The sequence below is a fragment of the Melospiza melodia genome, chromosome 4, assembly GCF_035770615.1.
Source record: "Melospiza melodia melodia isolate bMelMel2 chromosome 4, bMelMel2.pri, whole genome shotgun sequence".
Classification (NCBI taxonomy): Eukaryota; Metazoa; Chordata; class Aves; order Passeriformes; family Passerellidae; genus Melospiza; species Melospiza melodia.
In genome coordinates this window covers 52,526,008-52,598,096 of record NC_086197.1, presented here as the reverse complement: position 1 = coordinate 52,598,096, position 72,089 = coordinate 52,526,008, and the positions used below count along the sequence as shown (strand labels likewise).

The 72,089-nt window shown below is 42.7% G+C and overlaps 1 protein-coding gene across 1 annotated transcript; it reads right to left on the bottom strand.

The window, feature by feature from the left end:
- Positions 1-13,911: 13,911 nt before the first annotated feature.
- ISX (intestine specific homeobox) lies at positions 13,912-37,136 on the bottom strand. Its single transcript, XM_063155857.1, has 5 exons — positions 36,965-37,136; positions 29,251-29,490; positions 18,801-18,952; positions 14,829-14,945; positions 13,912-14,148 (listed from the first exon to the last, which is right to left on the bottom strand). Exons 1-5 carry the CDS (start codon positions 37,134-37,136, stop codon positions 13,912-13,914), a joined length of 918 nt encoding a protein of 305 aa, XP_063011927.1.
- Positions 37,137-72,089: the final 34,953 nt, after the last annotated feature.

The window sequence follows — 72,089 nt, the reverse complement described above, 5'->3', positions numbered from 1 at the left end:
AGGTCCGCCTGCCATGTGATGCCAGCCCAAGGCACCGAGACAGGAACAAGGTAGGAACCCCACAGCTGTTGTTAGTTCTGCTTCTACTGCTGCATTACTTAACATCCCACCTGAACTTTGTCCTAATGATGGGGACAGATAAGTTATAAGGTTGCTCACTGGATAAGAAGATAACTTTGCCCTATGCTTCATTTCGTAATTACTTTTTTAAGAACAAATTATTTGAAGGTGTGAGAAGTACTAAACAGAGTCTACCTTCTCTCAATAAGAAAGGACTCAATTTCTTCAGCAAGCTAGCAGTAATGTGAAAACTATGATGTATGCAACACAAGAACTTTAGCATTTCATGGTCTTTGGCACTTTTTAACTTAAGTAACCTTGGCAATCTAAACTACTTCCAGCGAATCACAGGTGTGCTCCCACACAAGTCCCTGTTACTGCCCTATCTGAAGAAATGTCACCACTTCCTCAAAGCAAATCAAACAGTCATGTTTTTTCCTGGGAATTGAAGAGATTCCCTGTAATAATAATATGCATAAAACATATCTAAGTGTCCTGCACTCTTACTGGCACAGGCTGCCATTTTGGTGTTGTGCTATTTCCACACTCTGGGAGGCCTGGTGGGCTGAAGCAGGCTAGCAAACAGCTAATTCCCAAGCAAAAAGCCCATTACTCCTTCTGTGCATACAAGTACATCATCCTTTCCCATGTTGTCCTCTGCACCAACAGGCAGCAGGAACAAGCTGCCCAGAGAAGATTTCTGATGGGCTACCAGGGGACTTAGGGGACACTGTGGTAAGACAGGGGCTTAGAAAAGTGCTGAAACCTATCATTGGTGAAAGTGAGGATGGCTTCTCCATTCTGCTTGGTTTCTCATGTTGCCAGGCTGTTCTTTTAGGGTTTTGTTTGAGAAAAAAATCAGAAAAATCTTTTGTTCTGGTGGAAGTTAACACAATATCAGTTTTACTTTTTCACCTGCTTTGCTCCCTCTGTCCTCTTTTCTTCTTATGCTCTGTGCTGTTTCTTTCTTCATTTAGTCCTAATTCCTGGTGTGATTTGCTTTCCACTGCCCAGCTCTTTCCTCAAGGACAGGTCACAGAAAATAAGCATAGGGTCACTGGCTGGAAAAAAAGGGCATCTCTGTGGATTGCCCCCATGCTGACCTCTTCTGAGAGTTTACACAGTCTTGCCTGCAAAGAAATTGTGCTGGACACAGAGCAGGTTTGCAAGGCAGGTTCTCTGGAAGGCAGAGAAAGTCAGCATTTTGGCTGCCTGGAGGGGCTTGGTGTCTCCCTCTTTGTGCTGGTCTCTCTTGGATGCTAGCCCCACTGGCTACAACACCTTCAAACCTTGTTGGAAGAGGATCATCAGCTGAGAGACACATGGATCAAGAATTGTTGCCTGCCCTGGGATGGGAGATCAGTGTGTTGGGCTTCTGGTGCAGCAGAGTAAATCTAGAGAGGGCAGTTTACTGGGAAAAGATCCCAGGCCCAGTTTTCAGGGTTCAAGCGAGCTGAACAGTTCTGCTACTAACAGAACTGTGGCCTTCAAAGCAACAGAGGGACTGGCCCTGCATTTGTCAGGGATAAGGTTAACCCCAAAATTACTTGCTTCCTGACAAGTAACCAAATTTTGGCATCTTTTTTTCATACATGTCTTTACCCTCCTTCAGTAAAGTCTTGCAGCTGACTACAAGATTTGTCAGTGCAGTCAGATGCCCTGAGACTGGACCCTGGGAGTAGAAGACAAGCAAAACTATTTAGAGTTTGCATCCTCCAGGGATCCCCAGGGAGCCTCATTTCTTCAAATGAACAGCTCCTCTACTGCATGAGGCAACTGGGACAAAACAATTTCTTCAGCTTCACAAACAGGCACAAAAAAGCACCGCATGCACAGTGGCTCACGCACTCAGGGCAAATGTTTATAGTACAAATTTAGCATTGACTGAAGCAAATTAACAACTGGCTGCAGAATTTTATCCACATCCTCCTGTCCCCCAGGACATCATGAGTCAGTGAGCAAGCTGTTGACAGCACAAGAGATCAGAACTTATCAGCCCAGCAGTAGTTCATACCACCTTGGGCATCAGAACCTGCAGGTGGAGATCAGTGATGAGAGCTAGGGCTACTGATGTTGTTGTTAGGGCTTGGTGGGGTTTTAATTCCTAGCCTGACAGATGTCAGACAATGGGGACAAAACACTGGCAAGGGGAAAACAAGGAAACATTATGGTTCAGAGAGCAGATACTGAATCCCTGCATCTGCAGGGCTTTTTGTGGTGGATTTGCAGTGGGTCAGTTTAACCTACAAAAATTAGCTCCCCCTGCAATCAGGAAAGACTCTGCATGAGGCAGTTTAGAGCAACTGAAATGAGGCTCATGTCTTTGCCTGACCTGTAGAAAGAACCTGAATTTGTACCTAATACATGAGGTTAAGTGCCAGCACAGCACCATCAGGGCTCCTGGTATCCCAATACATTAAAAATACCAGAGAGATGAATGCAAATAACATCACACTTACAGCAAATGGCAAGGATGCACTATATACAATGCTGCTTCTCAGGAAATTGAAAAAATGATGCCTTTCTTTATGAAGGAAGACAAGAAGATTTTTCTTATTTTCTGTGTAGACACAGAAGCAGAAGTTGGAAACATTGGTTAGTGGCTCACGCTATATCATTTGATTGGAAAGGGTGGTTGTTTCTCACTTGTCCCTAAAATGGCACAATGGATTCCATTGTGGCACTTGAGGGTTAAACCTTTTTATGGGCCACATTATATTCCCTTATTTAGCTCCATGCTCCATTGCAGCACCACCAAAACACAGATTGGTTTATGACCTGCCTCAAACAACGTCTTGAAGTCCAGAGCTGTCAGGAACCAGAGTATAATTGTAAATGAGCTAAGCTGTTTGGGAGGCTAATTGCTGCTAAGTGACTTGATAGTCTCATGCAGACAGCAGGAAGGTCTTTCTGCTCCCATCTCACGTGTACAGTGCAGAACCGGGGTCATGTAGCAGGTGGCTGATTAAAAAAAGTAAATGCAAAGGCTGCTGGCCTGCCCAGTCTGTCAGATACCAGTTTCCAGTCTATGGGGCTCAGCGGCTTTCTGGAGCTTTTGAATAACTTGGGTCTTCTCAGAGGGTTTGGAAGGTGCTTTTCTTCAGGGGGAAGACATGGTTGTCAGGTACTCCCTCCAGCCTCTTGATGGTCCCCAGCCTCTGTGTAAATCCACAATAATTCTATTTTTGAACCTTTATTTCGTCATACCCTGGCACTGCTGAGGAGCTTTAAGTGCAACTCCAAGCGGACCGTGTGGTATGTGCAGGTCACTGCTAAACTGCACTTTCTCATGAGCACCCACTCTGCCAGCTGGGCCCAGGGGAGCTGGGATTCTCCTGAGCTGGTCCCAGGTAGTAAAACCTATGCTATCAGCATTCATCATTTGATGAAATGAGCTTTCTATTCCTCCTTTTCTCACCTAATGGGCAGAGCAGGGTGGTGCTACAGGAGCAGACAACACCTGGGAAGCAGAGACAAGCAGCTGTCCAGTTCCATGCACTGGCCTGTGTAGCTACCTCTTTCAGCATAGGAAATGGCAAAAAGTGGCAGAAGTGAAGCCAGGCTCTGAGGCAGGATCACAGCTAGTGCGTGGTGCTGCTCAGGGAACATGAAACAAAGGACTGGGGGGATGTGTGTCACACCTGATGCTGTTATTGACAATGCTCACTGTGTGTGACCTTGCACCAAACTTCCCTGATGACTGCCAGCCCCCTCTAGGTATTTTGCCTTTCCAGAGGAGGTATTTAGGAACAGCATCTGTCAAGAAGTAGGATGACTCTGGGCCTGACTGTTTGGCATGTGTTTCTTGGTACGTGGGGAGACACAGATGTATTGCATACAATTTCTGCAAATGCTGAGGGCCAAATATCAGGCTGAACAGCCTTTCACATGGTAGGAAATCCAAGATGTGGGGCAACAAAACATTTCCTTTGCAAAGGAAAATTCCATCACCCAGAAGACTGTGATTTTATTTCTCCATGACATTTTGACTGGCATGTGGGCATTGCCATTATGGTGGGCAATGCAACCATTGCTTAGAGCAAGTGATAAAGCAATCAGGATTTTTAGCTGAATTTTGCCACAAAGAAAAGAAAAGTAACATAAAAAGTAAGATAAATCTTTAGTCTTTATTAGGATAAATGGGGCAAAGCTTAGATTAAACTCTGCTACTGAAGCAGCATTGATTGTGGGTAGGAGTTGCAGAGCTCAGCAATAGGAAGGCAACCGTGATGCCTTTGGTTAATGAACACATTCCTGCTGTCATCAGCCCAGGCTGCCTTTGCACTGCCCAGCTAATAAGAGAGAAAAAAAGTTGCTCTGAGTTTTTAATATAGCTCCTGCCTAGTGTGTTGATTCCATCTGAGTTTGGCTCAGGTATTTTTCCAGCCTAGGGAGAAAACTCTGGGGCTTTGAAGCCATTCCTGCTTGGGAAAAAGAAACCATTAGCAAAGTGCTGTGCAGGAGCTTGTACCACACAGGGTGGTGAAATTCTACTCATTGTGATGCTGCAAGATGTAGCAAGATAAATAATTTTAAACACAGAGCCAGTAGAGAACGTGTCTTTTCCCCCTTAGATTTTCAGATGACCCAGGCATAACAATGAAAAAAAATAATCCCTTGAAATGACTTGTAGCTGTTTGAGCATCAAGATTTAATACACTACAGGATGGAAATATATGGGAAGCATCTGTCAATGTGTCAGGCTTTTAAAACAAGGAGAGTAAAAAGCAAAAAAAAAAAAACAACTAACAAGGAAACTCCCAAGTGGACAAAATGGAGTTTGTCTGAGAAAGACTACACAGAAAGGATATTGCTTTGTTTTCGATTGGATTTTTCAAGCTTTGTTGTCCCCTCATTCTATGCTCACTTCTTGGTGCTCCCAGAAGACTCTGCCTGAAATGTCAGAGTTAATTTACACCAGGAAAATTCTGTGAGCCTTTGTAGGAAACCATGAACTACCTCAGTGTGTTTCACATATTTTGATTCTTGCGCAGAGAAGTTGTGGATGCTCCATTCCTGGAAGTGTTCAAGGCCAGGTTGGATGGGGCTCTGACAAATCTGGTCTAGTGGAAGGTGTCCCTGCACAGGGCAGGGGAGTTGGAACTGGATGATTTTTAAGGTCCCTTCCAACTCAAACCATCCTGTGATGCTGTGATTCTTTGATTACTTTGCCAAGTGAGGCAGCTCTCTGTAGAGAAAAGCTGAGTTGGGGCAGTGAGTGGCAGTCCACATCTGACACGCCGTGCATCTGTGGCGAGTCCAGGTGTTTGCCTAAGCTGTCCCCCATTTTCAGGGATCTGTGCCCATATAGTAGTGCCAGAGTGAAATCACTGTGGAAGGAATTGAGAATCCAAATTGTGTAAAATGCTTCCAAATTTGTGTAGTTGGTGAATGCAGACTGCTTTTCTGTAGCAAAGAGCTGGTGGGAAGAAACTCTTCCTAACATGCCCATCTCTCCCTCTCCTGTTCTGGAGCCTGGCTCTCTGGTAAAAGGCTTCCTTGAACAGGGGGAAATGAAAGTGAATACAAACCTGTTAAGAAGAAACAAGATCATTTGGAAATCAGCCAAGGAAAAGGATTTCTATTTCTGTTCAGTCACATGGTCTGCATCACCAGAAGGTTTTCTTCTTGTTTTGTGTTTGGGTAGCAAAACCCATCATTGTCAGTAGAGAAATTGTGAGGCCTGCCTGATCTTCCCAGAGCTTTTTCAAGTTGATCTTTATTGGCACATATGTCTCAAAATTGACGGCCCATGCAGAGAGAGATTTTATTCATTCCAAGTGCAGGTGAGATGGGGATAACAAAGGATGTATGTGTGACACAGGCATTCACAGTGCCCAGGGAGCCACCTGTGGAATACCTGGGGATTCTCCATCTGCTCCTCCCCACCAAGGGGACTTTGCTGTGGTGCAGCTCCTGGGTTGGTGTCCCTAAGTAACTTGCAGGCTGAACCTGGCTGGTGTCTCACCACGTTATTGCTCTGCATTGGCCAAAACTCAGCACGCCTCAGCTGTCACATCACTTTGCTCTGAGGTGACATTTAGCATGACCCATGCCAGTTCTCTGTGTTGCATGAAAATGTTGGCACACCATTTGGCTACTGTGGAGCTGGAGGAACAGGTCCTGTCTCTGGGAGGTGCAATCTGATTTATTTAGCAACTGAGTGTCTGCTTTTAATTTTTTAAAAATTAAACCTTGGGACTTGTAATGAGATGTAGTAAGTTTAGTGAGTTAAAATCAGATTGTCAAGGGTGGCTCTTCACTGCCAGCAAAACAGAAAAAAATTAATCAAGAGTTTCTTGTCAACTGCTAGAAAATATTTTCCATCACCCCTAGGGAACTGTGCCTGCTGGAGACTGTGAGTGATTTTGGAAGCAGCAGGCAGGGAAATCACTTCTTTTATTAGCTATATTTTGCAGCCCAGTATGTTTGTACAGTAAATAATATTTTGCATAAAGTCACTGGCTGATGCTGTGCTTTTTATCATGGACTGCTATTTTTTACAGCTGCTCTTTTAAGTGTCAGCACTGAGCATTTGTTTGTGTCATCATCTGTGCTTTACATTGCTATGTGTGGCAATATAACTGTTCCAAAGCTTTGTACTGTGACAGGTGTGTCACAGTTATTTGGGAGAGATGGAACCACACTTTGAACATTTTTCACTCTTTCCATGGCCACATTTATGGTGTTTGTAAAATTCTTTGTGATTTTATGGCATTTCTAAAATAATGTCATTTTATGGCAGTTGGGAAATGCTGGGATTTCAATGAAAAATGGACTACACTGGTTTCAGTGGGAGAATTTTCCAATGCCACTGAGGGATAAAAGAACCAGCCAAACTTTCTGAGCAAAACAGAAAACTCTTTTGAGGACAGCACTTAAAGTGTTTTCTGCCTTTGGTATGTAAGTGATTATCTTTCTTGTGCTAAACAGTATTTGCTGTTTTGTATGATATGTATGAGAAAAGAGGGCAGCAAGAAAACCCATATAGTCAATAATTTTAATAAAGCAGAACCTCAAGGAAATTATGTATTTATAGTCACACCAATATATGAAAGAGTATACATGTTCAAAGGCTGACAGGTCCCTAAAACTGGTATTGGTAAAATTTAGTTCTGTACAAAGGGCCAGAGAAAGGGCTTTGGGGCTTGTCTCTGCTCAGTATCCTTCATGTTAATTTGTCCCTATTTGCAGGATGTTAATACCCCTGTTTGTCAGAATTAAACAAGAGTGTCATTAAATGCTGCAGTCATTTTTATTCTATGCAGCTGTCTAACCTTCACTAGCTATGGACAACTCCCCCCACCTCACCTCCCTTCCGTGCAAGCTGCACTCTTAGCCATAATTGAAGAAAAATCCAGAGAGGGCTAGGGGGCTGGAGGTGAGGTTTGTTAGAGCTGCTAATTAGCTGATGCCATCACATCAGAATTACAAGCCAATTCCTTCAAGGGCTCCAGGGCCTCTTCTCTCCAGCTTGGAGACAGATGCTGAATTTACCCTCAGAAAACAGGGGCAGATGATTAGTGCTGACACCCTCCAGTTCTGTCACTGAACTTTCTGGCACAGGGTGGTTGGTTTAAGGGCCTTGGCAGGAATTAAAGTTTTCTGTCAAGGTTTTTTTTTTTTTAATTTTATTAAAAAGTTTCCAGAGTAATTCAACTGAATGTGAAATTTGATGTGGGACATTTCCTTTACAGAGCTTCTCATTTTGGGAGGAAGTGAAAAACAACAGCAGCTCTGCTGATGATAAAATTCAATTAGAATTGAACTACCATTGATTGTTGTGATTTCATTTGTGTTTATGTTTTAATTAAGCTATCCTCATCTGATTTTTAATTTTCTTAAGATTTTTTCTCCCTCTTTCTTTACGTGTGGTTCGGGAGCAGGTGTTCTGTGAGTCTGAATGAGTGTATGTAGTGTTGCATTCCTTATTTCCCATGCTGGATGGTGAACACAGCCTTCTAAGAAAAGGAGTATTGTTAAGATATTTACCTTACATTAAGGACAGTATCCAGACCATGCTGGATACAGGTAGGCATTGCAGAGCCATAGTTTTGTGGCCACATCCAGACTGCCTGAATTAGGGAGACTGTGGAGAGATTTAGGCATATTTGAAGTTCAAAAGCCCCTATCAATTCAAAATAACTCTTCTCAGAGGTGGGAACAGCCAGCATTGTTGAGGGTATCTGCTACCACCAGTACTGAGGGTGTGATCCCACTGCTGCAATTCCCAGGCCAAAAGCCACAGCTGGACTCAAGACCTATTGATCACAGCTTCTACTCACCAGGATGTGCACCCTCAGTTTTCTCTGCCTTGAGGAAAATGGGATGCACAGCTCTGGTTGGTACAGGCAAAGAGGATGATCCCTTTTCAGGGAGGGTCATGGTGCAGGCAGGAATGCAAAGGCTGGGCGGCAGGAGAGCAACCAAAGAGCCCAAGCAGGATGCACTGATCTGCTGGGAGAATCAGGACTGGGAATATTCTACCTGATCCCATCCTCCCCGTGGAAAATGAAGGCACAAGATTAATTTTGTTCCTAGTAAACATTTACACTAAGAAGCAGTTATTTTATGACAGTGTGATAAAACATTTCCTGGGCTAGTGCTGTGTGCTGCAACAGATCCTACACAAGCTGAGAAGACTTGGCTTCCCAGAAGAGGAGTTTCTAATCTTCATAGCTCCTTCAGCACTATCATTCACTATAACATGAGTACAAATCTGACTTTATTAAAACAGCTTGTCTGAAGTAGCTCAGCGAACCACAGAAAACATAAGATGCTACCACATGCTGTTGTTTTCGTCAGGACAGCAGCTTTAATACTGGAGAGCGCTAAATTGCCTGGAATTATATTAACTCCTGGAATGCTATGCTAATGCTGATCTGCATTTGAATAACTCCCTGTGCAACATAAACAGCACTCTGACTGCGGTTTTCTCTAGTGAGTATGTGTGTTAGAGGTGTTTTTTCCAGCACACACCAATCTCTGGTTCTGCCAAGGAAGATGGACATTCTCCTGTTGGTAACAACAAAGACTGAACCAGACTCCTACATCCTTCCTGGAGACATTCCTGGGCCCCAGTTACAGTGAGCTGAACAGCTGATTTTAGCAAGGTAAAGATCAAAAGTGTTTGCCCCATGGCACCCCGCATATTTTGCAAGTGGTCATAGGAAATTATTTATTTCATGTTAGGCTTGAGCAGATTGCTCCACCAGCCTGATCCTGTGATGGAGGCAGTGAGGCATTCAGGAAGCAAAGGAAAAGGGTCCTGCTGGCTTTCATGAGAGTCTGGCCCACGTGTTGTTCACAGCCAGGCAAGAACTGAACTTGTGGGGGGTGACTGTGCTGAGCCATCAGAGTAAACACTCCTGGGAGCATCGACTCCGTAAGGAATGCAATTGCTATCATCTAAAGGATATAGAATAAACCTGTGCAAACCAATACTTTTCAGAGACTAATACTTTGGCCAGATAACAGTAGTTGGTGACAATGATGGCAAAGAGAAAAATTAACAGAAGAGGCCACCTCTGTGCCAGATTTCAAGCTCCTGCTCAAAGTGCTGTTTTCAAAAGGGCAACAAAATTTTGTCACCCTGAGTTAAAAAGCGCAATTTCCCCAGCCTCAGGGACTGAATTGCTTAGATTTAAGGCATTGGCCTGAGGCAGACAGATAACACAGAAAAATGTCAAAATTTGAAAGTTAAAATTTGTTGAAATTCCAAGTGTCTCAGAGCAGCCAGATTGCACTGTAGAGTGCTGTAAAATGCAATCAATAAAAGATTGCTAACACCTGTGATGCAGACTCAGATTTAAGACCCCTTGGTGGGGACCTGCTTTTTCTGTAACTATAATAAAGATAATCTTGGGATTCATACGATAGCCCCTGAACACCAGACATCTATTTACTTCTCCTTCAGGAAAACAAAGGAAAAAGGCCCTTCTGAGTAGGTCCTTATACCAGCAAGATTTTCATGGTAGTCCTTTCTCAGGAGGTGTTTACCCTGCCAGGCACCCCTGAAAGAGTGTGTACCTACTTCTGCTTGGGAAATCCTGGCAGTGTGGTATGGGACAACTCTAAGTTCAGAGCAGCAAAAAGATATTAGAGAAGAGAATAAAGCAAAAGTAGCAAGGGCATTAGTCCTGTCAATGTGTGTGAGAGACAAAAAGGAGGCAGGGAAAAGCAAGGCTTCAGAGAGGGGAAGATTAGGGATAGATAAAGCTGGTATTGCTGGGAGCCCTAAAAGTTTTCCTAGCTTCAGTAGTCACAAGCAGAGGAAAGGTAACCCTACAGTCAGGAATGTGCTTCCTGCAGAGAAAGAGTCAAATTGGCTTATCCTATTGTGGAAGGACAGACAAAGTGTCTCTTTTCTGCTATTGAAAGCATCGGAATGCATTTACAGCTGACAAGGTCCAGGGTCTGCAAGGCTGCAAATAGCAGCATCTATATTTAATCAAAGATGATGAAGGATTCAGTGAATTTCTGTCCTGTAAGCTCAACATCAGCCATGTGACAAAGATGAGTAATGTGACGGCAAAGAACGTGACTATGAGAGTTTTGAAATGCAGAGAGAGGGACAGCTACTACAGATTCCTGGCACGTGGCTGCTGGCTGGTACTCTTTTAATTCCTAAACAAGTTTCAGATCTTTCAGGTGGCCAACATGTACCACTTGACAGGATGGCTCCAGAAAGGGTCAGAGAGCCAATGCACGCTGTCCCATGACGGGACATGCTCTCCTTGAAATGCCCATGTGTATAATATGTATCTAATAGCTGTTGGAACAATGAGCCATTTTCTACTTTGAGACACAGATTTCTTTTTTTTTTTTTTTTTGAGCTTATTGAAAACCAAACCTATTTGGGTTTCCTTTTAAAGCATTTAATCTAAACCCATCTCGTGGCTTTGACACCAGGCTCATTTTTGATCAAACTCCTTTCAGATTCAGATTTCAGATTGGATCAAATTCCTTTCAGAAGCTCCAGCTCTGAAGACCTGGAATGAAAGGCATTTTCCCTTCCTACCCTCTCCATTCTTCAGGTGGTCAGGAGGTGAGTTTTTATTGTTAGCCACTTGAAAATAAAATCATTCTGTACTGGTATCTTTGGATAGACACTGTAAATTACGAATTTCAGCAGAAGCAAGAACAAGTCCTGGAAGTGGGGCAATGCTGTCCCAGCAGAGAGCAGGTCTGCATAAGGACACAAGCAGGGAGGAAGTGTCACAGGAGACCTTCTTGGAAGAGCCAAACTCTCCTGGTTGGATAAAAGCCCATCTGAATTAATTCAGTGAGCATTTTATTTTGAATTACTTATTTACACCAAGTCTTTTGGGTTATTCTCCCTGAGATGCACAGACATTGGCTCATTTGATGGTTTCTGAGCTAGAAGTGATACTGTTTTCTCATATCAAAGCCAAATCAAACTACACAGAGCAAAATAAAATGTGAGCAGGGCAAGAAAACAGAAGTAGGCCCTTGGGTGAGACCCATGGTCCAGGCTAAGGGGAGATGTGAAGGAACAGAGAAATGGTATTTTACAATCACTCAGCAAAGTCAGGTCAGAGCATAGAGTAGGAAGGGGATGTAGACCTTGATCAAAAAGCATGAGGAACCAGATGTCTGGCTGCTTTGAATCACAGCTTTTTGTGACCCAAAGTCTAGTGTGTACCTGCATGGAATTGCAGAGCAGGCATCACCCTCTTTGCATGCTCTCTTTTTGACTGTGATCAAAACACATGGTAAAACACATGATGAAAAAAAAAAAAAAAGAAAAAAAGAGAAACCTTTAAAAGTAAACAACCCCCTCAAAGCCCCAGCTCTCTTTTCTAGCCATCCCCACAAAACAACAGCAGCAACCATAAAAGGAAAGCGTTCTAGCTCTTACTCTCTTTCTTTTACCAAAAAGTCAATGTGAAAATGGAAATCAAGGCCATAAGCCAGGGGGAGAAATTGTTTAGGTCACAAGGGGTTTTAGGGAAGATTAAATGTTGAAGCTGTCATATGGAAAATGTGAGTGGAATGTCATGGAGAGCTGTGAGACTGCAGGAGTCCCCCCCAGGGGCCTGTAAGCCCTGTCACTTGAATCACTTGATGTCAGGTGAAGAAGGCTAGGATGAAACTGTGACTACATTTCCATACTCATGTCTTGTGTGGTCAGCTTCCTTGGATGACTTCTCCCTCAAGCAACTTTTTGTCAGGTTTAAGACATGTTTGCCAAAGCAGACCTGTGTGTCTGAAGAACTGCAGAGTTGAGGATGTCCCAAGGACTGCCATGTCCAACCCAGCATTACGCGGAAATACCAGAGTATGAAACAATGTAAAAGTAGCACCCTAAGCTTCTTACCTCCATAACCTGACCAAGGAAAATGGTCATGTTGTGATCATCCCAGAATTTTCCTCTAAGCTAAAGAAATATTCATGCAGGAAGAGCTATCTCATTGCTGGTGCTGGCCTGAGCCCTGGGCTACTGTGCAGAGTTGTGTCCCCTTAGCTTTAGATTATTACGATACCTATATTCCAGATAATCACTGTGTAAGGACAATTAATGTTCCAGAAACTGCATTAATGAGTGACCTGCACCTAATTCAGAAACTTTAGTGTGATCACTTTTTCTTCTTTTAAGTAAACTCAAGGTCCTAACTTGAGAGTGTGTGTGGCTACAATGCAGTCATCTAAACTTGCATGAGGTGCACAACTAATTTGTGTTGATTTTAATCAGTTAGGTGTTGAAGCTCTTTGCTGGAGCTGAAGTTTAGCCCTGTATCTGACCTGAGTGTCCTTCAGGTGACTGATAAGATGACAGGGATGAAGATGATAGAGAATTCAGATCCAAGCAGGCATGAGGAAAGATCTTGTGGAAGACCTGTAAGAGTACAGATACAGTATATACAGCACAGACGTTAGTGGAAACAGGATTGAACCCTGAATAAACAGGGGAGAGAAAAGCACCATATGCTGGAAGGGGATGAGTATTATGCAAATAACAGGGATAGAGACATTTTGTAAACGGGCAGGCCAATCTCATTATTTATCTACAATTAAACTAAACTGTGGGGTCATATCATCCTATTAGAACGAGCAGATTAAACTCAGGCTTTCTCTTTTTGTTATTGTTTCTGGGGGTGTTTTGGAGCTTTCTTAATTTAGATCAAAAAATGAGAGGCTTCCTCATAAGCATTTTAATTAACCAGCTGAAGAATTCTCTTGCCCCCAGAGACTTGCAGTACCAAATCCAGAGCTCAGACTGTAATATTTCAGCTCAGATTGTGTTTGTTCCCCTTTATTCAAGTCAAAAACACAGACAGCAAATCAACCCTCCTCCCCCCCCATTTGACTACTTGGAAAAAAAAAAGTACCTTTAAAGTTTGATTTTTGACCTAAACATGTTCTTTGCAGTACATGAAGACCAGAATGTATGAGCAAAGTCACCAAAACCTGCAGAGAAAAGCACTTTTGGCTGGCCCTTAGGCCTATGTACACTTTAGCCCCAGTGTCTTTCCTGCCCCCAGTCATCCATGCAATAGGGTCATCCAATGTCTCATGGCTGAGTAAAATCCCAGAAAATCCTTTCACAGGGCTGCTTGGTGCACTGTCCCCCTGGGGAGAGGCTCTTGGTTGAAGGGCTGGGTTTCCACAGAGCATGCTGCTCCTCAGGGAGATGAGGAGCTCCTTTCAGGTCCTTGGTGCCTCTTGCCCTCATCCACTGGGCTGTGGCACCTCTCCTCCAGCATGGTGACCTGGCACCAGTGCCACCCATCATCCCAGCAGGTTTGTTCGAGGAGAGGAACCGCACAACTCCACGGAGGACATGAAGAGAAAGGCATCCCCAAAGCCCCCCCTGCCCCGTGTCCTGCTCTATGAGGAGCTGGCACAGATACTGCTCCTTTCCAGCCTGTGGGGTAGCAGCGAGCTGTATGGGGGCAGGACATTGAAGAGCAAGTATGGCTCTGGGAAGGGCAGCAGCTCCACGTGGTGGGGAGCGAAGGAGAGCGTGCTGGGCAGCCAGGCAGTTGTCAGCTGTCCTTGCAGTGGTGAGTAGTATCCCATGGCAGGATAGGAAGCAGAGAGTTTTCTTGGCATCAAGCTAGGAGCCTTTCAAGAATAAAAGCATAGTCTCAGGTGAATCAATATGGACTTCTACTTAGATGAAATTTACAATCAACCTTATTTGTTTCCCTGGTGATCAGTAATTAAGAAGAAACGTTTAGAAAAACAGACTTCCTAAACCCCAGTGGTGTGTTGTCACCCAGGACACAAAGCAAAATACTCTTTTTTCTAGCCATGAAAAAACTCCTGTCAGGGAAAGAGCCTGTGTGGCAGCCTAAAAAATAACAGTCCTGGACTGCTAAAGCATAGGTCAAGGTACTGGTCAGCCTAACCAAGGCTGGATGTTGTAAAGAGATTCTGTCTCTAAATGGACATGGCTTTGTGTCTGCCAATGTCTTAGGTCTTCCTCTCCAGGAAATTTCTGATTATAAAGACATTCTGAATCAAAGTATGATTTATAGGGAAGTGATTTAGAAGCAAAATGGGGAAGGACCCTACAAGAGACACCTCACAGAATATTTATGAAACAGGTTTAATTCTATGAAGAAATGTGTTATTTGATCAGTGGATTGATGGTGGGATTTTCTGTCATCACATAGCCAGTTTTGTCTTTTCCAGTGCTCCTTCTCTGAGATAGTCCCATGGCACTACTGGTGAAGTGATTACCTGGTGAAGGATAGCTGGCTCTCCCTCACTGGCTTTGACACAAAGTGTCCAATACTCACTGTGATATCTGACTTGGGAGCAGGAATGAAATCAACTTCTGTCAGATACTGAAGGCCACCGAAGTTGCTGAACTTTTCATGTTTCCTCCACTTTGCTCGCTGATTCTGGAACCAGATCTGGATAAAGGCAAGAAATAAAAGGTACAGAAATTAACAGAATATGAAGGAAGAACTTCTCACAGCCAACTACTTTCCCTAAACTCTGAGCATCAGAAAACACTGATGTCCCGCTCAGCAGAACCAGAGGCTGAATCTAAAGTAAACCACTGGGTTTGACAGAGCACTTTTCACACTTTACATAGCATATCGAAACTCTGGACCATGATACCTTGTTTTCTATTGTGGCACACAGAAGAAACAGGATCACCCTGTTCAAAGAAAGACAGTATTGCAGGTTTCCCAGGGCTCCCTGGGGAGAGCAGATCCTTCTGTGAACAAAGCTGTGCAGTGGTCAATGCACACAGCATTCTGTTTTCCCAAGGTGTGACATCTCATGACAGAGCTCTTCCACCCTGTTCCCAAGTGAACAGACTGAGAATAGATCCACCTAGATGTTTTGCTGGGCTGCAATAAAAGTGTGTCACCAGTGGAGATGTACTAACAGGGTTCTACCTATGTTTAGCTGGTAGCATTTGGAAATTCACATAAGGGACCTAAGTGAAAGACCCACAGGGATCACTCAGCAATCTGAGTATGCTGTCAGCTGTCTCATTTGCACTGGAAAGCAGACAACTAATTTTCTCTAGGGAATTCCTTTCATCTGTCAGCTGATTTGACCAGTCTGCCTTCTGGCAGAGGCATAAATGTATTTATAGTGCAGCTGCAGTTGTGCATCTTGCTGCACTGCCGTGAAAAGTTGAAGCCCCCTTCAATTGTTTGTAGCTTGCTAAGGGACTTGCTGTTTGTATGCAAGCCAGTGGTTCACATGAACACAAAGTGTTGGTTATTGAAGACAGGTGCTACTGAATGTAAATACATATGTATTTTAAGCCAAATAATGAGCAGCTCAGTTATTTCTGCATCTCTCACCCAAGAAGATGGGAATGTCAGGAGCCCTTTGCTATATTGCTGATAGTTAGCTGCTATATTGCTGATAGCTAGAAGTATCTGGGGTTACTGAAAGGACAGTTTTGTTTATCTGGGTGTGCATGTGTCTGGAAACTGCTTAGTCTGTATGAACTTTTCCATTCCCTTTCTACCATGCAGGAGTTATATGGTGAAACAGCACCATTTAACACTCACAAAGTGATAGAGGGCAAAGGGGGCACTCCAGCCAACATTCAGTCTCTGAAGCGCTGCTTCTAAAATCTGCACATGGGATAAAGTTCTCACTTCATGGACTTACTTTATTTAACTAAAGGCAAAGATTTTAACACTTCTCAGACCAAACTGCTCTTTTTTTTCCCCAACCAGCTCTCCAGCACCCTTACATCTAAAATGATTTCTCCATACCCAGCATGAGTCCTTTCAATTGTCTTTTAAACCTATTCCTCATGCTCTGTCTACATTTATCAACCAAATGCACAAAACCATAGACTACTCTTGGTTGGAATGCACCTTTTAAAGAAAATCTAGTTCCAACACTTCTGCTGTGGGCAGGGGCATATTTCACTAGACCAGGTTGCTCAAAGCCCCATTCAGCCTGACTTTGAACACTTCCAGTCATGGGACACCCACAATTTCTCTGGGCAATCTGTTCCAGTGTCTTGCCAATCTCACCATAAAGAATTTCTTCCTCATACACAAAGTAAATCTACCTTCTTTCAGTTTAAAACTGTCACTAATAATCTCACCATAAAAAGATGAGTTTGGCAGCGTCTGTTTTCATAAACCAGTGCTGATAAGCATTAAATATGTTATCTTTTCTTTAACTCTCCATTAACAAAATATGCAGTTGTTTTCACAGTTTTTGCCAAAAACCAATGTTTGTCTGACAGGCCAGTCATTTTCTGGTTGTCCTGTTACCCTTTGAATACTGATACATTAGATTTCTTCAAGGCCCCTGGAATGGAATGTCTCTCATGCTCCAGAACTGATTAAATATCAACACCGATGACCTAAACTACATCTCAAGCAGCTTTTTCAGAACCACTGGAGGTAAGTTACTTAGATGTGTAGATTAAAAAATACCTGTCTGTAGCAGCTGCTGTTCAATATTATCCTTTTAGAAAGTGCTCCCTGACATATTTCCAAGGATAGAGCAGAAATTATGACTGAACATCTTTGCCATTTATGCATTATCCTTGACAGTCCTACTGTTTCTACAAAGTAACAGATCAATATAATTGATCACTTTGGGCTTTTTTTTTCTTCTTAATTGACTTTTATTGAGTTTTTGATCTTTAATTTTTCTGACCAAAGCTTTGGCCTGCACCCTCCTGCTTTGCTTACTTATTTTTTTTATAATTTCTTGTTTCTCATGTTTACTCATACAGGATTCTTAATTTTTTATGTGTTAACACATGCAGTTATACAGTCTCATCTATCCCTTTACGATGTTTCACAGCAATCATAACTTTTTTTCTTGACTGGAGGACACAATATTTTTTACAGTTTATGGAGGGTTTCATTTGGTTACCAAACGGTTGGTTGTTCACTTAATTTTTTGATAGTTGAGTTATATTTCTGAGGTGATTTAACTTACACAAAGCTTTGTGAAAACTATTTCAAAGTAGCAAGAGCATATGCAAATTCTCTGTATGCTGTTTGATTTGTGTGACAAATGCAGTCAATTGAAACTATAACTTGTAACTTGAGCCTAAGTTACTGCTAATTTTTAGTTTTGTGGCTGATTTCCCTTTATCAGCCTGGATGAGGCCAAAGACAGAATTTCCTGTATCATGTATAACACTGTCTGAATTGGGAATTTGCCATCTGCACTTCATACATGAGGGACTTTTTACTTCTATCATTTACATCTCAGGTTGATGTTTCCTGTAATAACTCATTTTTATTTTTCCCTATACGTATTATAAAAAATTTTTTTAAACAGAAAAATACCTTATTCTTTCATGTGATTCATTGTTCTGTGGAGAGCACTGAGTGGCAGCTCAGCTTGTCTTTTATGCTGTTGGAAATGCATTGTTGGAGTACTGGTATTGCTGATGGGCATATTGTGGCAATGCAGGTCTAATTCTCCCTGTCACCTAACGATGAAGCAATATTATCATAGCTAGTCAATAGTCCCAGGCATGTCATAGTCAATAAACAGCTCTGTGTTGAACTTTGATTGTTAGAGAGGGATATATGCAAAGAAGTACACCAATGACTATAGATAGCATTGCAGCAAGTGCAGAAACTGCCTCATGCAAAAATCATCACTACAGTGCCTGGTAGGCAACACCAAATGCCAATACAGCACGGTATGTATATTTTAATGTAGCAGATTTCCTATGCAGTAAGAATTTGGGGTCAATTTTAGCTCAGTCAGCAACATTATATTACAATTGAGGAAAACCAGATTAGTTTCTGTGCACTGAAATTATGGCCAGGGCATTTATAGCCTGTCCTATCGAAATACAGAACACTAAGAAGCACTTCCACTTTGGCAACTATTTTCATGTGTTTTGAGACCCTGTGGAAGATGAATGTGGATGACAGTTTGTATTAGATGAATATTAACCTATAAATGGTTGATAAATGATCAACAAATGTTTTCATAAATGGCTGCTCTGTCGCTACAGAGTCCAACAGGTTACTCATAACCATCTCTAACTCTTACTTGCTATGCATTTAGTATGCTTAGAGCTTCTGTTAACCCTTTGATTATTTCCATGTGGTTAGTCACAGCTGGGCGAAAAATACTTCTTCCCCTATTTGTAAAAAGAGTTCAGTGACAGTGGCCCTGTCTGTAGGGTAAGAGAGAGGTCACGCACCTCATTAGCATTGCCACCCAGGCATAAACTATTAAGAATGCCCTCCCAAGTAATGAATGAATTGCAGTGAATATAGCCTTTTGGAGACACACTGTACCTGAACTCTGGCTTCTGGGAGGTTTATCTTTGCTGCCAGTTGATTGCGAATATGGACATCTGGGTAGTGAGTCACTTGGAAAATTTTCTCCAGTTCCTGGAGCTGCTCAGCTGTGAACGTTGTCCGGATTCTTCGTTTCCCTTTCCTCTCAGCTGTGAAAAACAAGGAAAGATGCATTACTTTTTACAGGAAAAGGCTACAGGACCACAAGAAGATTCAGAGATGCAGCAGTTTCTGTATATTGCTCTACAGTTGGGATGGCATCTACAACTTCTAGACGTGTACTTATCATAGGTGACTGGCTCCTGATACTCTCTAGCAGACAACATGAATGCAGGCCTTTATCATGAAAGGAATGAGTCAAAAGTGTCCACTTGTACTGCTAATTCCACGGATCCACTGCATGTCAACAGCAACAAATGCCTATGTGTTTTAACACACTAGCCCTGCAATGAGTTTGTCACCAAAGTCCTTGAGTGCTGGACCAACCACTGACCCCTAACTGACTGCTACTCTCTTCCCATACCATTCCTACAGCAGCAGGTATAGCCAGCAGTTTAACTCTGCTGTTGCAAAGAAAAGGTATTTTTCTGACTGTACCATTGTTGTGTGGGGACCTTCTAAACAAGCTTAACCTGAGGAACTTAAGAATAAGGCCTTAAAGCCCATGCAGAAGTTTAGGTGCTGTGAATTCCAATGCTTCATTGCTTCACCTGCTGTGGTGTGATCGCAAAAAGTGCTTCCCTAAACACTCCTACAGTGTTTTGAAAAGGCCCTCCTACACTAGGATATTTTATTTAGATCATAAATTCTGTATAGCACTTGATGTAAGTTAGAATGAAGTCTCAGTTGCTCTGAAATGATGCTGAAGAGGAAGAGGAAGAAGCAGCTGCAGAATGTGGAGTTCAGCCTCATCCCAAAGCTGGGATCTTCTCTGATGCACAAATGGAGTATCTTCCAGCTGACACTGAGTGACCAGCACAAAAAGCCATACCCCAAACATTATGAACCACAGGGTTTTTTCTACTGAGCTCAGAAAGCTGCATCTGATGGGTGCATAAAAATTCTAATATTATTTTACTGACTGTGATGAGCTTGCTACTCAATGACCTGAAGTAATTCTCAATGAAACCATGTTGTTACAAAAAATTGCTTTTCTGTATGGCTGCTTTTGGTCTTCACGGTCTGATGACAACTAACAATTCATACTATGTAACTAGAGGCATACTCTTTCTAATGGCACCATCAACCACACAAGGTTAGCTTAACCCCTCAAAGAGACTTGCTACCTTTTCCCGTTTTGTTCAGCCATTAGCATCCTTTGGAGGGCTAACACAGTGAAAAGGTAACTAAACACCTAGACCAATATAAAGTCGGCTCTGTGCCAACCAGAAAATGACATTTTTCATTCTGTAATCAAAACCTCATTGTGGCTCTGTTGACACAGAAAATAAGAATTAAAATATTCTGTTCATCAGCTTGGTAGGAAGGAGCCTGGACACAATACCATTGTGAATATTTCATCTTTTCTAAACCTTTTGGGGACTTTGAAAGAAAACCAGTCATGCAGGAATAACTGAGGAATGTCATTTATCATGACTGTCAATACTACCATGTCTCAGAAACAGCCTAATAAAGCTGATGTCCAACACAGTTAAATCCGTATCATTAGACCTTCCATCAGCCTATCAAAGTACTACTCATTAAACTGCAGCACTGGCTTCAGTCTCAGAACAAAAATGCTATTTCCACTGAATCTTGCTGGCACTACGGGGGCAGAGATTTGAAATGAGAAATATTTGTGCATGTTTATGCTGAAGGTATAAAGGGCACCTTCTCCTAAGAAGCTCTGATTACATTTACTTGAACCTTCTCAAAAGATTACTGCAAAGGGGGTTTATTGCTATATGCAAGAAAAGGGAAATATCAGTACTGACAGTAGAAATATTAGGACACTACATCCCCTGTAGATAAGACAGTTCATAATGCTGTTTCTTGTTTGGAAGATTTTCACCTCCCATTTAATATTTGGCTTACTATATTCTCTCCTGCTAGCACCTGAGAAATGTCCAGGACTAGAGAATGTGGCTTCAGAGAGACATGTGAGTTTCTGGTGTCTCATACCAGCTTCTTGGATATGAAAATGACCCTTTTAACTTGGTGATGAACAAAAGAAACTCCCTATCAGTCCACTCTAAATCCTCCACATTTTTCTTTCTGGAAAGGTGAACTGTATTATAGACAAGACTCTTATGTAAGGGGAGGATCTGCACAGTGCTGAGAAGTATCAGTCCAACTGAAACCAAACTTTGCAAAGCTGAAACTCATCACATTGAACAAAATACAGTTTGTATTTTGAGACTGAAGGAAAAACTTTGATTTCGACTATATATGAAATTAAACTGCTAACAAAATAGACTCCTGTGAACTAATCAAGACTTTTGCCAGCAGGGAATATAGAAAACTGTATTTTTTCAATAAGTAATCAGTCATTCTATTTCTAATTTTTAAAAAAAACTATTAAGAAATGCAAAAAATCTGGGACTCTGTGTTAACATTTTCTCTTGCAAGATCAAACTTTCTCTGACTGTAGCTTTGATAGTTCCCTTTGCCTTGGGACCTCAGCTTAGAGATCCCATAGCAAACAACAGCATTCAGAATTACAGTCTAATAAAGTATGTGGGTGGAAGATGTAAGACTAGGAAGTGTTGGAAGTGTAACTTTGGCTTTTCAAATGTGGCTCTAGGGTCTCTGGGGAAATAAGACTCTGTCTGAGTTTCCTGAGCTATTTTTTATGTAAAAGCTGGGGATATTCAAGTGTGCTTTTATGCTCCATGAAAGTCATTTGCAGGTTAGCTGGCTGTTGAAACCAAGCCTGAAAATACGAGGCAGCTAAACGTGTCAGCATTTTCAGATGCTTAGAGATACAGCTGTCTGTACACTGCCTTACTGTTGACATTGGAAGGGCCAGATTCTCCCCACTGATAAAGCAGGATAGCTCCTTTAAATTCGGTATCAGGCTCATTTGTCCTTTGCAGATCTGCTTTATTATTAGGTCAGGCTTGAAGCAAATTCAAACATATGAACTTTGGAGGAATAGAGATTCTTCTTGAAGGTGTGCAGTGGAAGGATGAGATCAATGACTACAAGTTGCAGCAAGGGAAATTCTGGTTACATAATAGGTAAAAAATGTTTTCATAATGAGGGTAGTCTGATGTGGGGGCCGGGAGAGGCTGTGAAGTTTCAGTCCTTGCAGATACTCTGAACTTGACTGGTCAAAAGCCTAAGCCACCTGATTTAAGCTGGCCCTGCTTAGATTTGGGGTTGGACAAGATAGTCTCCAGAGGCCTCTCACAACCTATTCTGTTATGTAATCTCTGACCTCCAAATAACCATATGAAGTAAAGGCCCCCATCACTCCTTCCCTAAAAATTAAGGAAGCTTAGGGCATTAAGGCCTTAAACTAAGCACAGCTCGAAGCATCTGACTTGCAATTGTTTACATACACAGTTTTAGCTTAGCATATTGCAGCTTATTTCCACTGTCCAGTATAACACAGTTTCAAGCAATCTGAGATATGAGCAAATCGATACTGATAACTACTTGTAAAAGTTTGTTAACATTGCCGTTTTTAAAGTAAAAGCTGCACAGCTGCAATAATGCTATACTTGGGGCAAATTTCTTCTGGACTACATTCTGTAGTAGGCAAATAGCCTGTAGTACACCTTGCACTGCTGTTTCTTAGCTGCACATCTGAACCAGTTAGAAAAATGCTGCCTCGGGGAGATCTCTGCAACTGCACCCCCCATTAGCACTTACCCCAGTAGCAGCTAGGATTGTATCAAGCCTACTTTGGCCATACACTGGAGGGACAAGGAATTAAAAACACAGGAGAAGGGCTGGAAATCACTACTAGCACATATTTGCCTTGAAGTAGGTAACCCAGGGAGATGAAAACTGGTAGGATCACTTTATCTCACTGCAATCTTTGTCATTTCTGGACAGACAGCCTTTCACAGTATGCCACAGACAGATCCAAAGATTCTGCATCTTCTTTGACAAGGAGAAAGCAGTTACATAAGCAAGCAAGTGGCTTTAGTTATATATCCTCAGAAATGTATTTTTCTCTGTGTAACAAAGTTGACTGTATCATTTTTTCTCAGAAAGAAACTCAGGTGTGTTGAAAAAGAGCCTCATCATATCTGGTTAAGTTCTGTTTCATCCTTTTTTGCCTTTTTCAGAGAAGTTCCTATCTCTCTCTCTCTTCTTTGTAATTCAGATATGTGGCTCCCCCAGCCATTTCCTTCTCGTGGCTTTTCTGAATGTTGTTTTTGTGTGGTGAGATTCTGCTCACTGCAGACAGCCCCACAGTAAAAACCTCCAGTTATTACAGGATGGCATCAGGACAAAACCTGCTTGTCTGTATAAGGGGATGTGCCCATGGCAGTCCCTCTCCTAGTTAAAGAGGTGGCTCATGGCTTTCAAAAGAGCTTTGCTGCAATATTTAGGCATGAGTATTGCAGTGTGGCTAGTCTTTATTAAAGTGACTTTTCAACCTAAGACGGACTGGCATAGCCAGTGAGACTGATCCTAATTGGATGGGTACAATGTGCTCCAGATAGAGCCTCCTGCTAGTGAAACAGCACATAGCACCCAGCTGCTGCCTGTTCAGGCATTGCCAAAGTTAATTCAGAGAAGCACAACTTGAACTTCTGAAGTCTTGACCTCTTCCCTTCAGTCCAAAACTCCTTCATGTAGAGTTGCTTCTACCCTAATGAGTACCACACCCAATCACCTGACATCAAGACTGAAATGCAGAGATGTACAGACATCAAGGGGTGCGAGCCAAAAATACCAGGCTAGAAACCTGTTTAAGCAGGCTGTACAGTGGTGATCAGGGGAGTTTCTTAAGTCTGCTTGTCAGAGGAGTTGGCAAGGAGTAGACAGCATGTATGAAACCATTCATGTGGACAGTTTGTTGTGGGGTATCGTGCTCACCATCAACCTTGAGCCCCTGGTGAATTTAACCTTTCTTGTCTGCCAGAAAAGTGATGACAGTGTTTATAAATGCTGCTGCCTGAAAGATGGTGTGCATAGCTCTGGCACAGCCAGTGGTCAGCACTGGATCTGAAGGATGAAGCAAACCATTAGATCTATACCTAGGCCAAAGGGCCTGCACCTTCATGTACTCCTTCAGGCCCATGTGGATTTGGGGCAGATGCATGTATAGGCTCCCCATGCAGCTAAATCTCAAGCTTGACACTTGACACATTCATTTTAGTGAATGTTCACCATAGTCAAACCTCACCTTAAAAGCAGTGGCCAGCCTAAACCAATAACGGTTCTCACCAAAGAAAGCAAGTTCCCCACCACTCTCTGGTCCAAAACCCTTGTGAGAAACCAGTCATTTGCAACAGGGAAAAACCTGAGTTTATTGCAGGTTGCACAGAGAGCCTGCTTTTTCTTTATTCCTGCTCTTTGTGATCATTTTTACCTGCAAACATCTAGACACCAATCAGGAATGTTTATTTACATCCCTGCCTCTACTGTTTCTCCTTTAAGCATAAAAGGCTTGCTAAAAGAGCAGGTAAAAGACCTGCCCTCAGTTTTAAAGAACAGTAATAAACAGTATCATATCCCAGGGCTTTAATAAAAAGTTCTAGGACAATTTTGGAGAAGCCAATAAATACTCATTAAGGCCTTTGAAATAAACTAATCATGATGTGCCATCAGCTTTACAAGTGGTCACACCATACAGATTCGACTAGCAGGAGCAAATCAACCTCTGGGTCCTGTGGAATGTACCCTTTGTATCCAAAATTCCCTGGGAAGAAGGGACGGCTTGAGGAAAGCTTTGAATGTTAACATTTGCTTTAAATAAATAAAACTCCAAACCCAAAACCCATGAAGAAACAACACAAAAGGACTTTATGATAGTCCCCAGCTGCTAGCAGCTTTGCTTTTTTCAGTGCTCACTTATACCAGTGAGACTTCTATGTGAACAGAGTTTGAAGGGTGAGAGTAAAGGATTCAGGCTTTCATTTAATATCCAGGGTGTCATTATAAACAGTCAGTCTTCAAAGAGGGAGAAAACAAAGAATCAGCCTGCAACAATACCTCAAGTAAACCCACGAAAACAAGGTCAATGGTCTGAGGCATTTCCTAGTGCATATAGAGGAACACTGCACTTTAGAGACAGAGGGCTGCAGGGACTATTCACACAGATAAACAAAAGGCTGGTAAGACAGTAATGGCAGCCAAATTATATATATGGGCATTTCTTTTTTCCTCCTGCTTTTCCTTTTCATTTAAAATTGTTGCCTTTTGTTCTGCAGGACAATGAGATGCTTGTGCCCTTTCTCACAGTCCCATTGGTGTAGTCTGGGCAGCTGATATTTATCTGGGATTGTGATTGCACAGTGCTTCATTGGCTCTTGGGTGTTTCAGAAGTGCATTAAGGTAAGTCAGCATATTGAGGAAAAGACTGTTCCATGAGAGATAAACCATGCTGTTTCACAGAGGTACAGGGATTTGACCATATTGTCCACAAATGAATAGTACAAGTGAATTTATGACTTCAGAGAAAATATAAACATTGAGCTAAGGATGTCTGCAAATGGCATCAGTACAGAGGGAACATGACTTATACTGGACTTCCTCCAGAACTGAGATTATCTCTATACTTTCTGTTGTCTTTACGAAAACTGCCACCAAAATTCATCAATATGCTTTGGGATCACAGATGCTATCATGACAATAAAACAATTAGATTAATAAAAAGACCCCTGAGCTCACAGTCAGCAATGTGCAGAAGATTTTTGCTATGGAAATATTTGGGTGATGTTGACTCATTAGGGCAGCCTCCTCTACAGCAAATAATGAAGACTTGAGCTGCAGGAAATAACATGAACCTCTGAACCACATGTGGTTCACAGCCTGAAGCCCTCAGTTTCTGGTGGAATTAGGAGCCAGATCTGTTTATTGAAGCATGATCTATGCAGTCCTTCAATTACTGCCCAGAGAAGAAATCCCACAGGACCAGACATCCACTGGTGCCTGAAGGTGATGCTGCTACCTGGCTTCTCCAAGGCAGCAGCTGCTCCTTTGCTTGAGCAGGAGACTGGAACCATGATCTGTGTGCAATGTAGGGCACAGTCATGCACTGCCTTTGGATATAGTTACAGTGCACACCCACCCAATGTATACAATCAAACCCAGCATGTGTAAAAGACTCATTGCAAAATGATTGCCCAGGAGGATCCAAACTAGGCTGGGATCTTGTACTTGGCAATCTCCACCAGGAGCTGCTGCAGGCAGGCATGGGGGTGTGTTATCCTCTCAGGCTCCAGTGCTCTACTCTTCTGGACTGGCAAGCTGAGTCCCAGGGAGGTAAGGGCAGAGAGAAGTAAAGCAAAGTGGGAGCTCAGGATTTGGGTTTACATAGACAGGTGCTGAGAGGGTGACCAACAACCACAAGAGTTTTCCCTGCTTGCTCTGGTGTTTTGAATCCCTTGGCAGCGATGGTGGTTGTGCATGGCAAAGGGGCTGCAATGACTCATCTCACAGAAGCTGGCCCAAACAGAGTCTCTACCTGCAGCTTCAAAGGAAGGCCTTCTTTCAAATGATCTCCTTCTAAAACAGATTTTATCAAAGCTGTTTCTCCTTCTAAAATGGGCTTTATCAATGCTGCTTTCCAAGAATCCAGGTTTTCTGAAAAGGCTCTGCTGAGCTCTCCATGCAGAAGGCCACAGGTGAAGGCATACAGCATTCTGAATGAAGGCACCCAAATTCAAATAGGGGTTTAGCAAAACTAAATGCCAGTGTCAGCATGTCTCTAGCATACGAGGCCTCTTCTTTTTTTGCTTACAGGGCAGCCTCTAAGTTCAAAGTACAAGAGGCATTGCTTCCTGCAGTGGTTTGTGATAAGGACATAAATCTATTTAGCTTAAATGACACTGCATTTCTAAACCGCTTAGTGGCAGAAGCCATTTTGTGGTGAAAAGAAAAATTTTAGGGAATTGTTACAGAGTTTCCTGGAAATATGCTCCAAATCCCATACTCAAGGTCACAGTCGGGGTGCTCTTGTTATCTCAGACCACATGCCCATGAAGGAGGCTGTTGTTGAAGCCTCCTCACCTTTCTCCTCCCATACAAAATAGCACCAAAGCCCAGCTCTCCTGCCTCCAAGGTGATTGTATAGCATGCCTGATTTCTTCTATTCCCTGACAACTAAACAGATGTGTGTGTCTAGACAGACCCAGGGCCCTTCCTCACAAACCATCAATAGATGTGTGCTAACAGAGAGAGGAGAGGGAATGCCCCACGAAGGGTTTCTGATGTCTTTCCATATCAGAAAGGTCTCCTGCTGCTGAGGTTGGTGCTGTTCCTCTGAGTGCTTACAGCGATTGTTGGTGTGGGTGTGAGGGAGGTCCTGGGGACACCTCCATGGATACACTATGGGCATTTGGGACTGCCAAGGTGCCTTGTCAGAGGACCCGTAACTGACCTGTAGCTGCCATGCCAAAAGCAGGTCTGAAGCCCCCCACAGCTGACAGGTGCTTAAACAGAAGTTCATTTGCTATCAGCTGGACTACAGACTGCTTCAGGGATGCTGCAGTCTACCCTTCCTGCAGGTGTTGTTGCTGACTTTGTCTGAGAAAGATGATACCTGCCACAGCCAGAGGCAGGAGAAAATGAACCACCAGCTCTTCCCTGTACTGTCAAGTGGAAGAAGGAGGCTGAAACTTGAGATACAGGAAAGTATTTTAAACCCAGGCCTTCAGCTCTCTGCTAGGAACGATGTAGTGTACGAACAGGATCCGAAACATCATTGTTTGCACACTACAGGGAAAACGTCAATCCCATGCTTTAGGATTCTCCCTCCTTCTCTAGCCAGCTTCTATCAAAGGCTCAGCAACTGCAGGAACCAGTAGCCTAGGAAATGGCAGATCATTAAACCTCTGCTTGGCTTCAAAACCTCACTGTGACCAGGGAACAGAGGGATTTTGTTTAAAATGCCTTTAAAATACATGCTGCCATTGAAGGGGGCTGCTCATGTTGGCTCTGTTTTATGCAGATAATTGCAGGCTACCTCCCCTGCTTTACTGATGAGGCTGGCTAAATGCCAAGTCAGGACAGTCACCTCCCAGCTATGGTGTGATCCTCCTGGCTGGAGACTCCCTCATATAGAGAATATGTGAATATTCTACTTTTATATTCAGAGGCAACTCTGAGAGCCAGATGCATACAGCCCTGGCTCTTCTATGAGGAGGCCACATGATTTAGCCCTGCTGTCATGAGCTGTGTGCAGCTTACATGGCAGAGGAAAGCTAAAATTTCCAGTTATCTTACAAGGCTTCTCCCTGCATCAATACTGATGGCTGTCTCGTGCAGGAGGAGGAGGTGACAGCACCTTGTCACAAGACTCATGTATACCTTGGCAGCAGTGGCAGAAAAAAGGATTTTCTTCCAAATGTATTTCACAGAAAGCGTTCCTTCTCCTGCCAGCTTGCAGAGTATGGAGCAAGGATGATGAGTGAATCTCAGAAAAGCCACCTGAGTAACCCCATATCTGCCATCTTCAATGGACTTAAATGAAATGCCTTCTTTTCCCTGGAGTAAATAATAAGAGACTATGCAAAAACATCTTTCTGCTGCTGCTGCAAACCTGTTTTCTGGAGTATAGTATGAATGTCTGTATTTACTTTTCCTCAAACACAAAGAACATAGAGAAATTTCTGTCACATGCTGCCAATTAATTGCTGTCTGCTAGGAACTAGTCTTGTTCAGGTACCACATATCCTGCTTAGCCTAAAGTCCCTGTGCAACATATTGGAAAAGGATATTGGTATTGTCCAGTGCTTTGGCTAGGAGATAGACCACTATTTACCAATGTTCATAACTAATTAAATTTGCAGGTTCACCAACATGGCCAGCATTGACAATTGTGCGTGACCCATCCTGCCAGATCTACTGCCTGTCGCCAGTTTGCCTGTGTGCATGCTGCTGACCTCTTCATCACCTCTACAGTGGGTCCAAGGTGTACAGAACACAGTGAGCTGACTCAGCTTATTCACCAGCCTCTCTCCCCACGTTGTGCAATGCACATTTTCAGGAAATGGGCGTTCCACAACCCTGGCAGTGAGGATCAGAACGTGGCAGCTCCTCACAACCCAAGCAGGAGGGCAACAAACACCCAAAACAGTCCCTACCACTAACATTGGTAGAGTTGGTAAGACGGAGCTGGAACTTTGGCTCAAATAGTGGCTTTTGATGGCAAGAATGAAGAACTGTCTCTGTGACTCATCCAAGAGCTATGACCAACTCCTGTGACTCAGCCAATGGAAACACTCGTGCTGGCTGTTGCTTGGTATCACCTTATACATAACTGTAAGATAACAGCTGTGTTTTGGGGCATTGAAGGGGAAAGTCTGCATACAGAGGCACTCACCATGAAGGGGATGGTCCACTGGGAAACCACATAGCTGATCTTCCTCATGTTTTCTTTTGCCTTCCAGACGTTCACGTCCTGTGTCCTCACCCAGGAAGGACACTGGATTGGCAGTAGGTCTTCTCTTGCAGTGAGTTGCCTGCACTCTCCTTGCTTTGGCCATGGGTGTAGCACACATGGTGGGAAGAAGGATTTTGGCTGAAGGTAAGTCACAGTCAGACTGACTCTGGCTGCTGGAATCTGTGAAGGACACAGCACAAGACAGCTTTGAATAAAGCAGCCACCACCATTCAGCACACCTTCCAGTTTATGTGAAAAAAGTGGTCTGGATATTGTGTCATTCAAACCTGGTCATACTTAAAACGGCCCTAATCCTTCTGTGCTGTACTCCAATGCCAAGATTACCCCATGTTGCACATACAGGACCTTGGTGAATTTGACCCCAAATCTTCCCTGTTTTCTGCTTCCTTCCACCTTAAAACTTTCAATGGTCCTTAGAAAGAGATTTTTTTAAAAAGGACTGTAAAAAATAAGGAGAAATAACCAAAAGATTGAGAAATCCAAGCTTCCCTGTCAGTTCCAAATTAGTGGCTGCCTTTTTGGAAGAACCGGGAAGCAAAGTGGATATTGAGCTGCTCTGAAAATCTGTCAACAAGATTGCCATGGAATTTGCTGGATGCCAAATGCTTTTAAAAGTCTGGTCCTTTCTTAAATGTCCCTGTAGGTACATCTACCCTATAGGAAAATGGGCCAATGAATAGGCTAAAAGTCAGTGTCTTCCCTAATTCAGGTCCCTATGTCCTTGATTCTCCATCTGGGCTGCCTGCTGTTCTGATTTAGGCATTGGACAATTCTAAAGGCAGCCTTTGCCCAGGCAGTCAACATTTCCCCTCTGCCTTTGTGACAAGTAATGCTGGTGATATCTAGAAAGGTACTGACAGCCAGCTCATCTTTGTGAAATCACCTGCACGCTCTTGTTGACAGGACAAACAGGAGAAGCGTGTGTTGGCCTATTTTCACTAAGTACAGCTGTAACATTAACTTAGATTTGAGCATGGACATTATAAACAAACCGCAGTAACTTCAGCAGCAACCAGTGATGTCATGTGCTAGGACACCTGACCCCAAGTGCTGAGGAAATTGGCCCCAGAAGCCACAATCTTTCTTCAGCTATGGTGTTGCCTTATTACCTCAATTGTGTACTGGGGCACCACAAAGATCTTCCAGATGACTTCTCTGCCCTCATGAATGTAGTATGAGTTCTTACTCCTCCTTATGAATGTAAGCAGACCTTGCAAAGCCATGCACTGAAACAAAACACGCTGGGAAGCCTCGAGGTTTACAGCAGTGGGCTGTCTGTGGCTGTCAGCATCCCAAGAGAGTTACACCAAATACCCCACTCTCCACCTCCCTTTTCTGTATTACAGCCTTGCCATAAACCCTGGTGCTGAATGTTTGATGTGCTGCCTTTGGTAGCTGCAATCATGGCTCAATTGTCTCTTCAGAGACAAGACATCTGTGTCTGTGCTGCTTTAATGGCAAACCCAGAATTTGCTCTAGTTCTCCTCCCCACCTGTATTCTTTGCTTGGAAAGTCAGAGTAAAAAGCAACACATAAGCATAATGTACACATTGTGGAATTTAGGTTTCATGGTTTGAATGGCCTGGGAGCAAACATGACAGTACAGGTTTGTCTGCTATTATTGCTGAAGAACGTTAAAATCCTAATGCAATAATGGACTGCACTCCTGAGCAGTCTCCCACATCTCGACTCTGGAGTTTGCTGCACCTGTGGGTGGTCCTCTCTCTCTTTTCATATCTAAATGGCAGCAGGTGTGAACCACTACAGGCTGTACTTGAAGAGACTCCACTTTTTAATATACATTTTATGTGTATATATATATCTTTGTTGTCATGTCTGGCATTGGCAAAATATCTAAGTTTTTAGACTTGTTAGAGATTTATTTTCTCAAACAAACAAGTTCTATTTGAAAGCAGCATTGGAGCAATGATAATTACAACATCTGGAGACAAAGTATCTAATTCTGATTCTGCCCTCATTAAGAGCTCACACAATAGGAGTTTTATAGACGGTTGACACTTACATGAAGAAAACGAAGTTATAAGAGCTCCAAAAATTAGCCAAAGTCTAATTTCAATAAGGAATAATTGTTCAAATGTTATCTAAAATATCACCAATCTGCGTAACCCTCTTAACAAAATTACATGTGTACAGTCATGTGGACTTTAAAAATCTGGCCCACCTTAGCATTTGAGGCACATTGTGCAAAACAGAACTAATTTTATTCCTTTAGTATCAACTAACTTTGAGTTTTCTGGAGAGAAAACAGGTGAGGTTTTGAATAATATTTGTGGCATAAAGGAGAAGGACAGACCTGGGAATAGTCACTAGCATGAGGCAGGGGTTAAACAACAGATGATCAGATGGTATCAGTACTGGCATAGGTTCCTAGCCCAGGACTTCTATCTTAGTCTCCCAACCCTAAATTAAGGACTAGTTGCACTCCTTTGCTAGATATGATGCTGTGAAAATTCATATGTTACAAAAGTGATGATGCTTATATGCTACAGTAATGAAAAATGTGAGGGTACCTAAGCAAGGTGCTCTTATGGGGAGTGATTAAAGCTTTTAAGGAATGACATTAGCATTTCCTAAATTACAGAAGACTTTTCACAGGTCTTTATTCTTTATTTACAATTTTCCTCCCCAGTATTTTTCCTGAGATGCTCACACACCCCAGCGATGAGTACAAGTCATGTATGAGCACGGAGAGAGCCATTACCGACTGAGGCAGAAAGAAGAGGGAGGAAATGGAAGACAGTCCTCGGCAGATTGGAAAATGCCAATGTGTCTGTGAACTGGTGAAAAGGTATGTTGTTTGAGATCAAAGAAGTATGAACCTCAAAGTATGAGCCTCTGAATTAATCAAGGAGTTTTTCAGGAGGATAAGATTGAAGGCAGAGTTTAATAATACTGAGTTTACAGCACATAGCTGAGAGTTGGAGCCCCAATCCTGTTTGCATTGCAACCTTCTCTGGTGTTTGTTGTTCTGACCAGTAAAAAGCCTGCCTAAAGTGGTTGCTCTTAAGGTCAGCTCGAATTTTTTTTGGTACACATTCATGTGACTCCAGCAAGAGCTCTGAAAATCAGCTATAAACTGACATGGGGCAAAACTTCCTCCAGAGAATGTACTTTTCTTTTTTTTTTCCCTCCCCAGAGAAGGCAATGACATTTCAGCCCAGCACAACATGAGATACTTGTTACTGCCATGCACAGAAATTACTTTGACTTGTTGCCCAAAATGGTCTTTTTTCTTGACTTTCAGTTGCATAGGAAAGGATGGACAATTTCAGGCAAGGTAGTAGGGTTTCACTTTGAAAGCAGAGGTTATTTCAGATAATCTAAGTTTCAGTTAAGCCTTGTTGTGCAATCACTGGAGACAGACCTGAGGAGGCACAAGGTTTATGATTTTAGGGTCTTACTAACGCTGTGAACAGGGAAGAGTCTAAATGGAAGCATATTTGTATTGTGGGGTTTTTTTCTATTTCCTCTACATATTTTTCTTTCCTTCCTATTTTTTTGCTTTCCAGGTTTATTGGTTTTCCTTGCAATAGGTGGGATGAATTGGTCTTATTGACCAGATGGTATCTGTTCAGTTAGATTCCTTCAGTTTGTTTCCCCTTTAGTGATAAAGATGGGTGGAGTGCTGCTAAAGGTGAACAATCACCATACTGACATTTGTGTATGAAGTGGTGGTTGTATTCCTATTAATTTGCATATCCTTAACATGATGGAGCATTACACAAGGCAGAATGACGAAATTACCATATCTGTTATTGCATTCACTATTAATTTCCCAGGTGTAACACTCTCATCCCAAGTTTTCCCTGACTTGACAAAGGATCTCCTGTTGGTGAAACCTCACTGGCAGAAAACAGGGGAGTAATGAACAATCAATTCAGATGTAATTTCAAGTACATTGAAATCAGGTTCCCAGGAATTTCAGAACAATCTTTTTTTCTGAAATAGGTCTGATATTCTTCTGTGTTTTAAATGAAAGAGTTGGCACAAGGGAGGAAATCAGCACTCACTGGGTGTTCAATTGTGTTCCTTGCAAAGGCCATGGTTACCCTTTCAAGCACTGTGACAAAAGGTTGAGAGGAAAAGCACAGACTGCATACTAAAATGGCTTCTTGTCCATTATTTATTTTTTTTAATTTGGTAAGACTCTTTCAATTATTTCAACAGCTTCAATAACTGCAGCTCCAGGTCCTCTAGCTGTTGTGTGTGTACAGTGAACTCCGCTATGATTAACGCTGCAACTGGAAAGCCAAATGCTTCAGAGAACACTGCACACTCCTTATTCCAAGTCCCACTGGAATTACACTCACAAAAACATATGAACTCAGGAGTCAGGCCTAGAGATCTTCCCATACCACTCTGTGAGAGGCTTGCACTGTACATCACAACGTCCTTGTTGTCAGAGACTCAGAATAATTTGTTAGAAGCAACTTCTAGCAGTCATCTGATCCAGCACCCATGAGTTTTCTTGGGAATCTTGGTTTGCACCCCTCATTTAGAATCACAGGTTGGAAAAGACCTTTAAAATAACTGAGTCCAAACATCAGATCACCAAGTCCAACCATTTCTGACATTCTCCATCTTCTGCTCTCCTGGTCCTACCCATCTCCTCAGCTGACTCCAGGACAAGTGTGATCTTGGTACTGAGACTGTCTACATCAGATGGTAATTTCTGGCCTCAGTATTTACCTTACAGTAGCCTATGTGGTGTCATATGGATCTTCCTGTCTCACAAATAGCTCTGGTCAGAAAAATACCATAGAGGTTTGTGGGGAATGTTCTTAAAAACCTTAGTAAGATATAACTAACCCCTGACCTGTAGTACCTCCTTCTTTGCTGCTGCTGAACTGTTATGAGAAAGCAGCTGGATTTGTGTCCCATCCTGGAATTTCCAGCAAGTTCCCTAGCTCATTTCAGTTCCCTGACCTTGGCCAGCACTGAGCCATACCAGATGTGGCTGATTATTTACACATTTTTTTTAATGACAGTGTTATATGGCATGAAGCTGAATGACTTAGATGGAATACAACAATTATCCCAAGATGTACAGCACAGGGTATTGCACTTCTGAAATAAATATAATTTATCTGAATAAATCACAGTTCTGCTCAGAAAGCAAAGGGTAATAAATTTAGGTACCACATTCTTAGGTAAGAAACAAATAGTGAAAAGGTTTTGTTTTCTTTTTTTTTTTTTTTTAATTCCTTGATCAATTGCAAAAACAAAGTACAAAAACATTTTGGAAGATTTCTACAGCTTTCCTGTTCTCCCACTTCCAGCAACAATTAAATGAATCTTCACATATATATACTGTTTTCATTAGTTAATATTCTACCTTCCCTTAAGTTTATGAAGCCAGCCTCTCTTTCTAGCACGGGAGAGAAGAGTGACTATATTCTCCTGCTACAGCTAGAGTCTCTCTCTGGTGTGAAGGCGGTGAAGAAAAGTCAAAGGCAAGGCCTGATGGTTCTGCCTGCATTGCTTTCAAGATGCAAAACTGACTGTGTGCTCAGGTGGAGCAACGTGGGCTGAGGCTGCACTGGCAGGGCAGTAGTGCAGGAGCCCACCACGTCCTGCATGCAGACCTGTCAGACCCTCGAACTTGCAGTGGCCAAGACACACTTAGCTGAGACACAGTGAAACTGGGCTTCAACATATTGATTGTGAAAAAGGCTTAATACAAAAAGGTCCTGTCTGAGTTCCCCGAGAACACTCTCATGCTGTTGAAATGCAGTTCTATGGCCCATGCTGTGAACAAGCACTGACTGAATTTTCAGTGGTGTTATTTGTCTCACTTTGGATCCAGTGGCACAAAGTGACTGCCATGGGCCCTCAGGAGAGGACTTTCAGCTCACAAAGCCACACTGCCAGAGCGCACTGCAGCATTTCTCCCCCTTCACAACCCTTGACACATGGGCCCTACTCCACCAGCAGCAGCCTCAGCCACGTCCATTTCCACCTCTACAAACCACCAAGTTCTTGCATCTTTCAGGACTGGTTGTCCAGTTCCAGTTGGCAAAAGCAGCTCAAGGAAACCTCCAAATGCTCCAGTCCTCCAATAGTACCAGTGGCAAAACAGGCAAGCAACATTTGCCAAAGCCTTCAGCAACCTCATTTTGTCTTTGGAACACCTTTTTCTTTGAGCAGATGACCTGGAGAGGTCCCCCCAAACCTCAGTTATCCTATAGTTCTGTGAAAAAGCAGCAAAATGCCATCTCTCTTTCCCAAACACAAGTTTCCATGGAAAGCTCCAGTTACTGGCACAAAGGCAGCAGTGGTACATTCAGCCCCAGTGCTGTGAGGTGAGCCACACAGTGAGGAGATGAGTTCTCCCGTGTCACAGATACACAAAAAGAAGTCCAACTCTTGTGCAGAGCATGACTAAGAGTCAGTGTTAGGGTGCCTGAGTCCAACCCCAGTAACTCAAGTTACAGTAGTGAGTAGTTCCCCTCACCCTCAGGTCTTGTTGGCTTTCTATGAGAATAGGCAATGGTTTCTTGGACTGACGGGCTTTTGGAGAAAGACTCTCTCCCTTACTAAAGGGTGGCTCATCCAGTGTCCTGGGAAATGGGGTCCTAATCCATGAAAATATCATTCTATATTACAAAAAATAAAGTGTAGCATTAAACGTTATTGAAAGAAGTTGAGTGTGACAGGTGAGTAAAAATTTTGTGCCAAAAGTACAGGTCATTTTTTGTTTAAGTAGATCTGCTTGTATCTATTTCTTATGGAAAATGGAGATTTAAAAAGATTAAAAAATATTTAATCCAGAAAATGTTGGATGTTGTTCTTTGTTTAGCAAAAGAAGGGGACAATTTCTGTGGGGGTAAAAGTTCACTCAAGGCCAGAGTAACTAAACTGTGAAAACTGAAGTCAAAAAGTCTAACGCACTTGCTGGTTTGCCAAGATCAAAGTTATGCAAGTTTTTCTCCTAGATGTTTTCATTTACTTCATGAAAGAACCTAGTGTCCATGATGATAAAAAGAAACTCTTAAACATATATGCTTTCTCTTATTCCAGCAATTGGGTTCTAACACTCCGGTAGCTACCATTACCCTTACAGATCATTTCTCCTGCTTGAGGGTGAGTGGTCAAATTTATCAGAAAAGAATGCTGATATAAGATTTGGCTGTAATTCCAGACAACAGTCAATTCCTCGTGTAAGTAAAACTCAAAAAATTTTGTTAAGCAGCAGTCTTAGGCTCACTTTCTGAGTCTGAATACCTGCCCTTACGGCACACATTTGTCTTTTTCCCCCTACTAGATAACAAGAGTATGTTTTTTAAACGGAGAGCTGCTGTATTTTTTACAATAAGCACTCCTCACTGAAGAGAGCAACCTGAAATAACTTTTCAGGTTGCATACTCACCTCTCCAATGACATTGAGGCTTTACAATGTACCAAACCCCAGAGTCCAATCTACTGCGAGGTTGAAAGCAAATTATTTTTAAAATATTATTTCTGCGTATATAATGAACGATTTGTACCTGATAAGGGAAATCCTAAATTCCTATAAAAGTTAAAGAATTAAAATTCTAGATAACTGAACCTGACAGCCTTCGGGACCAAAAAGCAAGAAACATTTTCATTCCGTTTTATGACTGGTACATACCGAAGGCCACCGGCGACCCTGCTTTTAGGGACGGAGGTCTCTCAGCGTAGCTGCTTCTTTTCCTGGTGTCACTGCTCGGGACAGTGCTGGCAGAAGGCTTCTTTAGGATTTCCTCAATGGAAAAGGACAGGCCGGGCTTCCTCTGTCCAGCAGCCACCCGCGGGTCCGTCATGTTCCCGGCCCGGCGGCCCGCAGAGCGCTGCCGTGCTGCCCGGGCTGGCGGAGCAGGCCGCGGGACGCGCGGCGGGGACGGGGCCCGGCCCTCCGCACCCATGCCCGGGTCACCGGGGAGGAGAAAGAGGCCACCCGCGGCTCAGCGCACACGCCTGCCCTCGCCGCCGAGCGCCCCGGCACCAGCACCTGCGGTGCTAGGAGTGAAGTGGGGGTTGAAAGTCTTACCGACCCCACCCACTGCTGAGCGTTCCCCCTGCTCCGTGTGTACGGAGCTCCCAACACTCCATGGCCGTTCCAGGAGGAGGTGTGCTCCTTGCAGAACCAGGAGAAAAATGCCCTGGGAAAGGTTGCCTCTTGTTGGTAAATGCTGTTTGTGGGGTAGTTATCTTCCTTTTCTGCTTTCAGCCTGAAACCTCCAAAAAGCCCACTGAATTTGTACCATTATGGAGTTAAGAAAATAATTGGCAGGACAAATACTTGACCCTCGGGCCATTAACTGGCAAGAGAGACAGCCTGTAAACTTCTCTCGCCATACAAGGAGGTGTCACATATGAAAAGCTTCCTCATCAGCAGTTCCCAGGTTTTCCTTCAACCATCCCTCCTAGCCATCAGCTTTGGTTCAGATTCTCTTTTCTTCTTTTGTGAAAACCCTCTGAACTTTCCAAGCAGGTGCTTTTCAACATCATCCCATCTTATCAGTCACAAGAGAAAAAGAGATGGTCCTTGCAACACTTGTAGGAGTAGGAATTAGTGCCCTCTACCCCCCACCTATACTTGTAAAGAGAAGACATTATTTTCTTTCCATCCTGAGCTATGAGGCAAGCTAGCTTGATAATCATCCTACCAGTTGCTTAAGCCTCCCAATTAGGCATCGAGCACAGCGGGAGATTTCCCGGTTAATGAGGGTGAATACCTGTGATTCCTCTCCTGAGCCACTTCTATCTTCTTGTTAATTTTTATTTTGGGAAGAATGTGGTTAGATACACTCTTGTTCCTTCTCTCTCCCTCCCCCCAGGGGCATTTCTTGCCTTCTTCTGGGTTGCCCCTCACCTTTTAAATTGCTATGGTCGTTTCTCCCTTTCCTGCTGGCTCTTCTCTGTGCCTTCCTTATCAGGCTCTTATAATTGTATTGGCAGTCCCTGCCTTATTTGTCCAGCGAACTGACAATTCTTGAGCTGATATCCCATCGTATGACCTTTCCATGGAGTGGAGACCAAAATTACTGTATAACCAGGGGGCAATAAACCACACCTGATAAGATGAAAGGCTTTCGGCTTTTTCCAGATTCTAGGTACTGGAAAAACAGTGGGGGCTGATGAGGAAAGAACAATGGAAGAGGTTCAAAATGATGCAGCTGTGATGAAGAATATTTAATTTTATGAACCAAACTTCTCCCCAGGCGACAGGATAGACCAGTGAGTGTCTTTCACACTGACAACACACGTGCCCTAGAGTGGGAAGTGTTTTCATTTGTTCCCTTCGCATCCCTCTGCTGTTTCCATAAAGGAGGATCTTGTGCTTTCCTGGTTGTGTGATGAAGTGGCAGCTGTTGTGTGGGTGCAAAAGTTCTTGTGGCCCTCTCCATGAAGCAGGGAACACCCTCCTGTTTCAATCCCTGCACTGGAGGAATGTCTCTCTAGCCAAGCTTTGTCCTCTCCACCCTTGCTGCCAGGCTGTGATGCCGGCTGGGCACACAAAGAGGGATGTGTCCCCCTTCTTTGCTTAGAGAGAGAGCGGGTAATTTATGGGCTGAGAACAGGTGAGCGTGTGGTGTGTATGCAGAGAGAAAGGAAAGAAAGGAGCTCTGAATCCATATCCTGGATTAAAAGTGCCTGTTTAATAAGAGGGTTTCCCTTTTTTCCTTGTGATTCCTGATTCAAAACCCATGAAAAAGCACAAGGAGAAACCTAGTACATTCTTTTACAGACACCCTATTTTCCCTACTCTGTTTGCCTGAGGCACTAAAAAGGGAGCCACTTTTCTTGCTTTCTGGCTTCCTATACAGCAATGGATTCAAATCTTACTTCCCAGATGCCTCAAGTTGAGAGTCCTTGACCCAGCCTTCATTGTATTAATTTAGTCTGAACTCTCTGATGTTTACTGTGCTACCTTTTACTGTACGTTTCAGGCACAGGAAAATCAGATTTAGGGATGTCTGTGTTTGAAGCCTCCACTGCTGTCCATTTTTCTGAAGGATCTATATTGGTGCAGGAGTAGAACCTATGGATTCGTCTGCTTCAATTATTAAATGAAGCAAGGCCACATTTTCCTTTGCAATGGAAAACTTTGGTTTGTTATTAAAACCTAGGCATTCAAGGAGCTCATATCTTGCTGCAGGAGCAGGAGGAGGAGGAAGAGGAGGATTTCACAGGAAAGTCTGATAGATCCCAGTACTCCTCATGAAAGAATCCATATATTTGGGTAAAATAGCTGAGTAAATTAGCCTAGAGACTCTCAGGGCAAAAACTATACCTCCTCTCCCTGGTCCTTGCCACAGCTCCATTTTTGCTGTGTTAAACACACACAGTTTTGAAAAGGAGAAACATAGCCTTCTGGCAGAAGTACATGTGCATTCATGTTAAAAAATTTCTGAAGTAAAGAGAATTGAGACAGGCAGACTCCAAGTTTCCATCTCAGAATAGAATAAATACTTTTCTATGGTCATGAGTGAATTCAGCATTACCCCATACTCAGAGTGCCTGCACTGCCTGTCTCCACTGCCACCAGCTCGCTCTGTGCAGGCACCTGCTGAGATGATTCTGTAGTCCCATGTCACAAAATCAAATTGTGCATGTTTGTATAACTAGTCTGTCTCGGTCTGCAACTTTAAACCTCCCTGCTGCTTGCAGTGACAAGTTGATTTTCTGTGTGTGCTTAAATTAGATGCTCACATGCAAATTTACAACTTGAAAGTGTCCTTGTGAAGGCTTTATTTTTGTTCTGATTGTATTGTACTTTTTTATTGAAACTGAAGGCAATGTCAACTGAGAAATATACTTTTGTTCTTCTATATTTGAAATCAAAACAAGCACAAAGTAGGAAATAGGATAAATAAGTGACAACTCTTGAAAGGGGATTAGAAAGCAGCAGTGTAATGATGCATAAATCCCATGTTTTGTGTACAAAAATTTCTTCAGAAAAAAAGGCAGGTTTGATATCAAAATGTTTAAGTAGTACCAAAAGACTTGAACATTTTACTATTTTTAACACAGAAGTGGGAAAATAGTGATAAATGCAATTTCATTAATTAAAAAAAAATATTAAATACTGCCTTTGGAATTACTGCTCACCCAGAATTTCCTTGCTTTGTATTATGTTAAAATAAAGATGAGTGGCAAAAAATAGACCCTTGAAATGCAAATGAACATTCTGCAAATTAAAATAGTTCAGTTGACCCCCTTTCTCAAATGATTGAGTTGCTGAAATGTAACAAATTATTTAATTTCAAAACAAGAAATTATTTACTTTTAAATTACCGGAGAATGAAGAAGTTATTTTTCTGCCAAGTTCCAATATGCCGGCTTTTGCAGGGTAGTTTGGGGATATTTTTATATTTCTGCTTGACCTGGAAATGCAGATGACTCTCATTTGTTACAATTATTGTGCTACCCATCTAATTTAGTCTATAAATTCCTTGAGGCAGGAAACACATCTTCCTCTGGGATTGCTGAGCTCTGAAGGAAACCCTTTCAGCAGAAGGCGGCTGTCTAGAACAAAATTGTGCCGTGTTGATTTTCTCAACTCATTCTCTCAGTGCCAGGCAAATCTAGAGGTCCACACAGCCCCTGAGGTTTATAAATTAAAGAATTTCAGAAAGTGAAAAATTCTGGATGCATAGATTTAAAATCTACTTGAGATCAATACTTTGGAATTTTTTGTCCTATACTGGCTATCTCAAGGAGGAAGAAGAATTGTGTTTTCCCTGTCAGTCATGAAAAAGGACTGTTCCTGGCCCACTGGTCTCTTCCACTGGATGAAGGCAATAATGGGATGATATTCCTTCCAAAGCCTCTGAAGCTTCTCCTTTAAACTCTGTGCACAAATGTGACTCAGAGTCGGAGCTGTCCAGTGTTTATGCACAGCGTGGATGCTGCAGCTCGCAGCAGCTCCTCTGCCAGGGCCTCTGCTCACTCAGCTGTTCAGAGCAAGTCAGCCACCTCAGGCAGCCAGAGACACACCTGCACCTGCAAATTGCCCACACCACCTCTGAAGCCTCATGTCCTTGCAGGTTGTCTTCCATCATTTATGCCTTACTGGACTCTATCAATCCCCCCAGCGACACCTGAGCTGCTCTGATCTCCTCAAAGTTCAACAGCTGGCAGTGATCTAGTGGAAAGCTCACACAGCCTGCTTCTGGAGCCCCTTTCACCTTGGATTTATTAGCCCTGTGGTCTCTGTAGATTCCTCAAAATGCCCATAAATTAGAAATAATATTAAAAGGGACACTGTAGGTTTAAACAGATAACGTTTATGATTTTTTTAATGGCACAGTTATTATCAATTGACATTTAAAATGGCATCATAATCCATCAAGGTGAAGCAGATTCAGAAAAATATTTCTCCCAAGCCAAAACCCTTAATGGCAGCAGCAGGATTGCAAGAGAGGGAGGACACAAACAGTTTGAGCCCAGGTCACTGATTACATAATTTAGAGGTGGTTTTTAACAACTTCACCCTCTGTTTAATCCATTCTTGTATTTCATAATGCTTCTTCTCCACTGCCAGCCCCCCATAGCCCTTTGCAGAGGTTTTTCTATCAAAAATCTTCAGTTAGTTCATGATAGGGAGCAATTTGCTTTGAATGGAGCAGGAGCTGTTATATGTTGAAAGGGCTGGAGAGATGAAAGGTTGTCCTTTTCATAACAATTCAGGCCATGGGGCAGCAATTGACATGGAGAACTGTCCAGCATGGCTATAAACAAGCTTTGATTTTTTTGCTGTTTGCCTGATGGAAAGCTAAAAATAAAGAAGGAACATGCTTAATGAGGTCCATCCTTGCAAACATGGGGGAGAACAACAGTTCTCTCCCCACCTACTGAAGAAGGCTACAGAATCCATATGTACAGAAATGAAACCAATTCTCCAGAGAAAAAAGGGGAGGGAAAAGCCCAAGGAATCAATAACAGAGTAAAACATAAAGTCCATGACCTGTAGCTCATTATTTCAGATGGGTTGTTGCTTGGTAGTGAATATATGTCTGTGGTGATGCATGGAAATGAACTTCTGGTGACCTGGAATGGTTCTTCATCATCCAGGTGATGCAGACAAGGAGAAGGCACTGAATGCTACTGGGAATCACTGGTGCAATGCTGAGCTGCTGTTGTCCTGCAGTGGTACCTGCAGTTAAAGCCTCATCCATTAGGAGATGCCAGCAGAAGGGACTCTTTGAAACAGTGGCATGGCAAACTCTCTTATTGGCAAACGAGGAGGAGACTGGCTCTGCCAATGGGCAATTAAAGGTATCCTTAGGCAAATGTCTGAGGGAAATGTACCTAACACCCCTCAGGATGCACTTCTCTTCCTGTATTTCCAAGAGAAAAAGCCTCAAGAAGTAGTGTAGATTAATTGTCTAAAAGTTACATGCCTGGAGTACAGTACATACATCCTCCACTCCCAAACCAACCATTCAATGTGCAGATTGGGAGTGTGAGACTAAGTTATTTTTTGTTCTGTGTTCTTAACCACGTTGGCTTTTTTCATTGTATTTATATGAAGACCAAGTGAGTACTTAAGCAGGAGTCAGCCTTTAGCTGGTTTAGCTGGCCATCAGGGTGTTGGCTGTGAGGGAAATGTTCATGTTACAGTTATGGGGTGGAGCAGGCATCTGTTGTCTCATTCCTGAGAAGCCTGGTCTAGAAGTAATTCACAGCCTGGCTACAGTGTCATGGGAAGCAGCCTTCCCATGCTGGGAAGATTTTGAGATTGTAAGCTCCCACACCAAGCCAGAACAAAAAGTCAAACTCTGATAGACTCGAAAAAGAACGTGATTTTTGTTTTGGGTTAGCTTTTTTTTTTCAGTTTATTAGTCTCAGTTTAATAAAAACATTTCATTTTGATCATAATAAAATGTTTTGTCTTCCTGTTGAACTTTCAATTACTTTCCCACTGTAATCAATTTGTTTTTAAACAAAGCAGTAATCTTGAACACGGCAAAATGGCCTTTTAAAGACTATTGGAACAGCATGTTTCAAGAACATGAAGAATTTTTAAAATTTATTTAATTTTAATGAACAGTGAATCCAAACAACCCCAGCCTGGTAGTGCAGAGCTCTGTGTGTGCAGAGCAAATGCACGTTTTTGCAGCTGACCCAGTTTCCTGGTCTCATAGATGGAAAAAAAAAAACATTTAGGGAAAGTTGTAGCATGTGTGTTTTTCCTAAGGGTGCTGTCTGTCCTGATTAACAGGATGCATAGTTAACTATCATATTATATTGTTAAGCCCACTTTTTTGGTAGATATTTTTCTCAAATTCAGCAGTCCACTTTGTGAGGTATCCTGGAAAACAGTTAGTGCATAGATAATTTATGTGGGAATAAAGAAATTCTATACTGCATGTGTAACAGGGTTTTTATCTGTCTGGGATGGTCACAGATTCCAGCATGTATGGATTTGCCAGCCTTACCTTCCTCTAAAACTGCTGTGATTTCCACAAGGAAAAAGCAGTACCATGTCATAAAGTTCCCAACTGGCTCTGGCACCCTACATGGATTTTAACCACCTTTCACATGATGGGTTTTGCACACAGTGTTGTGAAACAGTGCTTTATTTACCACTAATTAATTCAATGTTCAGGCTGACAGAGCCAGCATTAGGGGATCACTGCTTGAATATTTCTGCCTCTCAAAGCCACGCAGGAGAGGGCAGCATGGCCTGTGGGATAAGCACACCAGGGCTGAGACAGCCCAGGTGGGGAAGTGAAATTGTCTTACATCCTCATCTTCCACTTTAACTTGAGACATTCCCATGATGAAAAGATGTCACAGAATGAGAAGTGGTAGTCTTACCCATCTGATTTGCATGCAAGGATTCTCCTGCAGTTACTTCATACACTAAAGCCTGTGATTTATAAGCCAAGAGCAACCCTGATTTTATGCATAAAAGGGTTTTTGCAGCTTTTCAGGGTGGGAAAGACTTTTAGGAATAGAATAGAATAGAATAGAATAGAATAGAATAGAATAGAATAGAATAGAATAGAATAGAATAGAATAGAATAGAATAGAATAGAATAGAATAGAATAGAATAGAATAGAATAGACTGTTTTGGTTGGAAAGGACCTACAGTGATCATCCAGACCAATTGCCTGACTAATACAGGGCTAACCAAATTAAAGCATGTTATTTAGGGAATTATCCAAATGCCTATTAAACACTGGAGCATCAACCACTTCTCTAGGAAGACTGTTCCAGTGTTTGACTACCCTCTCAGTGAATAAATGCTTCCTAATGTCCAGTCTAAACCTTCCCTGGCTCAGCTTTGAATTATTCCTACGCAGCCTAGCACTGGATACCAGGCTGAAGAGATCAGCACCTTCTTCTCCACTTCCTCTCTTCAGGAAACTTTAGAGAGCATCCAATATCTATAAGGAAAACCAGTTAAAGGCTGGTTGCTAAAATCTGTTTTTCAGGTGACTTATTCTAGAAAGCACATGAGAAGCTGAGAGTTTCCCTGTCTTCTTTAAACTTCAGTCTTTGCAGCACCTATACATGCAATTTTAAGAAGTTTATAGTGGGGAAGATTAAAATAATTTGTGATTTTGTCTGTCAAATACCACAAACCATACTTATCTCACAAAGTGAAGGGAGTGAACTGATCCTGAATCCTCTTGCCTGACAAGACCTTAAGTATTATTTCAGGATGAGCTGGGATGGTTTGTATTAATTTCTTTACAGGTCCTGAATAGAAATGGCAGGAGGGCATGAAGATATGTCCTCAGAGTCATAACAAATGTAGTCCCAAGAGGAGAATAAAGTCTTTTCTGACAGAGAAATGAGAGCAATAGATAATGAAGTCTTAATAGCAGAAGATTCTGGGCAGGAGCAAGACACATCTGCAGAGCAGACTGGAGATATCACCCTTGCAGCCTGTCCTGTCAACACATCATCTTCGTCAGTGCTAAAATTCAGGTCAAACTCCATGAAGAGAAAGTAAAACAGATTGCACTGTAGCAATTCATTAGTTCTAATTACAAAACCTGAAGAAAATGTCACTTCCAAGTTTAGACAAAACATCAAAATTTCAACCTCTGCCAGGGACAGTCGTGTTAGGCAGGCCAGATGGCAAAATGGCAGAACAAACTAACAGTCCACTGAGGGCCTGCAAAAATCTTGGGAGAGCACAAGACATCCATGTACAGACTAGAGAAGGAAAAATATCACCTGCAGGCACACAAAGGAGACATTCTTCCACCTGCCAAGGAGGTACAAATCCCTCTTGCCTGGCAGAGCCCACACACCTCCCAGGTTCCTTCCCTCCACTTAGACAGCACTGCAACTTTCCCTGTCCTATCCATGGGGATCCTGAGAAAATGATGAAGTGCACAATATTCCTAGGCTCTCAGCATTTTGCTTTGTTTAATGGGCTCCTGTGGGAACTCCTATTACTCCACTCTGGAGGGAAGAGCTTTTTTGTTTTTGTTGCTGCTGTTGTTGTTTGCCCCCTTTTGCCTGAGGCAGGTCATGAATTATGTGCCTGATGTTCTTCCTCACTCCTGGACTTCTTGTGATGCCCCACGGGGACCCATTAAGAGCTTCCTTGCTGCATCCTTCCAGAGAAAGGCCAAGTGCTGAAGTGGCAGAAGCAGGGGTAGAAAGAGGCTCTTGTGACTCAAGGATCTTTGGAGGAGAGCAGCAAGTCACTGTTAGGGTTTGGATGGGCCCATGGGGGTCTGCTGGGAAATTGAGTTGCATACCTAAGTAAACTGTCCAATTACAGGGCAAATGCGTGGTTTGCATGGTTTTTCTCCTGAGGTCGCTCTTTGAATCATGGTGTTTCCACTCGTGTTGTGGCACCAGAACTCAAACTTCAGAGAAATGGGCACTTCTGATCTGCAGCTAACTGCAGATCCTTCTGTGGATCTGCCCACGGACTGCACACACTTGAGCCAAAGTTCAGATCCAGCTGCTGAAGCTGTCTATGCCTTTGAGGCAGGAAAGCCCTAGTTTGGTTCCTCTGGGTGACATCTAACACAGCCACTTTCATGCACTTCAAATACATTTTCTGCAAGAAACCATCTCATGTTTTTATAGCCACAGACATTTCAAACATGTTTCTGTATTTTCTGATGTGCCATTGGCACAGGCTATGAAAATTGTTTGGGCTATATATAGTTGGACTTTTTTCTTTTTCTTTTTTTGCAGTTTGTTACAGGAAAGCAACATTTCTGTAGCTGTGTGCCAACCCAGCCTCTCTTCAAGTGAACTGTCTGCTTTTTATCCATAACATCACACACCAGAAAGTCTGCCTAAAGAACATTATTAGCTGAGGCTGCAGAGTCAAGTACTGGAAAGCTAAGGCAATGCCAGACTTGAGATTGCTTCTGCTCATACATTGAGGGGCAGATGCATTAGGACATACGAAAAGCTTTTATAAATGGCCAGAGTCTCTGCAGAAGGTGGGATGATCTGTCTCACGGGCAGGACTGATGAATCACCTGAAAAGTGACTCATTTGTATGAACTCTTTCTTCCTCAGCTGTGGCCCCCAGCCCCCTTCCCTGCGCTCGTTTTGGTCCCTTGTCTGTGTCCTCAGCAAGTGCCACTAGGTGCTAAACGCACCGCGGCTGTGACACACGCTATGGCACTGCCACAGGGGGAGAAAGGGGAGGAAGAGGAGGGAGCAGGTGAGAATTGTCTGGTTCAGACAACTTGTGAGGGGATGAAAGGGCATTTTCTCAGCCCAGAAAGCAAAAGACAAGAGCTGCTTGATAGATCACCCCTCTCTGTGGTTTTTTTTCCTGACTCATTCAGCCTCCTTTGCTGATGAGCTCTCAGTCACTGGTGAGACGCTGAAAACGACTACGAGAGTTGTTATTTTATGATCCAGTAAGTATTTCCACAGCCTGTCCGGAGGAGAAAGTGAAAATTTTCCCCCATTGCATATCAACAGAGCAGAGGGGAGCTGAGCTCTGCGTGGCCGGGACAAGGCACTGAGGAGCCCGTGCACAGCCAGAGAGGAACCTGGGCACAGATTGGTGAGCATTGCTTGGGGCAGCTTGTGCACGGTCTGCCTCTCTCCCCCCACCCCTGCCTACAATAGCGGTAATGTAAGAGGACAGTTAATTTCCTTTCTGGCCGAACACTGAAGCTTGTTTGCAGTTTAGGTTGCCAAAAATAAAACCAATTGTCTGATATATTCCATTTAGCTGACTTATTATGGGAGTAAGCTTTGAAAAATGAAGACATTTTCAGATTGTCAGTGCTCTTGTTATGGAATCCATGAAAATGGAATTTTTAAAAATGAAAATTCCATTTTCATTTTTTTCTGTCTTCTTTATTTAGGAAAAAAAAAAAGTCCCTGTGATTTCCTTTTGGCTTTAGATACAGCCCTTCTCTCTGCTGGACGCTGACAGCAGATTCAAGCAGATGTTGCTCTATCCACGACACACAGGTTGTCATTTCCAGCTTTCCTTCATGGCCAGGAGGGCTAAAAGCATTTCTTAATAAGGAAAACACAAATGTTGTTGACATCAAAGCAGAGCTGGAGCCCCAGGCACACTCCTGTGCATTAATCTGTCCTGGGCATCATGTAGATTTGTTCCTCTGCATCTGCAAAGGCAGGTACAGCCTTGTGCTCTATCCACTGGATCTTCCCTGCAGACTACATACTAATTGCCATCCCTGAACTGGAGACACAAGGCGGTCACTGCCAGCTTTGGTAGGGTTTTTTTGGGTAAAGACTCTCTAAATTTTTAAATTTTTTTTTACAGGATAGTACACTAATGGTAGGAATGAAATGTGGTTAAGAATCAGCTTGTTATTACCTATCACTTTCTGTTTTAAAGAAGAAGTTTCTGTTACTTCTTTGATGAACTATGAAGAAAATGGAGAGCAAAGTCACATTATTTTACATTATTTTTATATCTCCAAATCTGTCACATTTAGTTCAGTGCTCAGTTAACCACACATGTAATGTCACTTGACTAACAATAGTGACATGGGAAGTATCTCTAGATCCCACTTCATGTTCTGGCAATGGTTATTTAGAAATTGTGCTACATAAACCAAAGTGTAGTGCCAAGTAATTTGAATGCTGCGTTCAAACATCCTCCTGGTTATACATGAAGACCTCCAGTTTCACTTAAATATTTTTTAAAAGATATGGACCCACCTTGACTGCCATAAATGTAAAATAAAATGTTCCTTTGATTGAAATGCTGGTTGGATCAAGCTTGCAGCATGTCTGTGTTTTATCATCATTACAGAAGTGTTACAACTACCAAATACATCTGAAATTAATTTTCTGAGAATATTCTGAGAAGAGTTCTGAAGATGCACATTTTGGACTTGGGGCTTATAGCTCATAATAGAAATACCACATTTCAATAAAAATTCACCTCAGGCGTAACAAGCTAAATCACTAAATATTCAGTTGGCATCACCTTAATACAACACAGCTACACAGCAGTAAAATAATTACACACACATAAACAGTCATACATAGGCAAGGACTTTTTTCTCCTGGTAACGCAAGGTAAAAGTGATACAGAAAGGCATAACACAATTCACAGAAAGGAGTAAGACAGCTGGCACTGAATGCATTTCAAATAGTGTGGACAACATGCAGGGAGGAGACAGTAGAAAAAAGGATGTGGTGAGGGACCTTGTCAGTGCAGACGTGTTGAAGCTTATGTCCAGCAGAACCAAAGCCTCACTTGGGACACTGTAGCACCATGCTGATGTTCCCTTTGGACGTGGAAATAGCATAGTTGTTTGTGTGGAGCATCCACAGGTGACTGCACAGTTAATATCCAGCCTATGGATAATGGACATACAGAAAATCAAGAAGAGCTGCAGCCTTATCTTTTTATTACCTTCATCTTCAAAAAGGATAGTCCCTGCCTTCCACAAAAATCTTTTTACTAGGAACTTTTCACCATCTGTTACTGAGCTAATCAAATCCAGAATACTTCAATACGAAGAGATTGCATGGGTCCTTAGTGTGTGGACCCTGACAGACTCCCCTTTTTTTTATAAGAAAGATTAAATTAGCTTGCACGTCTCTTCTATTTGCAGCTGCAGCAGGGAGAAAGATGAGGAAACAACATGTTAAACCTTAAGTCCAAGCTGGTTGCTTAACCTGGCTCATCCCTACCCAATTTGCAGTTGCTTTTCAGTGCTAATGGTCAGCTTCTCCTCCCGCTATTGTCTCCACAAGCAATTGTTGCTGAGTCTTCTCGGTAACACTTTAGAAAACCAAATACAGAGAGTGTGTTTTAAAGACACAGAGAAAGAGAATTTGCACAGCCTTGAGTCTGTCTTGAAGAAGCTGCTATAAATGCAGTTTGAGAGTATTTTTATTTGCTTTGTGAGAGATAAAGAGAGTGATAACAAGTAATTTTTTGTTACAAGCCAAGCTGGATGGGGATTTGAGTGACCTGGTCTGGTAGGTGTACTTACCCATGGCAGGGGGACTGGAATTAGACGATCTTTGAGGTCCCTTTCAACCCAAACCATTCTATGATTCCATGGTATGCTTAGCCACCCTCTGCATGACAAAACACAGCTAACAAATGATCTGTGTGATTTTTATGATCCATTCAGTCAGGCTTCCTGCCTGGGATGATGGCTGAGTATCCGTGGACCACACACAGCTCAAGTACTAGATTTCAAGGGCACTAAAGACCTTTACACATGGAGCGAATAAGATTAATGTCCTTCTGCATTCCTCATATGGACCTAGTTCACAGCTGAAAAAAGCACTAGGTTTTGGATCACACTATTGAAGTGCAGTGGCAGCAGCTGGAGGAACACAGACAAAAAGAGTTTACATTTATAAATTGTGCAATGTACATGATTCAGGTGTTGGCTGGCCTGGAATATTGATCAGGTGAGGGTTTTGCTTTTTGGCTTAGAATTGCAACTGTTAACAAAACTTTCCAATTGAGGTTGATTTAATGCCTCATTTGGCACCTGAAGTTTCCCCCAGGCCTATGTGCTAGGTCAGAGGAAAAGGGAATGGCTCTGTGTCTTCCCAGTCACTCTGCACATCATGACTGCATTCAGCCTCGCAGTGGGTCCTTTCCATGCAGTTCAGGCGTGTGTCTTTCAGACATGAGTAAAGGTGGAAGCTGTTTGCTTGGAAATGTGCTTCAATCTGATGCATTTTTTCATTGTGTATACTGTAGTCATATTATTCATTGATTTTGTGTTCTGTGCTTGTTCAGTGCTCCAAAATGTAGCTTCCAGATGGGCTTCTCAAGGCACTAGACTGAGTTTGCAGCTCACCCTCTTTTAACACCTAAGAACCTCCTTGTGCTAGATACTGGAAAAGCACAGAACTAGGAAACACTTCTCTGTGTAAGATGAAAAGTGTCCAATTAATGCAGTGATCTCAAGGGGAAAAAAAGCTACAAAAATCTTATTATGTCTTCACACTGCCATTAATGGAATTGGGCTGAACTGAGATGAGCTAAACCATGGCTGTACTTTCAATGTTTGTATCTGAACTTTTTTCTATGTGCATAGGGCATGTTGGCACCATGCAGTTCAGAGATGTACAGAATCGTTTCAAACATGCTGGTTTCTCCAAGTAGAATTGTGCTGGACTTTCCTGTACCATGATGCTGTTTCTGCTGTGGAACTCAATCTTTTAACTCAGACTGCCAAACAAATGCTTTAGTCCTCGGGTGTGAGCCTGAGAAGATAGTTATTTTTTTCAGCACTGGCTTTTGGTTCGACACACAGTGCTGCCCAGAGTGAGGGAGATGAACCCCCCTGTTCTCAAAGCAACTTCTTTTTCAGTGTTTCTGACTCTGCATTCTACAGACACAGCTAGTCTACCCTGAGTTAGCAGCATGCTGACAAAAGCACTGAGCTCTGAGTCACAGCAGGTAAGTTCTCAGCTGAAGTGTGCTACCCTGGCAGGGTCCTGGGCTCCCTGTTCATCAGCTGTACCTTTTCATGGCCTACTTTTTCTTCATCCACCTCCTCTAGAAGAAGATGGGAACAGAATAGTGAACAGGATTTTTTGGGCTTTTTTGCCTTGTAAAAGTATTCATATCCCACTGTTGCTGGGACTTGCATAATTTCTGTGACAGTGCTATGGCTTGGGAAGGACTACGGCAGCAAGTGCAGCAGGGAATGACTGACGGTCTCAGCAGGGCTCTGGGACCGTGCCGGCCGGTCGCCGCGAGATGGAGCCCTGGGCACGGCCGGCCCGGAGGCTCCCGAGGGGTTGAGCCGCACGGGGCTGCCCCGGCCGGAGCTCCGGGAGGGCGGCGGGCGCCGAGGGCTGCGCCCGCGGGAGGGCGGGGCGAGCTTCTCTGGTGAGACACAGCGGGAAGAAAACTGTAACTCTGGGCGTCACCTCCCCGGGATGGGCTGGGAGCAGGAGGCCTGGCTTTGTGAAAGTGAGTTTTAGTATAGGAAAAAGGCATGGGCTGTGAGTCTCTACAAAGGAGCAGGAAAAGTCACATGGCCTAGGTACTCGTGAGATATTGGGTGTTTTGGAGACTCAGTTTGTAGACGTTAAAAGGTAGGGGCAGCTTCACAGAAGAGGAAGGTTGTTGGTGTGGTCCCACAGGCACAGCATGCCTCTAAATACTCTCCTTGAAAAAGAAGTGAATATCAATTGGCATATCCAGCTGCTGACATCCCATTATTTACCACAGTTAAAGATAAAACTGTTTGTGAAGGCTTAAAAAAGGAGCTCAAGAAACTGAGTGATTGGGTAATAAAATGGCAGATTAAATTCAGTGTCAATAAATGCAAAGTAATGCACATGGAGGAAAACAACCTTAACTATACATCCACAGTGATGGACTCTAAATGAGCTATTACCACTCAGAAAACAGATTTGGGAATCATTACACATAATTCTTCAGAAACAATCACCTCAAAGCTAACAGTGGTCAAAAAGACAAATGGGATATTAGAAATTATTAGGAAATAAATAGATAACATGATAAAATCCTTTTTTTATAACCATGCAAACCAATGCAGTGCTCACATCTTAAATGCCAGGAGGGAGGGAACAATTTCTTAGACAGTTTACAAGAAGTACCATATGTTTTCAAGAGATGACACTGTGGAACTCATTGCCACAGGAAACTGTGAAAGCTCAATTGAAATTAAATTAAAACAACAATTAAATAAATATGTTAGCATTAGGTAAAAAAAAGTTTGCATCAAGTGATGTAGACAGATCTACAAGCTCAGTACTCAGGTAACAACATACTTTCTAGCTGCTGGAAAGGAATGGGGATAATCACTCTATGCCAGCCTTGCTTCTGCTCTTTTTATTCTTTTTTTTCCCCCCTTTTTGTCTTTTCTTTTTTTTTTTTCTTTTTTTTTTTCTTTTTTTTTTTTTTTTTTTTTTTTTTTAATCTGTTGGGCTGCACAGACCTTTGCTTTTAACCATCAAGGCCATACTTATATCATTATCCTGAAGATAAAGAAATATTTTGGTCCTAAGGAAAATCAATGGCAGAATTCATTGATTTTGAGAACAGGAAAATCACTTCTGCTGTAGCTGGGTCATGTCTCACTGTGTGAGGTGTTGCATTGATTGAAGCAGGACTGCTGGCACAGCATGAGCAACTTATAACAGGTATCTTTGAGCTGCCCAGAAAGCAGCAGTGACGAAGAGCAGGATTCATTTCAACCAACTTTAGCTGGTGGTGAGAACTAGGTGCTGAGGTACTTCTTCCTATCACAGAGTGTCCATGGTATGAGTTTTGACAGAGGAAACAATGACAAAATACATAGCATGTTCCACAGAAATACAACTAAGGCATCAGGAGTACCTTACTTACTCTTTAGCATCTGAAATAGGAAATTAAGATGGTGTTTGGACACCTTGGGGTAAAGACATAAGATGAGAACTTAAGTTCCCTGAGGAAAGTAAATTTGATACTATTTGCTTTTGGTACGTAACAGACCACCCATCCTTTTCAAGTGTCTCAGTGACAGAATGAGTAAGCAAACCCCAGAAATGTTGTTTGCATTAGAAACAAAAATATTTCTGTTTGGTGCCTGATTATTGAATAGGGATCCCACTTCAGGGCCATGGTTGAGCTGCTGCAGAGCTCTGACTGCTCCCTCCAGCATGGTTTCATCCCTGTCTGCTGGAGAAAGACCTTCTGCCAGCGAGGAAGCATTGCTTCTCAGAATTGGTCTTGACTACCGGGGTAAGCATTAGTAGCAGGCAAACTCAAAGCAGAATATTGCAAAAGGCAATACCAGTGAAAGAATCCTTGAAGCTTTATGTTTTAGGAAGGCAGAAGAAGAAGACTAGGTATGGTGGAATCTTTTACAGGGATATAGATTGTCTCTCCTTTTTTTTTTTTTTTTTTTCAATTTGCTCATGTAGCAGTTGATCTCCAGTTCTTCCCCTTACACTGAGGGGTTTTTTTCTGTTTTCAGTGAAAAGCATAATGAATCAAAGATTTGTGAAATAATGAAAGTCTAGTATGGTTGTTCCAGAAATAATTTAAAAAATTGAAGACACCATTTCAAAATCCAGAAAATGTCATGGCTTAGGAACATCCCTCTCATTCTTGCCTTATTTTTAAAATGGCCCTTTTTAAAAAAATTTTTCCATAAAGAAGAAATATGTATATACAGTTATGTATGTATTTAAGAGCAAAAAGAATAATAAAGATCTAATAATCTTTTCAGAAGTAGGTACATAGGACTTGCAAGTCAGCTGATTTCTTTGGTATATACAATTAACGCATATTAATTATTATGTATTACACTGGTGCTTAGCAGCTGCCACTGAAACTGAAGGTGCCCTGTCTACACAAACACTGGAAGAATCCCTGCCTTGAAGCCGTCAGTGCTTAACTGAACGAGAGAAGCCGCGGAAAGAAAGATGAGATGTCTCCTCTGATTAATTTCATGTAACAATCCTCATAGTTTCTAAAGGAACATTTACTCAAAGCAGTGTTGGTCAGAGATCTCTGACCTAGTTAGTGCCTGAAAGCACCCCCGGGCCCTGCTGTGCAGAGACCCTAGGACAGAGCCTGGATCCAAACAAGCCTCACTGGTGAGGTGCTGGGCCACCAGATTGGTGTGGGAGGGCTGACAGGCTGATGTGACTTCCACCTCTACATCTAAAGCAAGTCTGTGGAGCATTGGCAGAGGAGCCATGACTCATTTTGCCTTCAGTGACAAACGCACCTCAAGTGGCAGAGCTGAGGCATACAGATGGGCAGCACTAGAATAAATTGCAGACCTGCCTGAATCTTCTAAATGAAAAGCTCCCAGTCCAGCAAACCTTATTCATGAGTGTGGTCACATCTAATTTCATGCCATTGTCATTGTGAATGACACATTGTCTCTGGGAAGAAATCATAGGTTTTTGCAGTGTATGTTGGTTCTGACTACACCTCCTGTTTCAGTGCAGTTTCTGGATCCTGCCTTGTATTTGTGTTAAAAAAGGAAAAGGCTTGCCATTAGTGCTTAGTGTTATTTCAACATAGTGGTAAAGTCTGCATTAAAAATGCATAGCTAGGTTAGATATTTAACATTCAGTTGGTGTTCTGGCACAGTCTGAGGGCATGAACTGTAGCCAAGAATATATGGATTCTTAAAACTGTTTCCTGTGCTAAATCTCAGCATCAGCCTGTCCATAAGTAATAAGGAGAAGGACGATGTAAAATAATGGTATTGTTAAAATTCTGTCACCTCTCCCTCCCCCACATATTTTAAATAAATATATTGCAAAAAATTCATAATGCACCTGGCCATCTTTCTTATGTCTTCCTTTCTTCCTCATCCTGATAGAATCAGTTCTCTATATTACTCCTTAGATTCAAGAGATTATGGCAATCTTCTCTGTTTTTTTCATTAGCTAGGCTGATTCCATGCAAAAGCTGTTTAAGATTCATGAGTGATTTTGCCTCTGCAAAGAATAGGAATGCAGCTGAAGGGAAAAAAAAATAAAACAAAACCATTTCCAATAGTCTAGACTGATGATGGGATACTGATGAGAAATATGCACACAATTAACTTGAAATAAAATGCAACAATTTCTTCTTTAAGACTGTCCCCACAAATTGAGGTGTGCCTAGCTTGCTGCACCCAAACCATCGCGTCCTCCTTTTTGCACACAGGCACATGCCTACTTTACTGGGTAAAGTAAGCTTTACTAGTGGCTCTGCAGAGCCACAAGATCCTGACAATTATCACAGAATTTTCTCAGTGTGGGAACCTTGCAGTCTGTGGTTTCTGTGGCCAGGACCCATTCCTTTTGGCCAAGTATCTTATTTTCTCACACCAGAAGACTTGCAGACATGGCAAATCAGATTCTGCTGGCCATTGATCCTGAGAAACTGGAGGGAGATGAATCCCCTCTCTGCCCACAGTTGCCATCGTGCCTGGGGTTGCTGCATGGGTGCCTGAACAGCCTGCCAGACTCTGGCCGAGGGTGAACTTGGGCTTAGAAACTTGCTGTGCTCCACATCTGTCTGTAGTTCCCACTTCCCACCTCTCAGTGGATGCAGGGATTATTCTAACTGTGTAAGTTTGGACTGATTGTCACGGACCTCACAGGAAGAAAAGCAGAACAAGTAACAGGATCCCTGCTTGAATGGGCTTATTGTGCTCAGAGGTGCCAGTTACAGCAGTGCAATGAAGTCCAGTTCAGTACAATGGCTTGCCCAGGAAGTTAAAGAGGCTGATGTAAATGATTCACATCCCATGGATTTGCTCAGGAGACCATCACTTCAGGTGTTGTGTAGTGTCAGCTGTTCCATACTTGGAATTTTTTATCAAAATTGTTTGGAAATAACACTGGTCTCCCTTCCCTTCTGGTTTTCCCATACTGTTTCTGCAAGGTGTTTGGAGCAGGATTATTCTAATGAACACAAGACAGTCTGAAAAATTACCTTCAGGCTTATGTTTAGGCCCACGTGCTTCATTACATTCTTGGATCAGGGCCTCAGCATCCTGCAGTCACCAAGTGAACAACCCTAACGGGAAGCCAGTGCCAACTTTGAGTGCCTGAGCAACAGAATGGGCACATTGTACTGATCTTCTCTTCTTCACTAAACAAGATGATTAAAATATTATTTCTTGAAAAGCACCCAGTCTGTGAAAAGATTCAGACAATGTTGATGAAGTTACCATGGATTTCTTTTCGGACATTCAAGCTATTAAGAGCAGGAATGTTTTGTCTGAAATTTGATATAGAAACCTAGTAATAGAAATAATCCCTTCCTAGGCTGTTACCTTTCATCTTTTGTACACGAGTAGAAGTTTACCATGTTCCTAATAGCAGTGATTTCGATTAATTTGTCCTAACAAATCAAGCCAAGCCATTCAGAGAGTGAATATTTTCTGGAAAGAGCAAAAAAGACTTCAAACAGTAAGTCCAGAATAAAAGGCTGTGAAGATAGGTGGACATGAGTCATAAAGGAGGGATACTGCAGGTGTCCTTCATACCACTGTTAAATGTTTTTCCTTCTTGTACAAATGAAATTAGTAGTGTTGTACACATTGCTTATCTTTATTTGATGACATAATTTATTGAAGCTTCTTAAAGAACTAGTCACTAATTCATATAATGATGACAAAAACCTTTGAGACACCCTGGAGCATGCACGTTCTATTGACCACAAGAAGATAATTTCTACTTTCCAATCCCTCTCTAGGAAGTTTCCAAAATGAACTCTGGAACACAACAGGAACCATAGAAATAATTTTGTTCAGTGCAAAACGAAAAAAATGAGGGACTGGTCTAAGAAAATGCGTATGGCCCTTTGTTCTCATTTGCAGAAAGATCTTTAAACAAATTTTAGTAGTGTAGAGGTGAGTGGAATGTGACCACAATCTAAGAAAGTGGGGGAAAAGGAGCAGCCACTCCCAAACCTGTGGCTAAGAGACTACATGGCAGCCAGTATGTGCTGTAATCAGACCTATGGCCCCATCAGCCCTTCTCCCTGTAAGTCTGTCCCTGTCATAACAGCAAGGAAAATTTATGCAAAAATAACACTTGCTCCACCTTAGTGTCCCATGCCATTGTAAAGGTAGGGGAAATTGGAATCAATATTTCTATACATAAAAGGACTGCTTGTTATTATGAGCCTTTGCACTGTCTTCCTCAGGGTTATGAGGCATAACTGCAGAATCACTCTCTGAACTTGTCTGAGGTTTCAAATTGTTCTAAATCCTTCCTCAGGTTATAAGTTAACACAAATATCTCCCCTTTAATTTAATCTAGAGGATGCCAAAATGGAAAGAAGCCCCGATTTCACTCACATCTGTGAATGGGGCAAGCTCTGGGGCAGAGCACTGTCACTTTCTAAGTGCCTCTATTGCAACTGCATAATTGACTGGGGTAGGACAGGAGGCAGCTGAAAATGTAAGAGCACTCCTTGGTGGATGCTCCCTGCCTCTGTATGTACTGGAGGAGAATCTGAAGGTTCACTGCTACTCCTTGGGAATCAGTCAGCTGCAGAGGACCAGTTGAGGAGAGATAGAGGTGCCACATTACTGTGCCTGACAAAGGAGACTTTGAGATTCATGATTTAAGCTCTCATGTTCCCAGAAGGACTCAGGGAGGATTATGACCTATCCTCACTGAGAATAAGGTGACTTTAGTTAATATTTTCTTGATTTGGTTTCTTACTGATTGATTGCACTTCCTCTCCAGCTGGGTCAGCTGATTTGGATGGGGATCCCCAACTTCTCTGCAGTTGAGAATCACTTGATGAGAAAGTTGCTGGGATGCCTCATGCATCACTGGACACAGCTCCCCAAGGGCAGGGATATGGAGGCTGGGCTGTCTCTTGCATGGGTGCTACTTTTTTGTCTTGCCACCATTTTCAGACACTAATGTTATTTAGCAAACACTGCATGACAGGATCTTCAAACAGATGGAGTTGGGCAAAGGGGAGAGATTATGAAGTCATGCTAAATCACTTCCTATATGAGAAAGGCTGCAAGATTTGCTCTGTAGAGGCACCGACCAAAAGAGAGTATTTGTTGTAGGTGCAAATGCTGCTTCTTCAAATACAGTACAGCCAGTGGTTTTGGGACCAGCCAAGACTTATGAGTTATGTGTTTCATCCAGGTATTCCTGTCACTTTTTGGACTGGGGTTCCCTGGATGGAAACACACAAGGTATCAGGAGCTAGACACTCTTTGTTTACATCACAGCTGCTAAGGGTGTATCTTGGAGGCAGAAAATTCATGTTTTTCTGGACTGATTATGATAAACAAAGATACTTGACAAGAAATATTTGTCTGAATCCCTAAAAAATACCAGACCCCAAAGATTTTGAAGGTCACTGGTACTTCAGCTTGTACAGGCAGAGGAGCAAAGAATATGACCCAAGTACTGTGGATAGATGGCAGCCATAGTTGAACAGTGTCTTTTCATTAATTGCAGATGAGACATCCCAGAACAGGGGAGAAGCTGGAAAATCAGATATACAGGATGGCACAAGACCTGTTGGTCCAGTATGTCCAGCCTGTGGGGGTGACCCAGTGCAGATAATTCCATGGGACTTTTTCTTTCCCATAATGAAAAAATGGCTCCTTAGATCTGAACTGCTACTTGACCTCTGTTCTACACCTGAGCTTCATTCTCTTCGTTCTCTTCATCAGCTTCCAGGTGGCTGCTGCATGATGATTTATCCTTGCCTTGCTGCCCAAAGTTTGTGCTTCAGGGCTACAATCACTTCTGCCACCTCCCATTTAAACCACTTAAACTGAGCTGAATGAATTGGCTTGGCACAAACTATGGAATGCTGACACAAACTGCTGCGTGGGCTGGTTCAAAAGGGTGCTTAACACTGGAGGAGGGAAGGGGTGGGGAGAGGATGGAGAACACCACAGATGAGCAGCTGCAGTGGTAACACCCAGCAGCACAGCTGGACCTGAAGGAGGATGTTTGTCCACAGCCTCTGAGAGCAATTAGACTGGAGCCTTGGGGGTCTGGCACATCTGAGAACAAGTGCTACTTATATTGTTAGCTAAATAGGGATTTGGATATCTGTCCTTATTTCCACATTGCAACATTCATGAGCTTCTGTGTGCTGTGTAAGCATTGAAGGTCTAGATGCTTTAATTACTGGTAGCTGCTGCTCCTGCATTAAATGTTGTTTCTCATTTGAGAAGACAAATGATACTGATCTCTTATGTGCAGTAGGGGCAAGGATAGTTTTGCTGCTGTTTCTTTTCTTCAAAATCAGACTGCCTAAACTCAAAATGACACAAAAATTCAGAAGAATCCAGCTTTGAAACAATTTTTTTTTCCTGATTTCTGCATTATCCTTGCTTCTTGAGGTGCCCTGTGACTGCTGCATTCCAGAAATCTGTCCTCCCATTGCCTCCAATGCCTGTGACCATTTCTGTCTTAACCCCAGCAGAAGGTCAAAGGGACAATGCTATACATCCTTGAGCAATGTTATCTACATTTATAACATTCTAGGCCATTTTCATTGTTTCTAATTCAGCTGTAGTAAATTATTTAATTGTGTGGCACCTCTGCTCCTCACAGCAAGCACAAAATGCTTACTAGTTTCAATCGGAGTTATGTGCATGTAACTATGCAAGAAATGAATATAACCCTTTGATTACAATAAGGTTATAAGCAGCAGGAGTCCATTATGATTTGCAGTAAAATGAAGAGTTCTTCATAAATCATAAATTTTACTGTATAAATTTCCATTCCTCCTTATCCTTTTTCTTTGTGTGCACCTAGAAAATTATATTTTGTCCTAATTGAGGCACCTTTTGTGCAATTGTCCCCAAAGCTGTTACTTATTATTACCCAAAAGAGCAAGAACAACAAATGTATTAAAATCACCTGATAATATTTGCCTGAATTGACTGTCTGCTTCTTTGCCCTAGGGTGAGATCTGACTTGATTGTATCTTTGCATCCTTGCAAAATCTACCACATCCTGAAGCACTCATATGCCCAAATGGCAACAGAGGCATGATTGGTATCAACTTAGCGACTCCAGAGCAGTACAGAGAGAAGCAGGAAGGCAGAAAATGCTACTTGCAGCTGTAGTGCTACTGCTGCTACCACAGTGTCTGATTGAGGCGGTACAGTGTGACATCTTTTCATTTGGTTGTGAACTTCTGCTCTCAAAAGGCATTTCCCTGCCATTCTGTCACCTAGTGGTGGTTCTGGGAGACCAGGGTTTTCATAACAAAACCGAGGGGTGCAGTGCTTGTACAGGCACACTGGGACCCCAGTGGCCATGGAAGCTTTGGGGCAGCATTGGAAGAAAGGTGCAGTGGTTCTGAGGTGAGGGTGGAGCCGGGACTGTCTCCTGGGCTGTAGCTGTGCATCCACAGCTGTCCGAGGTAGGACCGTGGACTAGGCAGAGCTGCATCTCATCTGTGTCAGCTCCTGCACTGCACACATATCTGCATGAAACTGAAATTCAGGACAGTGCACGTGCTGTACAAATGGCCAAGAATTACATGATTTTTGATATTAAAGAACACCTTTATTCCAAAGGTCAGGGAATCAAAAAACAAAAGAGAAATTCCTTGGCAGTTCAGGTGCAGTTACATATCTCAGCAAAGAAGCAGCCTTTCTCTCCTGACATAGGAACCAAATGGCAAGCTGTGTTTCTCGGGGGCAGATTTGGAATTCCTTGCTCTGGCACTGTGTGCTGAGTGTTTATCAGAAAGGTCTGTTAAGCCTGTTGACATTTCTGTTGTTTTTCCATAGCTGCTTTGGTGCTGGCAGAAGCCAGAGTTTATGTGCTGTTTTGGAAAGTGCCTGTCCTGTGTTTCAAGGACCAGCCCTTCCCATGGAGCAGGTCTGCTGCCACAAGGAATCATACTGTATCTTCCATTAAAAATTTAAAAATAGTTTAAAAAACCCAAATGCTGTGTGAGTTTCTTCTTTAGTGTAGGAAAACCATGAGAAAAATCCTTTACAATGATCACATAAAAATCCTTACAAGATTAGAGCAGAATGATCTCATTGTAAAACCAGGTAAGTCAATGCTTATTGCAACACCTGCAAACACTAGTACTATCATGCTTCTTGTGCTTCAAAAGTAAATGGAAAAAAAACAACCTGAATTTCCTTCCAATTTCCTTCATATTTTTCACTTTCTTTTTGGCCACTTTTTTCATCCTAAAAGCCTAGATTCAAGATACTAGATGCAAAATGATGTCTTATTTCTATGTTTAGAAAGACATAGTATCAGCTATTAAAGTAAGAGACAACTATTTCTGTATTTAAGAGGGTAAACTTATTTATAAAAAAGTGTATTTTTCAATAGTTGTAGCTTGTGAAGTATCTACCTTGTAGACTGAAATGTGCCATGCTTGGTGAATAGTTTTGAAAAGTTTTTATATAAAGTATTCTGACTATTTTTAAGTAAGAATGAAAAGCAAAATGCATTTCTCCCATTGTATCTTCTCAACCACTCATGAGCAAGATGGCTGAAAGTTGAAAACTGTGATTTGCCATGTCAAAAGCTGTACTTTTGCATGGTGCCCAGCCTTATTTTGAAGGGAATTGATTTTTATTTAGCTGTGATTTAAAGGTTTGGAAATCCTACACCAACCATGCGCTGTAAAGGCTTTTTCCCCCCCTAATTTTGCCTTACAACCCCAACTTTGGAAAGACCTACAGAAATGCTTAACTTTGCGTTCCTTGAGTGATTCCAGCAGAATGACCACAATGTGTACGGCCTGTGTGAGGAGCAGATTTTCATAAAATAGGTTTACATGCCTCTACTTTTTATTACTGAGATATCCTGTAACTAATCTCAATGCATAATGAGCTGGCTACATTTCAAGTGCTTCAGCAACTTAAAACATGTTGGAAGGACCCAGATTCCCAGCAAATGAAGGACTCTTGTCAGGGTGTACACATTTCTCTCCTACTGCTATACTGATCTATAGGGAGCATACATAGGACAGGGAAGAAAAATACTCCTGAATTTTATTCTGATCTTTCTTCTGTGATTGGACTTCACAGCTTACTGTAATTTATGGCCTCTCTTTGCTGCACTCTAAACAGGGTGCAATCTAAATTGTGGGAGCTGGAAATCTCTAGTTCAGGATGCAGGCTGGCATCAATAAGCAGCCATCCCTCTCCTTGTTCCTGAAGAAGTATTTGACAATTGATCAAGAGATGAACATTTGCAATTCCTACACTGCAACTGACAGTGAGCCTTTGGCAAACAAAAAGGAGTCCAATCTCACAGGGCTTAAAGGTGATAAGGAAGTTGCCCACTGAAGGAAAATGTTGGGGACACTCTTTCTACTGGGCCTTGCTTTCCAGTCTCTGAGCAACTCTTGCAGACAAGAGTGCCAAAGGTTGTGAAGACAAGAGACAATATGTTAGAGACAGACATTGAAAGGTAGGTAGAAAACAAGGATTTTGTAAGAGCTCTGGAAGCATGTATGGGATGGTCTATCAGAGCGCTGCCACTCACTTGGGATTTCCATACATGCTCTGTTCTCTGCTCTTCTGTGGCACTTCCCACAATGATGGACTTGCCTAGAGGGATCAGAGCCAGCCCTTTGCCCTCTGGGTGTCTCCTCAATGCAGCAGCACATTGCAAGGTGAGCTCCAGTGAAAGGTTTCAAATCATATTCATGTGGCCAACCTAATAAGCTCAGTCTTGGGAAGTTGTTGCATTACATTTCAACAAATGCTCAGGGTAAAATTCCAAACCCAGACATTCTGCCTGCTGAGGCAAATGCTCCAATGAATGGAGTAGAGAGCAACAGAGCAAAAAGTATTTCCTTACTGTCTGACAAGTGGTTAAGGGTTGGGAAAGCCTAAAAGATTGGGCAGGTTGTTACACAACTCAAATGTTGGAAAAGATATAAGTGTCTGTCTTTACTAGGCACAGAAGCAAACTTGGTTTCCCACTAGGAAGAGAATGCCCCAAACCCATCACTAGATAGGGACAAAACTTCTACTCTCCATCCTTGGGAAGTAGGAAAGGGAACATCTTCCTTTAATGCTGGGGACAGCCCTCTTACTCTCCCTAAAGACAGGACACACCAAGTGCTAAAGCCGGCACATCCATGTGCTCATTAAATTGCTCAGTGTCATATTCAGGCTGCTATGACACACCAGCCCCCTCTTTCCATGCACCATAGTGTTTGTGGGCCTTAGCACAGATTTTGGATGCCAGTCTGAGTATACAAGCCCAAAAGTTCTGTGCTGCAGCTGCTATGATCTCTCTGGGTTCTGGCCTGTAGAGCCATATGGTGGAGCTGGGAATGGAGAGCCATATGTGAGCTGTCACATTACTGACCCACATAGCATCTTCTAGGGAGGGAAATGGTGGGGGGTCTGTGGAGATGGAGTAAATGCATGATAGGACTGTGCTGGACATAAATAAGGCTCATTTTTTGATTTGCTAAGGGCCATTTGTGATCAATCTCATAGGGTGTAAGTGGAAGGAAAAGAGCGGGTGCATTACAGGCCATTGGCTCTCATCTGGCAGTGGGGCCAGGTATCAAACTGATTTTGCCTTATTACAGGCAGAGGGCTCACTGTTAACAACACCTTGTCTGAACAAACAAGCAATTGTGTACTGCACACATACTATTTTATCCAGAGGCTATGATAACTCAAGCTTCCTTTCTTGCAGCTGATGGCATCATTAGAAAGTTTCTGCTCTGGATGAGAACAGAAAGCCTGGAAGGAATAATAGCCCCATGATTCATAGCCTGAGGTAATTTATTTACTGTACAAAACATTCAATCTCAGTGTATTATGAGGGTGAGCCTGGGTAGACTGGCAGGGGCTGAGGCATGACCACATGCAGGACAGCCTCTCTGGGGCAAACTTTAAGCAGGGTGGCTGCTTTCTTTATGCTGGAGAACTTACTACCCTCACCTCTTACTGGTGCACATTTTCCACCAGCTTTGAAGAATGGAGAGATGAGCTGGCCTCGCTCCAGTTGAATTTAATCACTCATAGCTCCTCCAGTATTTCCTAGGCTCAGCGAGTTGTAGAAAACTGTCATTAAACATGCAAAAGCAACACTGAGGTTTACTCTGCAAGGAGGGAGAGAACATATGGAGTGAGCCCACGCTTCGTGCACTGCTGCACTTCAGAAACTGGATGAGTGTCTCTTTTTTCAGTTCTAGTTTGGCCTGGAAGGTTTGTTAATTGGCTAGTGTTGTTAGCATGGCAAACACATCCCTGTGTTATCCTGAATGCATCTGCAAGCATGATCCTAATGTAATTTTATATCTTCTGATGCATGATTTCTGGTAACTTCCAGTAGGTTATCACCAGTATTTGGCTGCTGATATCACCAGTGATGTTACACCTGTTACAAAAATGCTTCTTTCTGGGTATCTCTGTTTTTCATCACCACAGCCTCCCCTTGCTGTGCATCAACATGCAGTCATTGTGTGATAAAATGTTTGGTTTGGTATCACTGACAAAGGCTCCAGAAATACCAAACTTTGCTGCTACTGAAAACTCAGTAGAAAATACACAATTCAATTTTTACATGACAACATACATTCCAGGTATGCCATTCTGAGAAAAATTGGGATACCTTTTTTAACCCCAGTTCTTCTATGTTTGCAGTTTAATATTTTCTATTTGAGGTGAAAATGCAAGCAGTAAATAGTGATTCTCTTCTAGAGGGAATTACTGCAATGATTACTTTGGAATTGGAGCTTAAGGTCTATTTTGCACTATAAATGAAAAAGATGGAAGGGGGGAGAAAGTCAGTTGTAATTGGCTCATGGATTTGCAGTTTCTTAACTCTCTTTTTCTCTCTCTCTCTTTATAAATATATATACACATGCATGTATATTTAATGTACTGAATTATTGCTCCTTCATGACTTCCCCTAGTCTTTCCAACTCTAGAGGGAAAAAAAGTGTAAGTTTAGGAATCTTGATGATAGGAAAGCCACGGGAGAATCCTGGGCTTCCACCTAAACTCTTCATTTGCAACATCTTCCTGGGGCAATGGTAATGATGCAGGTCTAGTGACAGTGCTTTTGGAGTGAGCTCTGGAACAGCATTTGAGGTTAGAATTAAGTTGAAGTTGGGTGAGTTGGACTTCATCTTCTACAAGCTGCAGTCCTCATCTGAGCAATTTCCTTATTCAGCACTCATTTCCAAGTGCAAGAAATTAGGTTTATTGCTTTGACAGCTGACCTAGAAACTCTGGGTCAAGTTCTTCTGCTTATATGTAGAGTTTTATATTGCATCCATTACTGCAGCCTCCAAGCAATTTTCATGTGAAGAAAATTCATTATTTCCCTCACAGGGTTCAGGGGCTCTCCTGCAGCTTTCCTTTTGGGGCCAGCACTCCTCATGAAAGGCTGTTGTCTTAGGAGGGAATAAGGGCATGAGTGGAGAATAAAGGTTTTTCTATTGACGGTATCAATGGTGCCAATAAAGTTGCCTCCAAGAAAGCTGAGTGACACCCCTTAGAGACCTCCAGGCTTGGGAGTGTTTTTGATCTCCAATTAAACAATTTCCACACAGATTTACTTCCCGTCCATCAGAGCTCTTTTATTGTCCATTCTCAGAGGCATTGGCTCAGAGGAGCTGTCCACCAAGGACACAGACTGAAATTTGGTCCTTCTTGGAGAACAGATTCAATCTTTCAGCTTCTTTGAGAAATGGGACCTTGAACTGATGCCAGATGCTATTGAAGAGCTGGACAAGGGACTAGGAAAGAAGATCTGCGTGCCTTCTGAGGTTTCAGCCAAACAGAAGGCAGCTTTTTTTTTTTTTTTTTTTTTTTTTTTATTAATTCAAAATTGAGTGGCAGCCTTTAACTGAGGCCCAGGTCTGGTTTCTTCTGATAATCCATCCAAATGCTGATAAATGCAAAGATTGCATTAGCCATGTCCACTCCTGGAAGGAAGAGATAAAGTTGCCTTGCAAGACGAAGATGAAAAAACAGAGTAGTTTAATAAGGACTCTGGTGGGACTAGACCACTCTTGGCAGATGAGCTTCACCAATGGCGCCTCGCTCAAAAGCCTGTTTGGCCCAGAGCTAACAGCAGGTGGGCCACTTTGTCACCAACTACATCAAGTCTGTGAAACCTTCTGTCTGCCAGGTTACAAGCACTCCAGCTGTGGCAGGGGATATATTGCCAGGGAAGCAGCGGGGGTGGGTTGGTGGTGAGCCTTGGGTCCATCTGCTGGGGTAGGAAGGGGAGGCCCTTTCCAAACTTTCCAAAGGCCAGAGGCTGCCAAGTGTGTGGTACCACAAGGAGAACTCTGCCTGGGAAATCCTTTCTGAATCTGTGTGTCCCTTGAAATGTAGATGTCACTGTAGGCAGGACGTTCTGAGGTGGCAAGTGAGAGCAGAGAGTGACACATTTTGTCCTGGGGCTCCCTGCCCTGGTTGCTTCAGCTGTTTGGTAACACAGACAGCTTTTTTAGGGATGCATGCAAAGCAACAGAGCAGGCTTTGTGGAGAAAAGTGGAGAGATGTCACAGTATGGTGTGGGGAAAATAGGGCAGATGTCCAGCCGAGGAGAGCATGGCAATCAGGAGCAATAAAAGGCTGGGTATCCAAGAATTATTCCCAGAACTGGCCATGGAAGAAACATCAGAAAAAGTAGCAAAGTTAAGGTGAGAAAGTACCATTATTGGTGTGGAATTGAAGGCCTTTGGGCAGAAGAGATCCTGAGTAACACTGGATGTGAGGTGAAAGAATTGTTGGTCTGGTGCAAAACAGGCCATAGGTTTCCACTATGAGTGACCTTAGGGAGTCTGGCATCTTATGCTGAAAGCAAGTCTTACAGAGCAGCATTCAACCTCACCACTGAGATGGAGAACCCACTGTTTCCCTGGGTATTTTGTTCCAGTGATTAATCATCTGTGCTCCTAAGAAGTTGTGCCCCATTACTATGTTAGATTTGCTGGGCTTCACCTTCCGGTAATTAGTTCTTTTTATGTGTTTCTCTGCTAGATGAAAGATCCCTTTTGTAGCCAGTATTTTCTCCCCATGTGGGTAATTATACCCTGTAGCCACATCACTTCTCAATCTTATTTTTGATTAACTGAAACAGATTGAGCTCCTTAAGTCTTTCCCTGAAAGGCAGCAGGCTCTTTCATTCTTTCTCCACTCCCAGTCATTGAATTGCGTCTTGTGACTCCCCTGTCCAGTTTTGTGGTACCTTTCTAACAAACAGGCAGTAGAACGAGAGTCACTGTTCAGCAGTGTTTGTAGTGGGTTACCAACTGGGCCAGAAGTTTTAATTTTAGTATTTTTATGGTAAACAGTATGTTATCATGTTTTGTTTTGTTAAAAAACCCAAACAAAAGCCAACACACCAAGCAATCCTCTGGACTCTGAACTCTCACAGATGCTCAGATATCACCTGTTGGCTGCTGCAGGCTGGGCTCTGGTGTCTTCTGAGCTGTTGTTGATTTGGGGCAGAGCTGACTCAGAAGTTGCTGCCCTGCCATCAGTCAAGGAATTGCTGCAGCACAGGGCATCTTCTCCTCAGTGCTTTGAAGACTCAGCAAGGAGCGTGGGGCTGCCTGCCTTACCTGGAGTGGGTTTCAGCTCTGTGCTTCCTCCCAGGGAGAGGCAGGGGCTTCCACATTCAACTGTAGTTCTGCTTCAACCCTCCTGGCTTGCTGCACATGCAGTCTGTTCCTGAAGGACTGGCCCCATGGAAGGGACCTGCTCTGGAGCAGTTTAAGAACTGCAGTCCGTGGGAAGGACCCATGTTTCAGGAGTTCATGGAGGACTGTCTTCAGTGGGAGGGACTGCATGCTGGAGCAGGGGAAGAGTGTGAGGGGTCTTCCCCCTGAGGAGGAAGGAATGACAGGGACTGTGTGATGAACTGACAACGATGCCATGCCCTAACTCCCTGTGCAGCTGAGGAGGGGGTAGAGAAAATGGGGAGTGAAGATGAGACCAGGAAGAAGTTGGGGTGAGGGGAAGGTGTTTTAAGAGTTGATTTTCTTTCTCATTACCCTACTCTGATTTTGACTGGTAATAAATCAATTTTCCCAAGTTAGTCTGCTTCACCTGTGATGGTTACTGGTGAGTGATCTCTCCCTGTCTTTATCTCAAACTACAAGCCTTTTGCTTTATTTTCTCTCATCTGCCCAGCTGAGGAGGTGAGGGATAGAACAGCCTTGGTGGGCACTTATGTCCAGCCAGGGTCAAGTGGCCACAGCTTCACTGACAGCCAGGGCCAGTTCTTTCTGTTTGTGCTGATATTCAAATCTTCAGGCTGTGATATGGAATCGCTCAAGCATCAGACAAAAAATAAGATAAAAGTTTTAACCACAGTAGTTTGAACACGTTAACTGTTTTCTATTCCAGATTCATTTGTTACGCATAAGATGTCATCTTAAGGCTTTTGTTAATTCATTACCTTCAAATATAGAGGGTCTAGGTGCAGATAAGTTGCTGTTGCAGACTTATCATTATTTCTCAGGGTATTTTGCCTTTTGGAACATTGCATTTCAGAACTCTAATGTTTTACTAAGCCAAAAGGCTTATGCTAAGGTATGAAAATACTGTCATCAGTGTGCAAATTCTTCAAGTAAACATAATCCACAGCAGCAATCACCTAATTCTGATATAATTAAAAATAGGCAGACAGGAAGATAGTCAGAGAGAAAAATATTCTAACATATTTTTTGATGATATGTGCTGAAGGAAATATCAGAATAAACAGATATAAACATAGTTAGGAGCTTAGATCATATACTATTTTTTTCTGTTTATAACACAAAACTAAAGGCTCTTTCTGCCAAGCTTGTCTGATTGCTTGTGACATGATTTAGTGGGATGCCTTTGGAACAAATGGAGGTTTTTCTCTTCAGTGATCCCAGCCTGGGCACCTCAACTGGGCATCTGTGAAACGTGACACAAAGCTCCCTTGATCACAGTGCAGGCTTCTGAAGGAGGGCAAGATGAACGGTGTGGATACAGGGGCAGGGGACACACCTCCACATTAAGGAGATAGAGAGGCTGTGCTGTACATCACCTCTGTGATATGTGCCATAAAGCCCCTCGGGGGCTGGGGTTGTTTGTGTCAGTGCGATGAGCAGTCACCAGGGCACATTCCTACAGAGGGGGCACAGTGAGATGGGAGCCTGCTGCAAGCTGTGGGGGGTGATCTATTTCTTAGATCTGGATTAGCCAGGTGAGCCCAGCTCAGAGCTGGAGGTAGGGCCTCATCCTAGGAGTCGCACGCAGGAACACAGAGCAAGCAGAGTTACTCCTTCTCTGTACAAAACGTTTTACAAATGACAGATGGCAAGCTGACACACTGGTGTCACTGCACAAAACCCCCAAACACAAATGGTACACAAAAAAATTATGGTCAAGCAGGGCCTTGAACATAGATCATCCAAGTGCCGCACAGGGGCTGCTGGAGGGGTGGGAGCAGGCAGATGAGAGTCAGGAGAGAGGACTGTCAGGAGGGGAGAATCTTCAAGTGACTCCAGGAGACATGGCAAAGTCAGCAATTGGAAAGGGAAACACAGACCAAAGCTATTCTGTATTTAATCATTTTAGATGCTGTCTTTACTGTGAGCCAGCACCAGGGCATGTGAGTCTTACATGTATATAAGTCACACATTATCTATCTGGTACTTGTATATGCTCCTACCCTCCAGCCTCATGGACATTTTACAACCACAATCAATTCCCCCAGGCCATCAGACAGAGTTGTCTGGAATAATCAGACAATAGAGGGGACAGGAAAAGAAAGAGAAATAAAGAAAACAAGAAACAAGGGAAGAAGATGAGAAAGATCTTTGATCAAAGTATTTTTTTAATAGGATTTATTACTATTTTTCTAATGCCTTTTACCACATTACCAATGGCGGACCTTTCTTAGCCAAGAGATGCCAGGGACAAAACAGGTGCAAAGCTGATTCACTTTACAATGTGGATTCTTGCCTAATAGAGGCTGAACTCCAGCCATCAAATGCATTTCAGTTGGAGTCTCAGGTTTGTCTCTGAACTGTCAGACAACTCTGACATTCAGCCAGCTATGCCCATCTTGCAGGTGAAGCCTCTTAGTCTGTGGGTTGAAGAGGGCTGAGCCAGGACCCATTCCCTTCCTGTGGCTAATTCAGTGATCCCATAGAAAGCAGATTTGGGTGAGAAATACAAACACCACAAGGTCTTTGCAGAATGGCTTTGGAAGGGAAGCACACCCACACTGACTTCCCATACCATCTCCCTCTAAACATGGGGTGCATTTCCAAGCTTTACTCTAGCAAGATGAGAAGCAAGGTTGAGTTTACAAAGACTGAGTGTCACCAGCTGAGCATCACCAACTTTCTTGGGGTCTACAGGAGATCATTGCTGAGATGCATTCTTGGAAACTAAGTCACATTTGGCCAGCCTGAGTTATAGCAGGGGGAGAATTTTCATTCATGCCACTACTCCTGAGCATGGTGGCAGGAGGGAGACTATTGTCTTAGTCCTTTTCCAATAGGCAAGAAAGTAACTGTCAGCTGTACCAGCATCACAAATGAAGCAGCAGAGACCAAGATGCAGGAAAACAGCAGCTGGGTTTCATGGGGACTAAGAGAGAGGAGGAATTTTTTTCACCAAGATTTAAGTGACCCCATAGAGCAAAGGGTAAGACCCTCAAGCAACAAGCTGTTGGTTTGCAGCAGCAATATCAGCAAAATAAATTCTCATAATCTGACCTTACCTTCCTATCTATGTTATCTTTCCTAGCTCAATGATGCCTTCCCATTAAATGAGGGCAGGAGAAGAAAGAGGGCAGAAGCAGCCAGGGCTGCAAACTGCACCAAACTTGGACCTTCCAGGCTCAGAAGTTGCTTCTCCTTATGGATAGAAAAGAGTATTCTCATTTTACAAATGACAGTTTTAAGTAGTTTTCCTTAAGTCACAGAGGAAACTCTGCAGCTGAAATAAGCAGTAGCTTCCACTTGGCTTTAACTGAACACTTGAGCCATTATTTTTAAATAATGCTATTAAAGGAAAAACCTAGATGCCCTGGCCTTGACAGGACATATATGTTATGTTACATTGTCTGGTAAGTTTATAACAAGAGCTGTAATCATTTAAAGGCTAAGTGGATGAGAAAGAGAAAAGGAAAAGGATAAATTCTTGTTAGGAGCTAGCTAAGGACTGTCCTGCCTAAAACCAGTTTTTGCGTAAGTGAAATTTTGTCATGAGAAATTTTAGGTTTGACAAGAAATTCCAGTTTTCCACTGAGAAAATGCAAATGACAGTGCTAGTGCTGCCTGCCTGGCAGGCATTTGTCAACTTAGTTTTCTGTCTTCAGGGACGCAGTGGAATCAACAAGAGCCATTTTGACAGGCAAAAAGTCAGCAAGCCAAGTAATAGAATAATAAATTCTGCTTTAAATTTTCTAAAGAGCGTATGTGTGTGTGATTCCTACCTAGAATTTCACTTCTATGGAAAGCATTTGTATTTAATTCCTTCCTCCCAAATACTTGGGGAGCACAACTGCACTGAGCTTTGTGAATGGGGCAACAAGTGAAGAACTGAGGCACAGAAGAGATGGAAAGTCGCAATTTTCCAAGTGACACTGTTTGTTTTGCCTGACTCACACTTTCAGAAGGGTTTTGGAGCTTTTATCTGAACACCAAATCAGCCAGCCACATCTTAAAATGTAAAATCAGAAAATAATGAAACAATTTCTGGCAGAAGGTTTGCTTCTGGAATGCCAACTACTAAATTGTATGAGGTTGCTCAGGATCTTACCTACCTGAACACTGAAAATCTCTCAGATTGCACAAATCCCCTGGGCTGCTCTTGTGTTGTTTTCACCACACCTATGGTAAAAATATTTTCCTATATTAAGTTTAAATTTCCATTGTTGC

Bases quoted from the DNA above. Each gene is read 5' to 3' on its own strand.
- ISX (XM_063155857.1), bottom strand. From the start codon at position 37,136: ATGACGGACCCGCGGGTGGCTGCTGGACAGAGGAAGCCCGGCCTGTCC. The intron at 14,946-18,800 runs GTACAGTGTGTC...GCCTTTATCCAG, and splicing joins TCCCAGAAGCCAGAGTTCAG to ATCTGGTTCCAGAATCAGCG. The intron at 14,149-14,828 runs GTGAGTATTGGA...TATTCTTGAAAG, and splicing joins CTCCCAAGTCAGATATCACA to GCTCCTAGCTTGATGCCAAG.